Here is a 72,089-nt window from a genome sequence, read left to right as displayed (position 1 = left end):
AACAGAGAGATAGACAGAGACAGAGAGACAGAGAGAAAGTAATTTAAACAAAAATCATTATTTTTGCCAAAGGAAAACTATGACCAAAAATTGATAATAAGAAGCATTGCTGAAGATGAAGGGAAATTGGACACATACATTGCTAGTGAGATGGAAACATAGCTCAGATTTTTTTAAATCTCTTTGCTAGTTTCTTAAAATGTAAATATAAATTTCTCACATGATTCAAAATTCTACCCGTAAATATTTACTTGAAAAATAAAATTTACAAGTTATGTTCTCACAATAATCTATTAACTGAAACGTCAATAGATTCAAGATAGAAGTAAGTCAAATGATTATAATTGGAGCATAGATAAACAAAATATAGAAGGTTAATACAAAAGGCTATGACTCCGAAGTCATAAAAATCAAGAACGAATGTATAAACCTGAGAACCAAAACCTATCCTGATTTAATGAAACAAGATGCAAAAGGCCTACATATTGTCTCATTCCAGTTCAGTAAAAGTGTTTAGAATGGAGGCTAAAGAGTTAATTCAGTTAAGAGCACTGGCTCTTCTTCCAGAGGACTTGGGTTTGATTTCCACCACTCACCGGGCATACAGGTAGTGCACAGACAAAAAGAGATGCACACAAAAATACACTTTTATTAAGTTCAAAATGGCAATTTCATGTAGAGTGCAAATTTGTAACCTATCCAGGCTGCAAGTGGGAACAGAGGTTGACCGGAAAGGAGCACGTGGTTCTTGGGGATTGATGGGGATGCCCTAAACTTGTATAGTGCTGATGGTTACACAAATGTGAGAATTTGCTGAGTTTGCTGACATCACAGACCTGATGCAATGGGGAAATCATGTGCTTATCTCATCTTAGTGTCTTGACTTTCAATTTTTGCCTCAGAGAGAAGAAACTAAGACACAGTCCAGTGGGTTCTCTGGGTCTCGGATGGGGAAGCTGAAAGCACAAAAAACAAAGGCATTTGAATTTTCAGCATGCTGTAGTAGAGTGAGACACTCCCAAAGTAATTGGGAGATCTACACAGATGTTTCCTCAAGTCATGAGAACAAGCACACAAGGGTGTTATACAAGAGAACAACTTGAAAGGACCAACAAGAACAGCCAGATGAAGGAACTCATAGTTCACTGTGAATTAAATACAGTCACAAGGATCTTGCTTCAACAGTGGCAAATCATCTTAGATTAAACATAGTTAGAATTTGACCCAAAAAAAAAAAATCACAGAATAAAAGCTAAAACTATCAAGCTTTTATCAAGTAAGTTAGGACAAAACTCAAGCTCCAGCACTAACCAGACCACGTCTGGTATCCATCAAAAATCACCAGGTGTGCTGGTTGCTCCTCGTTGTTCACTGGATTTGAAATCACGTAGGAGAGATTCCTCTGAGTGTGTCTGTAAGGGTGTTTCTGAGATATTCGGTGGAGAAGAGATAGCTCATCCTGAATGTAAGGGACACAACCCCATGTCCTAAGGTTGTCATTAGCCTGAATAACTAAATGGAGTAAATAGGAACAGCAGCATTGGTCTCTGTCTCTGCTTCTTGATTTCAGAAGCAATATGGCCACCCCCTCCCACTCTTGCTGCCAATGCCTTTCAGCCACGGTGGACTGTATTGCTTCTTAAAAGGTAAGACAAATTTAATTTTTCTTCCGTTAAGTTGCTTCTATTGACACTTTTTCTGCAACAATATTTTGTTTATCTTTGAGATTGTAATTTAATTGTTTTTCTTCCTTCTCCTTCTCCCTTCCTGTCTCCCTGCTCCCTTTCAAAGTCATAATCTCTTTTTTCATTAATTTTATATTTATATGTATTTGTATAGCCATATGTGTCCCTAAATATAACGCAGATATTCACTCAGTCCATGTAATATTACCTGTATACATGTATACACTGAACAACCAAATGGTACACACCTCCCTGGGGATGATAGCCTCTCCCATTCCCAGGTTTACCCAGTTGTTTACAGTTCTCTGTATAGGGTTGAGGTCTTGTGGGCATTTCTTCATCCATTCTGTTTTCTCATGGAATACATGTTCACCTGGAGTTTTGGCAGCCATGTTGATGAAACGTTATGGGTATAGCTTATGATGGTACTGAGAGACACAATCTCACAGCAAACTTCCCATCCTTCCCCTCTCCCACAATATTTACTGGGCCCTAGGTACAAGGGATGTTTTGTGGTTTTATCCATTGGAACTGAGCTATACTCTACACCTCTGCATTTTAACTGGCTGTGGTTTTCTGTAGTGGTCTTCATCTGTTGCAAAGGGAGGTTTCCTTGATGAGGGCTGACTACTACACTTACCGGGGAGACAAATGTGGGTAGATCATTGTCAGGGATTATGCTGGGTTAGTAAATTAGTAGTTGTAGTTTCCCCTCCAATAACCATGACTCCACTAGCACTGATTACTTGGCTAGATTTCCAGTACCAAGCATGATATCCTTCTTGTTGAGTTGGTCTTACATTCAATTATAGAGCAGCTGGTTATTGCCAAGATATGGATGCCAATACTGATCCATGGGGTTATGTGATGCTGTTTGTTAGTGTGGGTCATGGTGTCATAGCTGGTAGGTAGGACGATTGTTTGCCTTCCTCCTTTAGAAATGTGTATGTCACTCTTTCTGGTTCCATGGAACCTTTTCCTCAGGGAGGAGGCTTTCATGTCAGTTCCAACTGAGTGGGCTCAGGACCTCATTTCCAAAGTGTGTGGTGACTTCAGCAATAGGGAGATACCTTCCACTTCCTGGGGGTAAATAAGGGCAATAGCAAGAGGCTTTGTGTTTTTGGAAGTCTCTTAGGCAGCCCTGGCCAACACACAAAAAAGGATTTCTCATGTCCTGAATTGGGACTTTTGTTAGGGAGTCTTTGACTCTTGGAAGAAGCACCATCAGATCAGATGAGAAAAGTTTATTAAAATTATATTTATACATATATTATACATAATACATTATATGTTTGTTATATTTTGTATGTAAAGGATATGTGAAATAATATAGTTATACATATATTATAATATTTATATACTAAATTGTAGGCATTGTGAGGTTTTTTAGGGGAAATAGGTAATACTATGATTCCTTGTGACTTTTCAACAATCTATATTATTCTACCTACCTATCTCCTCCTAAATTTATCTCCCTCCCTTTCCCTAAGGGGCCTCCCTCTCTTCTCACTCGCCTGATCAGCAATTGTCTCCTGCTATTCCCCTTTACCCCACTCTCTTCTGCATCAGCCCCTCTGTCCTCTTCCCACATCTTCCATATGTACCTACCTCTCTGTCCTAAGAGCCCCCTTTCCAATTTCTCTGATCAGATTACTTATACCCTGATATCTCCCTCTCTATTGCTCCCAACAGCTTCCCCCAAAAGCCTGGCAATGGAACCACTTTACTCTCCTGGTTTCCATAGTTATCCACACCTGACGTTTTGGGGTTAGAAGCCTCATCTTATTGGTGGTGGTGTTCTTACATCAATCCGAGGCAGAAAAGATGGCAGTCTTTGGTTCATCTTTGCTTGATGACAAGCTTGGGGCCCAAAGCTGTCTTATAAGGAGGACTCATAAAAACCAAACCAGATCAGATCAAAGCAGATCAAATCAAATCCAGGCAATGTAGCATGGGAGGAGGACAGACAGACAGACCTGTGGACTGCGGCACCACCCAACAGACCTGCTCTTCTGCCCTCAGAACAAGCAGCCATGGGCACCCATTCGCCTCCACACCATGCAAAGGGATAGATGTCACCCAGAGGCCTGCAGCAGGAGCCACCACAGTGTGCAAGTGTGCCGTGCTCAGGTGGAAGAGAAAAAGAAGCTGAACAGCTGAAACATTATGGAGAGAGATGGAACTGGAGAGGAGGAGCCTGTTCTGAGTGGCCAGCCCTGCCACCTGGGGCCATGGTGAGGTCCCAGTCTGACCTGCCACTGAAGGCCACGTCTAAGTCCATGGCACCTGCAGTAGCAGAAGTTGTTGCCGATGTCCGTGGCTCGTATTATCACGAGAACATCGGGATGTCCCTGGTTGGGGCTGCCACTAGGGATCACCTAGATCTTCAGAGAGACGATGCTTAACTGGCCCCGCCCCTCACTGAATCCAACGCTTCTGGATTGCTAGCCCCATCTCTCATCAGTGGCAGCACTTGGGAGCATGGGACCTGCCCTGTGCCCAAACAGCACAGTGGAGCCGGCCCTGGTGGCAGGGGTGTGGGTAAGCTGGTCCCAAGGGTGGAAATGTGGGAGAGCTGCCCCTGCTCCTTTGTCTGCTGTGAGGTAGCACGGGGCACAGAGATGATACCTCCCCATCCCTCAGACACATCTGGCAGTCTCCTGAGAGCTAGTCCTTCCTCTCACCAGGGGCAGCACTCGGGAGAGCTGATCCTGCACCTCTCCTGGACCGTCCAGCGCAGCTGACCCTGGTAGTGGGGTACGTATGAGTCAGCCCCAAGGCTGAGAGCACGGGGGAGCTGGCCTGACCACTTGTCTGCCATGAGGTGGCATGGGTGCAGGGGTGGTGTCGCCCTTCCCCCTCAGCACCTGCAGCAGTGGGGTGCAGGTGAGCCAGCCCTAAAGGCATGAGAGCTAAAGCTGCCTCCTGTTGACTGGTTCAGGTCCAGAATCTATATGATCTGCAAACGGTTGGAATGCATGAAAGGGCCAGCCCTGCTGGTCCAAAGCTGCAGGATCTTCGTGACTCAGGGCAACAACGGGAAAACTGGGAGGAGTCCCGATAAGGACCCGATATTGATGGTGTCTCAGAAGACAGGCATCTCCAGGCCAATGACTCACTGCGATGAACATTTGCCAATGAAGATGTGTGGACAGAGGGATGCACTGTGGGACACAGTGGGACACACTACAGCTTCCGCAATGAGATCTTTTCTATGCTTTGTTTGTTTGATGTCGCTGTTGTTGTGTGTGGTTGCGTTTTATTGGGGGGTGGGACAGTCAGCTTCATATGGCTATAATGAAATATTTGGGGGAAGAATAATCTTATAAAGAAAGCTCACTGTAGTTCATCTCACTGTGGAAAATGAAGAGGAGAGCACACACTGAGACTAGCTAGCACTTAGCCTAAGTGTCTAAGACAAATGGCTTTGAAGTAGCATCTCTTCCACTTGAGACAAAAAGTGAACATGATTACAGGGATCATGTGACTCCAGCTTAATTGACCAAGCAGGAAAGCCTTTCACGGTCTTCAGTTCATTATGAGTCATTACTGACAAATAACTTACGAGACACACAGCTCACGGCCTATCAGAAAGTCAGATGACATCTATGACAAACAACCACGACGTACATCTACTTGCTCTGGCTACTTTGTTCGTGGGCAAATAAACAGGCATATGGGTATCATGTATTGTCCTCGTGCTGACATTTAATTGTGTTATGAAATTGACAAAGTGCCTGAATACAGAGTTCTCCACTTAGGCAAGTAGCTGCTTTCTCCCAAACTATAGCATAGTCACAGTGAGATTCAGCAGATAAGTTACTGAAGAACTTCCTCAAAAGCCTTATGCTTTTATTAGTCAGATACAAAAACTAAAAGAAAGCTGGAAGGAGCATCAATGAGGAAGAAAAAGGCTAAAGTGTGTAAATTAAATAAATGCTATCATTTTTCTTTGCCGTTACCTTGACAATAAACGGTTCCTATGGAAGCTCCTGATTTATGGCCCTTTCAAAGCAGTCGCCGATGAACAAAGCCACATTGATTTCCCAAGATCCAAGGTGGGGCAGGTCAAGGCTGCTAACAACTGCAGTTCACACTTCTATAGGTTGATATCTATGAATTAAGCCTGACCCAGACCAAACTTATGAATGAGGCTGATCTTGCCCTACGCATCTTATCTCCAACAAATGGAAACTTACCTTACGGTAAGTCATGCACAGGAAGGCACCCTGAACTTCTGACCCATGCCTGTGCAAGCACTCTGGGAATGAGACCTAAAGACTCCCTTTGAAGATTATGCACCAATAAAATGCATTAATCTTTGATACAGCGGAACCTTCAACTGCTGAGAACAGAACTATTACAGCGAGACAAACAAAAGAACTACACAGAAGAAGTCCAATGTGTTTCTGCTTGGTTTTCCTTAGATGAGTATAGTATTAAAGTTGGTTTTGTAATATTTTCTCCTTGGAGGGACATTAAAAGGCAACTATGCCAGAAAGATAATGTAGAGTATATAGAGAGAAGAAGGCAAAACTATGTCATGTATGTATATATGTATGTATGTATGTATGTATATACATACACAAACACACAAACATACACACACACATATGACAAAAGACAATATGATTCAAAAGCATTTGGCAATAGAGACTCTGGGATTGGGCATCTAGCTGAATTTACTCTGAGACATGGTCACCAGGAGAATGAAGAGGGCAGATGGAGAATTCCACTTCTATGATGTTTGCTGTGAGGTGTCTGTGGATGATCTGCTTAGACAGAAGACTGAGGGAAGCACCAGATACTCTTCATGGGTGAGGCAGCGCCTCCCATAGACTCATCCCTCTAACTGGAGTATTATACTAATTGAATATGTCTGATGAAAATAGTTGAGACCAGAGAAGGTCACCAAGTGCAAACTACTCGAGGGTTAGCGTAGTCTCTGGTCGTTTCGCATTAGGGAACACTGCCACTGGTCCACACCATTGTGGACAGTCCTTCTAAGATGCTCCATTGCTCTCTTTACCCCATTAGGTTAGACTTCAGTGAGATGTGAACTTTTTTCTAAACTTTGAGTTTTGCTCTTTTTTTTTTTTTTTTTTTTTTTTTTTTTTTTTTTTTTTTTTTTTTTTTTTTTTCTGACTGTAGAGCTCTCGGAGCCTTAGTGAGTGAACAAATTTCCTTATCTTAGTAACCTACATTGGCAGAACTGTATTTCTTGGGTCATCATCCAGTGAAAGAAATACTGTTGTCCATTTTTCTCATGCCAATATCACATAAATAACATTAACAGCCTCCTCTCCTGGGCAGAGTGAATGTCTGACTCTTCTGGATTTTTGTTGGCCAAAGAGCCTAGGGCATTGCTAGTGGGAAAAGTTCCCCCATGCTGTATCTCAGGTTTGCCTGTGTGCTGATTCCTTCCATGGCTCCTTTTAGATATAAGTAATTTGTAAAACAGAGACAGCAGCAATCCTTCTGAATTGCTAGTTTCCTAAGCACATTTATTATGGAACAGACATTGGACAAGGCCAGTCACAGTGAGGAAGGCATCTCTTCTCTTGATTGTGTCTCTAGTTGGACTCGGGTGTAGAGCAGTACTCTTCACACCTACAGAATGGTAAAGAACAGGGTGTGGAGCATTGCTTGGTCTTCCACTAGAAGAAATACAACTGCATTAAAAATAGTCACACCACTCCTGATGAGTAGTCAAGAAGAGACTGTTAGTTTTAGTTTTCTATGACGTCAGTGCATAACTCTTGGAATCAGGATTGCCTCATTAAATTACCCGGGCTGAGACCTTAGGAGAGACCCTGAGCAATTCGACATCAGTTTTCTCATCTGTAGATTGAAAATGATCGTAGGGTTAAACTCCTGTCGTGGAAGTGAGGATGGAACGCCATGACACATCAAGGCACTGCATGGTGTAAGGTCTTGGCTTATACGAGGAACTCAGGAAACCTTAGGTCTTGGCATACACGAAGAATTCAGGAAACCTTACTGCTCTTACTGAAAATGATTTTGTCTTGTATTTTCTTGCTTTCCCCACGATGGCTGAGGACTTGAGGGTTTGGTTTGCTGTTTCTTTTCTTTTATACTAATGAAGATTAGAAATTGATGCAGTCAGGGGGGAAAGGCCTAGGTTACACATAGACACGAGCCTGCTTCGATCCAGTGAATGTCATTAAGGGAAGAGAAACGCACCGTGGGATAGCCTGACAACAAGAGAGTGGCATCTCCCTGGACCACATGCAGGCAGGGTATGGAATCTTTGAAAGAAATAAAAGGAAAAAAAAAGTATCTTCCTGACTTGACAATTCAGAGAGTTCAGAGAGGAAAGCCAACTTTGTAGAATAAAGCAATATGTGTGCCTTGAGACCTCCCAAGAAAAAAGGGAGAGAGGCATCCTGTTACTGTGCAAACACACACACACACACACACACACACACACACACACACACACGTGTGTTCGAAGAGCTTTGGCCCTCATCTGAACTGTGCTATGCAGAGAGGATTAGGGTTGATTTCCCCGAATGTGGCATAAACTTCTCCCTTCCTTCTTGGATTTGCCTTGTGCTGCTTCAGAAGCTAAGAACAAATGTAGCACCTCAGAGCAGCAGTCCTGAACAAGAACGCTCCATTTTAACCTGGATACATTCCCCCTTCGAAGAACGTCGAGTTGGGAGTCAAACATACAAATTCTTGAGAATTATAGCAACCGTGGAGGGAACAAAATAAAATGGGACTCACCAATTCATTATGTTGTAGATTATAAATAATAGTTACGGCAGAAACTAAAATAGGAAAAAGCATGGGAGGCACCAATAAGGAATAGGAGAGAACGCAGCTGCCAGAAGAGAGAAGAAAAATGAGAAGTGATATTTATGCAGAGGGTTCACCTCTCTCCCTTCAGACGCTAGAACGCTTATTTAATAAGTCTCTCTCTATCAACTTGTCAAGCAAAACAGCTGCACCTTTTGAGTTAAAGTGGCATGTCTCCACAAGGCTTCCTAAACAGAGCTTCAAGCTTACTGCACAGGAAAAGGGAAACCCCAAATAACCAGGATCTCCTCCCTCCTAAGAATTGCCTGCGCCATCTAGTGGCAGCATGTGATATAGCATCTAACTGGTTACGGGATTCGCTAGACCTTGCTGTAGTTTACAGTGCAGGAGACAATTTTCACCGGGTTCTCACTGCTAGTCAAAGAAATGAAAGGAACTAAGGACTGCTGGGATTCGCACGTCCCAGCACATCTACGTGTGTACCAATAATAAAGAAAAGGATTATGAACCAGATAGCAAACCCGGGAACAAGAAAAGGGTTGGAGCCAGGAGAAAGGAGAAAGTGACGTAATTCTATTTTAATTAAAATGTGTTTTAAAAAAAGACTTCAGTGTTCCACCTCATCACAGAACGTCTTCTGGAAAGACCTTGGTTGATTTTGGAGCCTGCCATCTCCTCTCTGTACAAAGGAACCGTGTTGAGAGTGTTTTTTTTTTAAAAGAAAATAGATCAATGCTGGATTTTTGGAAAACACCTACCCCATCAGAATTTCTAGCACTCGGGCTCAAAGCATTGGTTGGGTTTTGATGGTTTGGTTTGGTTTGTTTTCGTCAGGCCGACCTAACTGAGGACTGCCTGAGAGACCAAGGATTGCTGATGCAGACAATCCCAGCCAATTGGGAACTGCTGTTTAGAAGAGATGCTTTCTTGGGACCAATGGGGCGTGAGCAGAGGGTATCAAGGGGGCTTATAGCCGCATTCAGCCGAGCTTGCTGTGTGTTTCTCACCTGCTCCTGTAGTCTGTGCCTTTGATTCTTTGCCACCTCACCTCCAACCCCCAAGGGCAAGTAAGATCTGACAGCAGGCAGATGGGGCACAGGCAACACGAGGCAATGTGAAGCTTAATGTTTATGCTTCATAAAGGTAACAAAAGTATAGTCATGAGGTAGCAACAAAAATAATTGTATGGTCGGGGGTCAGCACAACATGAGGAGCTGTGTATGTTAAAGGGTCACAGCATTAGGAAGGTTGAGAACCGCTGCTTTAGAGCAATCTGGGCTTTGAGAAAACAAAGCTAATGCAAGTCTTAAAAGTATAGTAAGCTTGGTAGAGGCAAAGGGACCCAAGACGGACTTCCACTATGAATATAGTACTTCTTCCTTAAAGCTCAACCCTAAAATTGCTCAAAGAAAAGTAACAAATGCAAGCTGTAGTCTTGAAACGATGCTTTTTATAGTGAAACATTGAATCTTCCAGATTTTTTTTGCTTATTTTTATTGTGTCTCACAAAAGACATTTATTAAACTTTCAGTCAGTGCTGTGCTCTCAAATGTTACCATCATTAGAATTCCTTTCTATGCCTTCTCTTCAACTTGCCTTACTTTTTCAAAGATTTGAAACAAAAATAGACATAAAACAAAAAAAGGCTTAGATAGGATCTTAATTCGGGGTGAGAAATAAAACAGCTAAGTAGAAAGGTGAAATTAGAAAGAATCACCAGAGAGGAACGCAACCCTTATTATAGCTTACGTAAAGGTTGCTGCACTGAATAGAGCTAATGGGCAGAGAAGGAGAGATGATTAGGTCTCTGCTCACTTTTGATCAGTTGCTCAGAGTAAGAACGACTTTCTTCAACAGAAAGTAAGTAAAATAAATAAGCTACATGTTGTATCAAATGGTCATCGGCTCTGGGGTAAGAAAATGAAGCAAATTGGTGGGGGTGGGAGGAAATAGAGAGTAAGTATTAAGTAGTGGCTAGAAAAGATGTCCCTGGGAAGATATAACCTGAGCCATGTCTTCTTGGAATCAGGCATCCCAAAGACACAGAACAGCAAAGCCCAAGGACAGCTTGTACCTGGAAGATTGGAGGACAGCAAAAAATTAAACTAAATTAAAAGGCTAGTTTGAAAGCAGTTGCAACTAAGGTGTAGTGCAAAAGTAACTTTTATTCACCTGATGTGTCACCTCAGAGTCTTACTACTGAAAAAGCTCACCCTTTCTAGTTCTTTCTGACCTCTGGCTGACTGGTTCATCTCAACTGTTCTGTCCCAAACTCCTCTCCAAGCTGACTGATTCAGTCTGGCTTCTCTAATTTCTCACTGAATTGTTCTGCTTGGCCTCAAATGAACTCTTGTTCTAATCTTCTGGCTCCTCCTCCTTCCCTGCCTCATTTCTGTCTTCACTTATGTCTAGCGTGTTTTCTCTACAACCTATCTCTATAAATCTGTCCCTGTGAAAACAGCCTCCGAACTCCCGGAATGAAGCTACCCCGAGCTCCACCACACTGCTTCTCCATTCACTGACTCAACTGAACCGACCGACGACTCATCTTGCATCCACTTAGACATCACTTTCGAACATAGCTGATCCTTCTACAAACTCACTTGAACTCCATTGTTTGGGATTAAAGGTGAGTACTAAAAGTGTGTCTGTATTATAGTAAGAAGGGTTAAAGATGTGTCATTCCAGCCAGATCACACAGACCTTAGAGGCCTTTAGATGCGATCTCTTGCCTGAGCATATTTCTGGAATAAAATTTCTCTACAGTTAAGTCTTACTTAGATTATGTCATTTCTCTGTTCAGGATGCTCCAGCACTACCTGTCTCCTTCTGAGAAATCAGTGAAGCCATTGCAATTATCTATAGCATCCTACAAAATGTGCTTCCAAGAACTCTTACTTTGTATAGTGCCAATAGTTCATGAACACTGACAGTCGGATGTGTCTTGTACAGAGGAGCCTTGAGTTAAATTCCTGGTCAGTGTGAGAGGAGGGTTTCATTTAAGGGCCTCTTAGGAGCAGAAACAAGATATGGTGAGGTGGCTCCTCATACAGTAAGATCTCAGAGATGCTAGAAAAGATAGGGGAAGAAGGACATACAAAAACACACAAAACAGGAAGGTAGTGAATTTGTACTCAGTGGCAGAGCAAAATAGAAAGTCATGCTGTAAACACTTTTTATATATTGTGGGTTTGTTTGTTTGTTAGTCTTAGCTTGAATTGGTATGCAGAAAGTAAAGAAGACTCTGCTGAATAGATCAACTATACAAGACAAACATGTTCCTATGGTCCTCAGAAGTTTCCAGTATAAGAACTTTGAACCCCAAAGAACGGTTATTAATAGTAAAGTCACACAGAGTGCTTTCAATACAAGCCAGAGACAGACCCCTGCCCACTCACAGGATGTTCTAAATCAATTAATGGAATTTTAAGTCCCCCTATTATTCTACTAGGTCATCAGTTCTAAAAGCCTCTCCTTGAACTATTCAGCATCAGCTCCACCTGCCATGGACACTCCAATAACTGAACTGTGTCTACAGACTCAACTACTCCCAGCCTTCCCTTCTTATGCACCTCCAGAGTAAACCTCATAGATGTAAGGTATAAGCAAATGAAGCTTGTAGCAAACACTAGAGAACATGGGGATGTATTTTGCATATCAAATTTAAGAGTTCTTCTCCATACAAGTACCTAAGTATGTTCGCATCTCTATGTGATCATTGCATTCAAGATGTCAATAAGCTTTATCAACACAAAAGTTAAAAAAATAAACACATTTTCAAAATAAGATGGCACCAAAAATTCACCTTTTAAAGAAATGAGCCGAGGTTGGAAGCTTCTTCGGGAGCAGGGTTGGATCCAGAGATTCTTGCTATGGTGACTCCTAAAGACAGCTGCCAAATTTCCCCAAAGCCTCTGAGTTTGGGAGCTGAGGAGAACCAGGAACAACAGCATGTGGGAATGCGGTGGTCTTCCAGGCTGGAGAAGTAGGAGACAAAACAGAGCTTGTACTGTGCTGGCTTGCTCAGGGTAAGCTTGATCAGAGCGAGCTCCCTTAGACCAAGTTTTCTGGAGTCAAGCTTGCTCAAGGAGAGCCTGCTCAGTTCAGTCTCAGGACGCCAAAGGAGTAGGAGAGGAGGAAGAAAAGAAGGAAGAAGAAACGGAAGGAAGATGTGTTGTTGATGTTGCTCCTGGCCCCAAGCATTACAAGGTCCAGCAAGAAGGTGGACAAAGCAGCAATGACCAACAGCAGCCTCAGCAAGAGGTAGCCTTTCCTGAGGGCAGCAGGAGCCAAAAGGCTGGGAACAGTGTGGCTCTGCAGCAGTACAGCGGCAGCAGGTTCACCCACTCTCAACTGTGTATGTGATCTGGAGCGCCTTTCCCAAGAAACTCACTACCCCAGCTTGCAAACAAGGAAGAACCTTGAAAGATGGTGAAAGGATAAAAATATAGCCTAACCCCTCCAATGACCCCCAAGCTACCTCACTCTAAAGGAACCTTAACCCCAGCACCTAAGAACCCCTAAATAACTCAAATTCCGGACCCTGCTCTCTGCCAGTAAGTAGATATAAAATCATACTCCTTGCTGTTCCAGAGCCTGCTTTCTGTATGAAACTGGGTGAAAGGGCATAGGACAGGCCCTTGGATACACGAGCCCGGCCTAGTAAGTTAACAGAAGATACACTGACTTAACTGCTTATCTGGCTTCTGCAAACGGCTTGCACCATAGAAACCCCCTGCCCTAGTGACTTCTCCTGACTGCCATTGTCAACTCCACCTAGGAGACCACGCAAATACAGACCTCTGAGACTATAAGGTGCTGATTGGTCCATGGAGTGTGGGCTTAGATAGTTTAACAGGATTGGTCCCCGGAGCGTGGGCTTAGATGGTTTACAATGATTGGCCTAGAAAGCTCAGGCTTAGATAATTTAAAATGATTGGTTTGTGATTCACGGGCTTTGCCATGATTGGTTTGGGATTTGTGGGCCTTGTGAACCCTATAAAAGCTGTCCCGATCCTGCACTCGGGGGTCCGCAGTCCTCTACCCATGCATGGTGTACAACTGTGGGCCCCAGCGCGCTTGGAATAAAAATCCTCTTGCAATTTGCATCAAGATGGCTTCTCATGAGTGATATGGGGTGTCGCCTTTCCTAGGATGGAGCATGGGGGGTCCTAGCTTTGAGGATCTAACAATGGATGGGTGTGGAGGAATGTGAGGTGCAGAACTGGTTTCGGATGAGGAGATCTCTTTTCCAGAGAAACCAAATGCTGGTGCACCAAGCTCTGCCACCGCTTCTCCTGAGCAAGTCTCCCTGAAGATTTTGGAGCAGCACTTGAGTGCTAACCTTGTCCTGGAGCCACAAGAGGATGGCTTCTTCTGAGCCACCCATGATGTCCAGGACAACCGTTTCTTCTCTACAATTATTTCAGCAATAAAGAAGTGGATTTGAAATAAAAATAAATTAAAAAGAAATGAGCTTATAATCATAGTTTGAGTATTTTCTCTGTGTATTCTAAACGTCACATGGTAACAGGGGACATGGATTCATTTTTGTTTTTTACAGACTAGAAATAAGCCGTTGTTCTCTATTTCCTGTTGGTGTGAGCCTGGGAGATTAACTTCTGTTTCCAAGACACTTATAATCTAGCTAACTATTGCTAGTTCCATATCCTGTAGGACTGCAATAGCCCAAGATTAAGGAGTAATGGTCGAAGAGAGAGTTGCAACCCAGATACTTCAGATAATGACGGAATTGGCTCCCTCCCCTAGAGCAATGAAGCAGGCTGTCCCATCATCAACCCTAGTAGGAATTTGTCACCCTGACAGAGAGATTCACTCCTTGTTTGACCTTATAAGGTTTTTGCCCTGGACTCTACAGCCCCTGAATATGCAAATGAAGCATCTTCAGCACCCCTGTCCTGGCCAATTGTACACGTCCACACAAACCTTGCCCCACAGACCCTGCCCACCTCCTCATAAGTACACCTTAAACCCTCTCCCCACCCCCGCAACCCCACCTCCTTTAAATTGAATCAGTTCTCCCAGGCTGTTCCCAGGTCTACATGTTCTTTGCCAGTCCTGGCCAATTGTACACGGCCACACAAACCTTGCTCCACAGATCCTGGCCACCTCCCATAAAGACCCCTGTATCTCCACCCCCAATAAAACTGAACCAGTTGTCGGACACTGTTCCCAGTGTGCGTGTTCTTTGTCCGTGGACGCACTGTCAACCAAGATCCTACCTGCACCCACCCAACCCCAGCTAAGCCTCTCTCCTTCCAGTCCAGCTTGGTGCACAATGGGTCTGGCTCTCCCGAGGGACAAGCGGACACGGCCGGCAGTATTTGGCACCAGGACACCATGATGAGAACACCTGCGAACCAGCTTACAAGTTCAGACAGCTTTATTAACCCATCTGTTCGCTCATTCGAATGAAATCATTCCTCTATAAACTATCCCCTTAAATGACAGCAACACAAATGAGGTGTTCAACCGGAAAGGGTATTCGCGCACCCTGGGGAAATGTGGCTGCCCGTGTAAGTAGAACCAAGAGCAAAAGGCAAAGAACTGAGAGAGCGATGACTGAAACTCCTCGATGCTAGCAGACATCTCAGGAATCTTACTGTTAGGTTTCACATCTGGGACAAATGGTGGAGGTGCCTTTTTAACATATATGCGCGGACCTGGCCAGCAGGTTCTCCCTGCATCCCTCAGTCCCTACCTGTTGCAGGGTGTAGCCAGCATACCCAGTACCCTCCCCTGAACTCTACAAGGGGCTGGGCTGCCTTTTCCTAGACAATCCAACCATTTTGGTTACTGCTCTCTTTGTACCTTTGAGCCTCCTGGCTGCTCCCCCTGGTTCTCCTCTCTATGTCTCTCTCTCTGTGTCTCTCTCTGTGTCTCTCTCTCTGTCTCTCTCTCTGTCTCTCTGTCTCTCTCTGTCTCTCTCTCTCTCTCTCTCTCTCTCTCTCTCTCTCTCTCTCTCTCTCTCTCTCTCTCTCTCTCTCTCTCTTTCTTCTTTTCCCCTTCTCCTCATGTGGCTCTGTGTCAGGTCCTCTGAATTTTCCCAGGTGCCCCTGCTTCTGGCTATGTCTCCCTTTTCTCTAGAATAAAGTTTCTTCTCCACCATACCTAGGCTCAGGCATGTTTCTTTCCAGTTTATTTCTTTGTTTGTTTATCCATTGCCAAATCTCAGGCAAGTTGTGTTCTTTCCTTTCCTTTCCTTTCCTTTTCTTTTTTCATTCACTTACAATTTCTTATGAAGCAAGAAGTGTCCACTAGATGCCTTAATCATAGATGTAAGCGATAAAGTCAAAGTTGCCCTATGACAGCTTCCCATTGTTGGGGACACTGAGAACACCACAGATAGCCAACTGAATCCATAGATATCCAAGCATGTTTTCAATCACCCACACAACTCAGAATAGCCAATGCTGAAATCATGCCCACAGGAACTCAACACAAGCAGTAATTAACACCTTCTGAAGAAACAAAACAAAAACACATTTTCTTACAGTCAATTAAACACACTCAAGTCAATTATTCTAACAATTCCTGCCACTATACAATCCAAACCTTCATCTCAAAAGAATTTGTTGAAGGGGCCAGTAATTGCCTCCAGATATTAGGAATCTAGGGGGTATGGAGTTTGAAGGAACTCCTCTAACACCAGAGGTTTGTGCAGAATAGATAAATTTAGACTCTGGTCTTGGCTTTGTTTCGTGTTGCTAGGGAAAAATACTGACCAAAGTAACCTAAGGGGAAGGGGGCTAAGTCTGGAGCCCAGCTCTGTAGCACAGTCCATTTCCTTATGAAGTCAGGGCAACAGGGACGTGAAGCCGCATGTAGCATTACATCCACAACTGGAAAGCAAATCCTAACCAGTGCATGATGCTGTTGGCTCAATTTGTACAATGCAAGATCAAAGCCAGGAAATGGTGCTGCCCACAGTGGGTATATAGGCCTTCCCTCTTTATTAATATAATCAATATAATTATATCAATATAATAAAAAAATCCCTGCAGACAAGTCCAGAGGTCTGTCTCCCAGGCGATTGTAGATTCTGTTGGGCTGACCATCACCACCACTCCCAAGTGAGGGGTCTGTGGGCAGTATTATTATCATACATACAAGAAGGGGGGGAGTAAGGAAAAAGGTTTCTCATGACTTACATTAATACATGAAGAAATTCAAGATCTGTATATGGGGGGTGACACAAAGTTTAGATGAAAGTTTAATAGAAAAAAAGGGAATAGTCCTACTTCCCATTTTACAAGAAGTCGAACATTTTAAAGTTGTAGCCAGGGCTTGTTGGGTTTGGGGTGGAAGTCGAGAAAACAGACTTTAGAGACAGAAGCTTAAGAATGAAAGCTATTTCTGAATGCTCAGGGAGATGGCCAGTTCAGGATCTGAACTGAGTTCCTGAAGAGAGATTGTACATTTTTATAGGGTGGGAACACAAAGCGAGGGGGAGCACGGTGGGCTGTTGCATTGACCAACCTTATTTTGACACAAAGGATTGAGCAAGGAAGTAGACACTGATGACTAGGTTTTCACCTGGTTTCGGGGTCCTTGGTTCAGCTTTTGCAGCCAGATCCCCTCCTAGATTCTAGCCCAGAATTTTAGAATGATAGGGGAACAAAAAAGTTGGCAAACAGCATGTGGTCAATTAAATCAAGGCAAACAGCACATGTATGACTGTGTGCCGTGTTGTAGATAACAGGATAACAGCATCTTTCTTCTTTACACCCTGTACTGGTTAACAGACCAACATGAAACATCGGAAGAAGCTGGATAGGTGTTTGGTACCTGGGCCTGGGAACATGAACTCAGTTTTGATCCTGCCAGCAAAGTGGAACTCATTCCTAAGATGGCTGAACTCAGGAAACTACCTCCTAACAGGCTCACCACTGAGGGAGTCTTCAGTGTCTCTCTTTAGTTTGCCATATCATCAATGACTAAATCAGTAATTTCACGTTCTCCTCTACTTGTCACCTTCCACAACTATTCTAGAATCTTCTCTTGGCAGATGCAATGCTATTATAAATTCATCTAGGGCATAATTCTCGGGTTATTTATTTTAAGTATATGAATGTATTAGATGTAAAATTATTTTATACAGCCAATGTTGGAATTGATAATCTATAGGAGTCACACTGATCTACATAAATTAATCTACCATGGTTGAGCATGAAAGGAAAGAAAACCATATAGACAATACTAATTTATGATACAAGTCTATAAACATTTAGATTTGTAAGATTATGTGAATATTCCTCTATATTCCTCTATATTCCTCCATAGACTTAGAGAATATTCTTAGGAGCTATAAATCTCTGGCTGTAGATTTCCTGAGTTGTATCACTCAGCAACCACAGGTAATCTTGCTCATCATTAAATGTAATAGCAAGTACAATGTCTTCCCTCTTTTCTCCTAATCCATTCTGTCCTCCCTTGTTTCTTCTTTTTCTCCTCCCTGCTTTCCTTTTTCTCTTCCATTCCTGAGAGAGCATCATGAAAAGTGCTTATGATCTCAGTCGACCTACTGGTTGGTAATAATACCCGTCTCTCTATAGTACAGTGTTGATTTTAAATATCTGTGTCTTTTAATGTTCTCTACCTAGCATTTGTAAGCCTGCTCCTGCAACTACTAAACTGAACATCTCAAAGAACCATCAGGTGCATGTATCATGGAAGAAAAGTGTCCCCTGCTAGGCCAATTGTCCTGTCTCTGAATCATTTCACTGAAGTAAAGTCGATGTCTACTGAGGAAAGTATCTACTCTTAAGCTGTATTTGGAAGGACCAAGTACCACCATGAATCAAGTCACACTTCACCCGGAAAAACTTTTGCCGTGTTTTCTGAAATGCTCAGTAGGCAGAAAGACAAAGCAAAGTCCACAGAAGTTGTTGATCTTCCTTGCCATTTTTCGCATCTCTAATTTCCAAGGCTTGTGTTAAAATAAGGATTAGAAGGACGTGTGAAAAGGTGTGAATCTGTAGTCCACTAAGACTTCAGAACTTGATAGGAAGATTTCAGTAATCCCAACTGGTAAAACTTCTCCACGTTTTTTCTTATAGCCTGTGAGGGTTTGTACGTGCTTGGCCCAGGGAGTGGCACTATTAGGGGATGTGGCCTTGTTGAAGTAAGTGTGTCACTGTGGGTGTGGGCTTAAGACCCTCACCCTAGCTGCCTGGGAGTGAGTCTTCCACTAGGAGCCTTCAGATGAAGATGTAGAACTCTCAGCTCCTCCCATACTATGCCTGCCTGGATGCTGCCATGCTCCCACCTTGATGATATGGACTGAACCTCTGAATCTGTAAGCCAATCCCAATTAAAGGTTGTCTTTCATAAGACTTACCTTGGTGTCTGTTCACAGCAGTAAATCCCTAACTATATATAAAAGTCTTCACTGTTTTACTAATTTCTCTAGATTTGAGATTCAAGTAGAAATAAAACATTACACAAATAAGAGTCACGAGAAAAGGAAAATAAACATAGTTATAAACATAGTTTGTGGGTTTTTTTTAAGCCACCATTCCCAGAGAAAAAGATTGTTTTCCCAAAAGATTTTCCCCATCATTGTTCAAAAAATGGGTAGGATTTGTACAGGGGGATATAAATACACTGGTCTATTTCTGCTCACAGTGTGTCCCTAGTCTCCAAAGACAGTGGTTCCTGTATGCACAAAACAATCGCTATCATAAAAGGTAGAGAGAAAGCAGAAAGAAGACACAGGAAGCATGTTAAGAAGGAGACCACTGACAAAATGCAATCTGCCAAACCCTGGAAAAGAAGTGAAACCATGAACAGGCTAAGCCTACACTCAGAGGCAGAACTTGTACAGTGTGAGTCTGCCGACAATTGGGATACCGAGTAAGTTATCCTTGCTCACATATGACATGTGAAATGTTTTAGCTTTGGATACAGTGCTAGATGTGTAATAATAATTTGCACTGACAACTGGGTTTTCTCCCCTCCCCAATAGAGGCATGTTCTTACCTCCAACACAAAAGTAAAATCCACAACCTGAAACGTATGAGTTATTCCTGTTCTCCTTTCTTTTAACCTTGGACGATAGCCAGGCTGCGTAGCTAAAAAAGAATACTGCAAGCAAGCCAAAGAAAAAGGTTGTGGGGCAAACCAGATATTTAATAAAGAGAGGAAAAGGTCATTTCGATGCAGATTCAATTAGTTTCGCATCCAAAGGTTTCCCATAGGTCCCTAACACAGACCTGTACGTAGGACTGAGTGAGATGAAGATGCCCTTTTTCTGAAGAACTGGGACAGGTCCCCATGGTCCATGACACAGGCAGGAAAACTGATTTAGTGGCCTAATTCCATTCTCACAATTTGAAACTCAAGTATTGCATTGGTGCCTTCTGGGTATTTTTCTGACATTTCACCGAGGCTAAATTGTTCTCTATTTCTCTTTCTACAAATTGACATGTATGGCTGGGAGCACAAACACGTGTAAAGGTAAATTTACTATCCAAACGCTTGAATGAGTAAGGCCAAACTATTGGGGGAAACAATTTGTAAAGAGAGAAAAATCAGATTTAGTTATAAACTAAAAGAAGAGGAGGCGTCACGGTGTAACAAACAACCCTAAAAGAGTAGCAAAGAGAAATTAGCAATCAACCAATGTCAACAGACAACTTGGAGGGACAGGGCTGTGATTTTCATTCATCATCACCTGTCCTTGTTCCTTAATAAACATAAATGCTTTTCTATACAAGCTCTAGCAAATGCCTGTTCAGAGAACCCTAGTGTGTACTTTATCCCCAAACAGCCCAGGCCACTCCTATCTATAAATTACTGAGCTGCCATGAAATCCAGATGGCGCAGAGGATTGTGTCACCTATGTATCAGGGCCCGTCAATCATGTGTACTATCTAGATATGAGACAGCAAAGCAGTTCTTCCCACTTGCCCTGGTTAGCTTCAGCTACTAGCTTATCTGTGGGAGCCTGAACTGAGAGAGTGGCCAGATGAGATTAGACTATGGCCATGTCTAGAAGAGCATCTCTCGATTGGTGATTGATGTGGGAAAACCTAGTCCACTGTAGGCAAGCACGTCAGCTGCAAGAGCCTGGGGGCAAACAGTGAGGGAAGAAGTGAGAAGGGCCCTGTTGCTAGCTGGGCTTTGAGATGTGTAAGTATCACGTATGTGTGAAAAGGAGGTGAAGGATCCTGGAGAACAGCATGGGCTTTGATATGATGTTATGATGGAAAGTCTACATATAGTGCAATATGTAGACAATTGTTTCTTCTAGAGACAAGGGAAATGGCTCCTTTTGTTAGACGGGAACACTTTTCATGAGTTCCTGAGGCATTCTGGCTTTTACCTAACCACCAGAAATCCTTCTAGAATCAAACCTGAGCTGAGACTAAGACTCAATTTTGGAGCAGGTTTTTGGGATTGCCCTTTTGAGTGGGAAAAGAAGAATGAGGAACCCTTTGGACTTGACAAGTGTTTTATCACAGGAACAGCAAAGGAAACGAGAACAAGGCTGAACATCTCAATGCCTGAGGGCACATGGCGGGCACATGTGCCTGTAGGCTGGCAAGGAGCAGGTATCAAGGAGCCCCATAGCTAAAGTCCTAAAAGAGGAAAACCGTAGTGTAGTGTGTGGTTCGGCAGACCTGAGAAATTTGCATAGCGGCCTCTTAGGAAGACTGGAAGCCAGTTTGAGTCATTTCTGTGTCTTTTGCTCATACCGTGTATATATGTCATGTAATGGGAAAGCATTTAAAGTAAGCAAGAAGAACTGTAGCTCCGGTGTGGTTTTGTCACTGGGGCCTCACTCTGGAACCCCTCAGCTCACTAGTCTTTAAGGTCTCTTTAGAAAAACAATCCACACTACACAGAGAGAACATAGTGTGGAAGACAGGGCTCTTATTAGAGAGCAAATGGGACACTCCAAAGTGGTGGTAGACAATGAAACTTTGTGTCAAGCTACATTTAAGGCAGGCTTACAATGTCTAAGGACTCCAGACATGAACTATGTCTATCATCAGAATGCTTTCATTTGGCTAATTGTTCCAGAAAAGTCCATGTGTTAAAGTCTTGATGCTCAAAGCAGTGCCTTGGGGGAGGCCTTCAGGTCATTAGAAATATGCCCTAGAAGAGTATCAAGGTGTCCCCAGGCTCTTACTCTTTGTGCCTGTGGCTCCTTATTCATACCATAGACAATTGGCTCTGCTACATGTTCCTACCATTAAAGAAATTAAGCAATTTGAAGAGACAATGGTTAAGCTGGGATCTAAGCCCATCCTATTTCTGGAGCATCAGATCTAAGCTGTCAACCATAACTCTTTACAAAAAGATGAAAAGTGAATCTGAAATGCAGAGAGGATAGGTTGGAAAACTTCTAGCGGGTAGGAAAGAATAGAAGTCATATGCATGAGTGAATTCATCAGGGACAGAATGGAATGCGGAGTGGGCTAGAGTGAGAACAGGAGAGAGAACAATTCTGTTCCATCAGAAAGAAGCCAAGAGAAAGAGACAATTCATGAAATCAAAATCTCAGTTCCAGGAACAGGAAATGTGAGTTATTTGTCAAGAAGGTCCCAGAGTCCTCAAATCAGCAATGCTATTGCCATTCCTCTTGGTTGCCTGCCAAAAGTAGATTGCAAAACCACATTGCTGAGTACACCACACACTTTGGTTGTAGAACAGAGAAATTAATAGCAAGCACAGACCAGGAAACTCTCATTGCTGGTTAGACTTCATTAGTGTGGGAAGATGCTACACAGACTGCTGGGGGGGGGGGAATACATAAATGCTCTTACCCAATGTTGACCCAATTATGCCACACCACTGACCTGCAAGAAGTGCCCACTGATGTGATAGTGGCATGACTGTAGTGTGAGTAACCAACGACCTTCATTGGATTTGAGAAGCAGTAGGTCCTAGGGAGAACCTACCATTCATTGATAGGTCCTAGGGACAACCTTTCGTTGTTTTCTTAAATGGCCATGTGGTCAAACCCCTGTACATTTTTGTTTATGCTAAGAGATTTGTGCTGCTACTGACTTATACCAGGGAAGCTTCTTTTTGCAGCGGGCAATAATAAAGTGGACTCATAGCTGGCCAGTGTGTCGACAATGTGTGACTGTGAGTGCTTTCACATGGATAGGGCACCTCTATCAGCATCACATGTCTACAGGTTCAGGGACATCAGGAAGAGGTCATAAGAACACTATTAAGTACTGTCTTTTGGACATGACACACCTGTTGCACCTATAATCTCAAAGCAGCTATGCTTGTCTATAGAAGACCAAGCCAACTAAAATTCCAGCATAGAGGAGAGGAAGTCCTGAGCCCCAACCCCTGTCAGAGGAGCTGTTGGGAGTTGACGGCTGCTTAGGAAAGGAGTCATTTTCTTTGCGAGTGTGGCAACTGGTAAGTTGTCCGTGCCCTCTGAATGGTCACAACTCCATGCACAATTGAGCTGTACTAATTAATCTCAAGTAGTTATCTAAAAATACCCCCCAAATACACACAAAATAACCCATACAGTTGTGAGGGAGATATTTTGGGAAAGCCCACAGGGAATAGAGGATAGATATGATCAAGACACAGATTGAATATATGCATAAAATGTCAAAAAATAGATAACACTGCTGTTCGATATATATAGTACATTAAATGTTATTATATAGACTATATTATGTAGAATGTATTATGTATCTTATATTTTATATATTATTATTATATTATATGACGTATATAATATAATGTATATATACACATATATGTATGTATAATACATAATATAATATACATATACAAGTATACATGTATAGTATAAAATATATTTATAATATATTATATAATGTTTAATATATTATATTATATATTTATATAAATACACATGTATATAAAAGTATATATATATATGTATGTATGTTTGTATGTATATGAACAGGAAGAAGATGAAAATCAGTGAGAAAGATGAAAAAGAACCAGGAATCTAAAGAGAGAGAGAGAGAGAGAGAGAGAGAGAGAGAGAAAGAGCTGTCTCCAAGAAACAGAAGCATGTAGCTTCTCCTCAGCCTCATTCTTGCCTTTCTGCTCTCAACAAATCTTTATGAAAGGCGTTCATGCCATATGCTCTAGTCACATGATAAGTGGGATGTCCTCTGGCTTCCCAAGAGTTTAGAACCTAAGATTGTCAGAAACAAATACAAAAGCAGCTAGCAATTTCTGCTACAAAACTAGGTCCAATTTCAGAGTTGAGGTTTATGGAAAATGGCTAGAAGGAGGTGAAACTAGATGAAGGTTTTGGAAGTCGTTCCTTTCAGAAGTCTGTGAGTTCCCACTTGCTGGTATCCCAATGTAATTATTCTGCTGCAGGGCTAAGGACTAGAAATTATGAAACTCCTGGATAATTCCAATGTGCAAGCAAAACTGACCACAACTGCACCAGTGGGTAGTTGATTTCGTGAATCCGAAATATTAACACATGAGACTGTTTTAATGATGGACAGAAGTGATTTACACAGAGTGCTTGTCATGTAGACAAAGTCCTGCAAACACAAGCTGTTGTTATTAGGAAGGGGCCATGGGCTAGTCTCCCCTTCTTGGCCTTTTCATGTGCTTGCCAAGAACAATGAATGTTCTGGAAGGTTTCTGAGTGCTTGTGAAAAGAGTGACAGCCTCCTGTTACCCTCCCCCAGCAGCCTCTGGCTTGGCAGCAGAGAAATGTATTATGGGGCTTCAATGCCACAATGGAACTGTGTGAAGTAGACTTGTTCTGCCTGGTGGCCAGAGAAAGACACAGGAATCCCCAAAGACTTGTCCTGGCTCGTTCTGCTCCACCCTACTAGAAACATGTTTGAACATATGGTTGAGAGACATGCTACATTGAAGAGAGAGATCCCTGGGGAAATGCAGGTGGAGTTAAAACTTACTTGATTTCCAAGAAGAAGAATAAGGAGGAGGAGTAAAAGGAGGAGGAGGAGGAGGAAAAAGAAAAGAAAAAAGTTAGGAATAGCCCTTTCATGTAGTATCTAGGTAAAATATCCAAAAACTACCTAGAAGCACAGGCTGGCTTGGGTCAAAGTAAGAATGTAAGATCTTCCCTCCCTCCCTTGTGTTTCTCTCTCTCTCTCTCTCTCTCTCTCTCTCTCTCTCTCTCTCTCTCTCTCTCTCTCCCTCCCTCCCTCCCTCTCCTTTCTTCTCTATCCTCTCCTTCATCTTCCTCCTCTCTCTCCTTCTCTTTAGTTCTTTTCCATAGCTTTAGTCTAGGGCAGTGCTTTTCAACCTTCCTCATGTTGTGATAACGCCCAGCCATAAAATTTTTTCGTTAAGACTTCATCGCTGTATTTTTGCTACTGTTATGAATCATAACATAAATATCTGTGTTTTCCAGTGATTCTAGGTGACCCCTGTGAAAGGGTCATTCGATCCCAGGCTGAGAACCACTAATCTAGAGAATATTTGAGGGCCTGTGAAGTGCCAGATGTAAACAGGACATCAGTAATTCCCAGCATTCCAGCCTGTCATTTACAGCCACAGATTTTAAATATTCAAACTATATTCTTTTGTTGTCTTCTCTTTCTCTAGAACCAAAACATGCCAAACTCTAGACTACAAGAGAATCACGTGACAATCCAACCAATTCTACACTTTTTGCCTACAAGAGATTCGTATGAGGATTTTTATTATGCACAGTCAACCCTAAGACAGAGTGTCTGGCAGGAAGTCGGGGAGTTTGCATTAACAAGAGCTCTGGTGGTGACAGCTCAATGGCATCAGTCCTCACGAAGAGCAAGTTTTGCATGATTCTTCGGAGTTCCAGTCCTTGATTACTCAGCCAGTCCACAGCACAGCTTTGACACGAGGCTTTGTGGCTCAGACCAGGCTTGTGGCTCAGACCAGGCTTGTGGCTCAGACCAGGCTTTGTGCTGATGGAGGAAGGTCCTTGCTGAAGCCCAGGACTGATGTGTCTTTGGGCTTCTCACTGTAAACCTTCATGGTTCACAGTTACTCTCCTTGACCTTTGACCTCTTGCTTCTCACAGCAAATATAAAAAGAAAAAAATGAGGTGTAAATGACACAGCTATCAGGAAAGCTGAGAAACTTTTTAATGTTTCCCTTTAAATGACTTGTCTGCCTACTGTAAGGCAAATCTGTATGAGACATAACCATTGTCAATACTGGTACCTCTTTGGCAGGTGGTAGGACAGGCCAGTGGGCATCCCAAACTAGGAAAAGCCAAGGATGAATATGTATCGTGTCACTATAAGCACTAGTGGTGTGTGGCTGGGTGAGGACAGAAGCAAATGAATTTCACCTCATTAGGGGTTTCAGATGGCCCAGGATGTGGCTCAGTGAGGGAAGGTATTTACTGCCAAGCCTGACGATTCAAGTCCAGTCCCTAGGACCCACATAGTAGAAAGAGGGAAAGAAACTCTCTCAAATTATTCTGTAACTTCCACACACAAGACACACACAAACTCACTCAGTCATTCACACACACACTCACATATACTCACACACACACACACACACACACACACACACACACTCACACACACTCACTTACACACACACATACTTACACACACACACACACACAGTCCCACTCATTTACACACATACTCATACACACACACATACTCACACACACCCTATAGCTAATTATAATAAAAATTTTAAATATATTTTTCAATCTGTGAGAAGAAACCCAGGTATAGGTGTAAGGCCATGAGGTTTTCTATTGCTGGCTTGTTTACATATATATGTAAACATATAGACAACAAGGGTCTGTGTAGTCTTAACAGTAGAACGCAGGCATACATTCCCAAAAAAAAAAAAAAAAAAAAAAAAAAAAAAAAAAAAAAAAACTCTCTCTTCTTGTTCCTATAGACATGAGCTTGCAGTTGATCAAGACCTATTTGAAGGGTTAAAAACAAATCTAGAAAGCTGTCTACATGTTTGAGCATCTTTGACCAAACTTTCTGTGCTTACAATCATTTTCATCTCCCAGAGAACACCAGCACACCCACGTTTCATACAGCAGGAGCATTCACCCAGCAGTTACAGGTACAAAGGAACCTGTCAGCACACTAATAACAGTCCTGGCAAGGCAAGGAGGAGATGTAGTCTGTACCACAGGAAACACTGTATCACAGAGGGAAGACCCTCAGTGGAGGAAATGCCTCCATGAGATCCAGCTGTAAGGCATTTTCTCAACTAGTGATGAAGGGAGGAGGGCCCAGCCCATTGTGGGTGGTGCCATCCCTGGGCTGGTAGACCTGGGTTCTATAAGAAAGCAAGCTGAGCAAGCCAGGGGAAACAAGCCAGTAACTAACATCCCTCCATGGCCTCTGTATCAGGTCCTGCTTCCTGACCTGTTGAGTTCCAGTCCTGACTTTCTTTGGTGATGAACAGCAATGTGGAAGTGTAAGCTGAATAAACCCTTTCCTCCCCAACTTGCTTCTTGGTCATGGTGTTTTGTGCAGGAATAGATACCCTAAGACACACTGTTTCCGGGAAATTAAAAGTGAACTGCAGTGTGTTTGGTGAATGTCCTTCTCTGCTGCCAATGACACTCCCTATCAGTGGGCTCAATACCATGGGTGAAACAAGAAATTGTTTCAGTTGTACATAGCCACAACTGGATGCTAAACCAACAAGGACGGTGACAGTAAAATCAGACTTAGACAACTGCTGCTGTTGAGTTGAAAAGAAAATAGGTTACACTAGGTAGAAGGGGAAGAAATAAATCAAAGCCATAGGCTATGTGGGCATGTGTGTTAGAGAAGATGTTTCTGGAAAAAAGTCAATAATATGGAATCTCGTGGTCTATCTCCTCTAGCTCAATGACAGAATTCACAAAGTTCAAGGGGATGCTCTATAAGCAGCAATGGTGCATTCAACAAGGTCAGAGGCAAAGTGGGCACCACAGCGACTTAACTGTGTTCCCCTTAAGCTAGCACATGGCTGTTAGCAGTTACTAGTACTTCCACAGATCATAGGAGACTACTACCCACCAAACCAGGTCTCTCCTTCAGACATCAAAGTTTCACGCAGAGTAGGTCAAAAGATGACCTAATTTCATAGCTCCCTGTGCAGCTGGTCACAGCCACGTGACTTAATTCTCACCAGTGGAGACATGAAGGAAGTGATGGTTTCTAAGACCAGCCTGTGAATGCCTGAGTTTGCCTGACCCCGCCACCCCTCAGGCCAGAACAGAGATGCTGCTCTGAATGACATGTGACAAAAATTGATAAACTGGTCCAGTGGTTCTAGAGCAATGTAACAGTACTGGAGAATTAATATTGAGGGAGATAGTTTTGAAAATGTCCTATGGTTCAGCAGTTGACCTCTGGTATATAGAATGGGTATACCTAAGATATTTAGATAGATGGATAGATATATGGATGGATGGATGGGTGGACCAACAGACAGACAGACCATGTACTTTGGCCTGGAGAGATGTCTGTGTGTAAGAGCACACTTACTGCACAAGCACGGGGGTGTGAATTCAGATCCACAGCACCCACACAAAAGCCAGATATAATAGGAACTGTAATCCCATGTTTGGAGAGGACGGACGGACACAGGAGAATGGCAGGACTTAGCTGACTCCAGCCACAGAGAAAACCAGCAATGACCAGACTCAGTGTGTCACTGTCCCAGAGGATACCACGGACGCCTCTGGCTCGCTTACTCTTGTGTCACCGTCCCTCTGGGAGCTCAGCATCCCATTATACTGTCCACATGGCACATCCTTCTCAGGTCTTTCAGCCACCAGCATGCTGCTTCCAAACTTCCAGACTTCCGACATCCCATGTTCCCATCTTCCCGTCCATGGTCGTCCGGTCAAGCATTGTCTGGTTACAGCACTATGCTCTACTGAGTTATTCCTTCTGTACGTCATTAGTGTATTTACATGTCACAGAAACTTCAATTGCTCATGTAAAGCCTGTGAGGGGATATCATGACATTGGGCTTGCAATACTAATTAATATAATTACAATAATATAGTTAATATAAAATGCCTCACTCCTTTCCTTTCCTCTCTAATGAGATGCTCCTCCAAACCTCCATATTTCCAGCCTAATAGTCACTAAAAACCTTTACTAACTCTGCATGAATATGCTGAGATAATTGAACTAATGAATTTTCTGGGAGATCAAATGTTATCTTTAAGAAAATGGAACGCTTTTTGTAAGTCTAAAGCAACTTCTCGGGAGAGAACTGGGGTCAACTTGATTCAGGAGGAGCAGGTGTGCCCCTTAATCAAGAGAGAGGGAAAATAAAATGACATTTTATGGTTTGATTTATTTTATTTTATTCATACTCTCTCTTCCTCTCTTCTCCTTCCCTCCCTCCCTCCCTCCCTCCTGGGTGCTGGGAATCAAACTCTGAGCCTCCAAGAGACCAGCAAGAACTCTCAGCCCCCAGGCATATCTCCTGCCGAAGACAGACATAAACTAACCCCACATTCTTTGAACAGAGCAGTCGCAATGTGTCCCAGGTAAGATTTCATCTCCAACAAAAAAACACAAGAAGCCTGTTAAGCACTGAGATGGCTCTCCAGTCTTTGTCTTTTTTTTTTTTTTTTTTTTAGGGTTCAAAATGTAGTACCAAAGTCCAATTCAGGCTACTGAGCAGACAAATTTTCCTAAGGGTTTTTGACTTGAGTTTTTGCGTTAAGTTCTCACATATTTTCGCTTGGGACTTATCCACAGCTTCCATAGCGCCTTGAAGAAAAGAATGTCCCCAGTGTTTAGCATATCCTGTTTTTCTGTGAGGATGGGGTGTGGTGGCCTTGGTCTGGTGGGACTGGTTTCCCCTGGCTGTCCTGGAACTCGCTCTACTGTAAACCAGGTTGACATGGAATCTGCCTCCCTCTGCCCTGTCTTCCTAATGATGAAATTAAAGGGGTGCGACACCACCTGCTGGCCACGTGGGTTTGTTGTTGTTGTTGGTTGGCTGGGTTGGTTGTTTGTTTCCTTCATTGTCTTTTCTGTGTCTCTTTTTCCCTCCTTTTAGAAAGGTAATTAGAAGATGAAAAGGCAAAGACACCTCCCCAGTTTCTTCTCATCGGCTGTAGTTAAGACTCCGGTGTATAGACTTGAAAAAGGTCCTTTCCCTTTGCAGGTAAAGGCGGCTTCGAACTCCTGGGATGTGGCACTGAAGTTTCTTTAAGCAAGGTTTATAAATGAGCTTAGGAAACCCGGAGCCTCACCACCTCTCTCTACCCAGGAAAAGCATCAGAAAGTACTTTGTGTCTTTAAGAACCATAAGGCAGGAGGCGGGCCTCCGCCTCACCGTGCCCGCTGATTGGCCAGACCCCACAGGAAGTGGGCGGTAGATGCGCCGCGTCTGTTATGGTCCGCGCTGCGCAGTTTGCGGAGCCGCTGGCGAGGCGTGCGGGCTGCATCATCTTCGTGTACACCCACTTGTGGCCGTGGGACGTGGGTGAAAAACGGGCTCCCTTCCTCCCGCGGGGCTCCGAGCAGCGGCCGCTGTCCCGCGCGCCTGCCGAGCTGCTGCCTGCCGGGGGCCGCTTGGAGGGAAAGGGCTGCCAAAGCGCCTGCAGTCGCATCCCAGCCCCGAGCCCGGGCCCCTCTTGAGATCTCTCTTTCCCCTGTTCTGCAGGTTCGCTTGCGGCGTCATGGCTCAGAGGGCCTTTCCGAATCCTTATGCCGATTATAACAAGTCGCTGGCCGAAAGCTATTTTGATTCTACTGGGAGGGTGAGTTGAGGCTTGGCTGCATCGCTACCTACCCTCTTTCCCCCAGCCCCGGGGCTCCGAAGGACGTCACTTCTGCCTCGAGGATGGGGACGCCCATCTGTTCCCAGCCAAAGATGTGTGATTAAATCAGACTTACATAAGTATCTAAGTCGGGATCTCCTGAGTCCTAACGTATTGCCTAGAGAATAAAAATCTATTATCAACACCACTAACCATGGAAGAAATAACCTCGGGTACTGAGAATATCGGTTATAAAAATTGTCTTCGAAGTTCATTCCCTAAGTGGCATTAAGGGAGATGAGGAACCCAGCTGTTTTCATAGGTGCCCCGTTATTCCTTAGGGAGTGTGCACACGTCTGGACAGAGTAATGAGAGCAAATGGGTCTGTGGAGAGGACGACTTTAAAGGCATGGTGCTGACAGAAATGTATCCCTCAGGCCCAAAATAATTTGTAATTTTACCGTTTTTCGAAGTCTTGAGAGCGGTGAGCCAGAGATTAGATAAACCATTCATACTTACACTGGTTTGCACTCCACCAGGCCCTTCGAGAAGAGAGTCTGGGGTGTGGTACCAGTGACCTGTTTTTGTGCACTCTTTTGTAACCCAGGCTAAACTCAACAATAGCCCAGGCTGGCCTTGAAATCACTATCCTCCTGCATCAGCCTCCCCTGCACTAGGAGTAAAAGTGTAACATTTTAAACGTTTTATCCAAGTATTTCTTTGAAATGCCATGACTGTGCAAAAAAAAACAAAAAAGGAGGGGGAGTGTTTTTAGGTAGCTGTGAGGAGTTCGCAAATAATGTGTGGCTCAAGTGGTGTCAGCTCATCCCTGAGAACACCCTGGTTGGTCATCATACAGTAGGACAGATGGACCCAGGAGGTGCATTGTGGGAAGGTATCAAAATGTATATCCTGACAAAGCTTTGTGTAATTGCCTGGAGCCCCCGGGGGCCTTCTTGTCGTCCTCTGGGCCCGTGTTCTGCCTGCCTCAGCAGACCTGAAGCCAAGGTTTGAGTCAGTCCTGTCTGATCAGAGGGAGAGAAGTAGGTGTGCCACTTTGTGCTGACTTGGCAGAGGACGCGCCTAGAGAACATAAGTAATGCTTTTACACACAGTATCATTAATATTGTTATTACCTTTTGTTGCTTCAAACAATTAATGCCTATGTCTCACGTGGGTGATGTGCAGGTCCATACGTGTTACAGCCATGTAGAGGTCTTTCTTGCCTTACACCTTGTTAAGGCACAATCTCTGTTATTTCTGCTACTGTGCAGTTGTACTCCAGGCTAGCAGGCCCAGAGCCTCTGGGTGACTTGTGTCCGGCTGACATTTGCTGTAGGAGTGCTGGCATTAAGATGTGTGTAGTACATGCAGTGTTTTACACGCTCTGCGTAGTCATGTTTCACAGCTTTGAACTGCTGATGCTGCCTCAGCCTCCTGAGCACTAGTTATAGGTGTGAGCCACCACATCCAGCTCTCAAAATCACCCGTTCATTCTTTCCTCTCCTTCCTTAAGGCAGTGTCTCACTGTGTAGCTACAGCTGGCTAGGACCTCACTATGAAGTCCTGGGTGTCCTCTGATTTACCAGGTTCTCTCTGCCTTTACCTCCTTAGTCCTGGGATTAAAGATGCATGCCACCATACCCGGCCTAACTTTAATTCATTTCTAAGGGACAAAAAAAGTACACAAATGCAAACTCTTAATCCCAGAGCCATAGTTTGGGAATCCTACAAAAAAAGTGGCATCTGTTTTAAATCCTCCTGTTGAACCTGAAAGGCCAAATCCTGGAGACCTGGCTGCCTCCATGTTAAAACAGATACAGAAGGAGCTTGTGTGTCTCCGGGCACCTTCCTGGACTCCTCACACTTTCCATTTCAGTGATGCGGTCTGCCACAAGCAGCCAGTCTTCTCAGGCAGGTCACCTTTGTAAATGTGTGCCTAGCAGAAAGTGACTCCTGCCCCAAGGCTGAGACGCTGTCACTGTGACCTCCTGAGGTCAGGCCATCCAGGTCTGTGCACTGCAGGTGGCCTCTGTGCAGGGGATGGCTTAAGGCCACGCCAAGCTACTCCCCGATTTCTGCGAGCCTTACAAACCGTTTCATATCCATCATACCTTACTAAACGCATCTCAATCCTCACTGCAGTCCTGACCTTTAGTCGGAGACTGTTAAATAGCAGGCGAGTGTCTGTCAAGCTGCGGATTCTTTGTGGTACTCTGCTTCAGTGGCCACACGCCTCACCAGGGACGCTCCTCAGAGGTGAACCTTTGAAAGTGATTAGCGTTAGGACTTTATGACACTGCCTTCCTCCAGGCTTAAGAGCCACTTTGCATGTGCGTGCTGGAGACATGCACAGGTGTCAGCTTAAAGGATAATGTCCGTTGCTCCCTGTGTGCTGTCTTTTTTTTTTTTTTTTTTTAAACAAGACTTTCTGGCATAGAACTTGACAAGTAGGCACAAGACTAGCTGTCCACTGAACCCCAAGAATTGGCCTATTTTCTCTGCAGCTCTAAGATGCTATAACCACATGCCAGCCTGCCCTGCTGTAAGCACATGCCAGCATGCTCAGCTCTACGCACATGCCAGTGTAACCCACTTTTTACTATGCTGGTTCTACAGGTCCAACTCAAGCTTTCATGCTTGTAAAGCAGACACGTGACTATCAGAGCCTATCCTTCACCTAAGGTGTTCTTATAAAGGAGATTATAGGGCTCACGATGAGATGGCTCATCAGGTGAATGCACTTACAGGCAAGCTGAGGACCCAAGGGGAAGGAGAGAACTGACTCCTGATAGTTGACCTCTAACCTCTACCCAGGTGCCAGCCATGCATGCATGAGCAGGCAGACACGCACACACACACAGCGGGACTCGGAATAGTAAATCAGACAAACTCTGCTGATGGCCAGTGTAGGTTTGCTATCACAGTCATTTCATGATGAAACACCTGTCTGCAAATGGGGAGGTCCTCAGCCCTGGTTTGAGATCTCACTGGTTTTTTTTTTTTTTTTTTGGAATGGCAGTCTGGAGTCATAGCGTGTTCCTGACGAGTTGATACATTGACAGTAGTCTTTAATACACACAGTCACAGACAGTGCTTCGAAACGACTTCCCACTTGCCTTTATAAAGAGTATGCCTTGGTGGGGAAGCAGAAGACATGGCTGCATTTGAAAGCACATGTTGCACTTCACAGGACCTAAGTTCTAGTCCCAGCACCCACACGGCAGCTCACAGCTGTCTATGACTCCAGTTTCAGGAGGTCATATACCCCCTTTTGGCCTCCCAGTGCATCAAACACACACATAGTACGCCGACGTACAAGTCATCAAAACACCCATACATAAGTTAATAAAAATAAAATTGAAAAGAGATTTTTTTTTTTTGTCTTCAAAACAAGATTTATTTTTTTTAACATGAAAATACATGGAAAATACATTGGTCTCTTATCTGTTACAAATAAGACTCAAATTATTAATCATAACAAGAAGTGTTTCTTGAGATATTTCCATCTACACAAAAGACTAACAGCTTATTATTTTTTTTAAAGATTTTAAACATTTTTTGCTTAAAATTATACATTTTTGTCAGTACTGTTTTTTCAGACATTAAAATAAATTTTACATAAAACCATGTGAATATGTTTTTTAGTCAGTACTTGATTTTTTTCAAGGGCTTGACAATATGCATTGAAAACGTACTAGTTGCAATAAGCGTAAAGTACATGCAAAACAAAACGCAACATGGAAATAGTCAAAGTCTTCTTGTTTTGTGAATATATGTATAGTTTTTGTTTTCTTTATTTCTTGGACTTCATACAGTCTGTGAGTTGTTTCTGGGGGAGTGCAAGCCTCTGGGGTTAGCATCCCTGAAAAGAGATTTTTAAAATAATAAGATTATGACCTGTGACCCTCAGCTTGCCCATCCATTTTGTAGGCCATCACGTGGGTGTCACTAGCCTCAGAGCCTCAGCCATAGAGTTATGGCACATAGTAGGTGGCCTTTAAGAAACCGTGGGATAGGCGTTACTCTCCAGGAAGGCAGCTGCAGTTTAACGAAGTGGAGTTAAGCTGGGCAGGAGTGGCTCACACCTTTATTCCCAGCACCTGTGAAGCAGAGGCCTACTGATCTCTGAGTTCGAGGACAGCCAGGTACACAAAGAAACCTTGTCTTACACAATAAAAAGAAAGAAAATGACTTTCTTTTCTATTGAGACTAGGTCTGACTGTGTAGCCTAGACTAGCCTCAATGTAGCTGACCTCCTGCAGCAGCCCCAAATGCATGCACCACTTTAACCTGGCTCTCGATAACTTTTTAAAATAAACGTGTTGTCTTAAATAGTATGAGTTCCCTATGTGGTTTCTAAAAAACCTGTAAAGCTGCTTTAAGTTTTATATGATAATATTTCCATGAATAGAAAATGTCATCATAAAGCTACTATTGATCGACTTTTTACTCTTCTTAAAAATATTCTTGCTTAATTTCCGCAGCTGACTCCTGAGTTTTCACATCGCCTAACCAATAAGATTCGGGAGCTTCTTCAGCAAATGGAGAGAGGCCTAAAGTCTGCAGACCCTCGGGACGGCACTGGGTACACCGGCTGGGCAGGTATAGTATGCAGACCGGGCTAGCATGCGCACTGCTGAGAACCAGTGCACGCCTTCCCAGGCTGTAAGGTGTGGGCACAGCCTGCGTGGCCACCTAAGTGGTTGTGTGCTGGGCATGTGCTGCTCCCCGGCCCACAGGCAAGCATACTGGGTATTCATGTCCGGCTTTGGGGAGTTTAATGTGAGGGGAAAATTGTTTTCGCATGGTGTAGTTAGATTAGAAGATGTTCCTAGAATAGAGGCAAAGAAGCGTCATCTTCTCGGAATAAAACAAGTCCGTAAATGTCACTTTAAACACCCATCCAACACTCGGATCTGTAAGGATCGCAATTAGTGCCAGGTCTGTGAATGAGGGGACGAACTAGCCACTGCTCTGGAGGGAGGTGGGGGTGGGTGGGAGTGGGGGAGGCTGAGGGACCGCAGTTAGCCTCCTGCTGCAAAAACCAGAGAGGGCCATCAGAATACTGAGGAACTCGTTCCAGGGGCACAGTGTTTCCCTCACACGTGGAATAATTGGAGGCTCCATTTTAAGCTTCCGGACTTTGCAGGTTCTGGGGCCCACAGCTGAGTTGCTTAGTAAATCATAAGCAGAAGCCAGGAATGTGCATTTTACCGGCAAATGTGGAGGCTGATCTGTGAGCTGCCAGGGAAGGAGAGCTGCCACGTGCGAGAGATTGTCTGACAGCAGGCTCTTTACAGCCCTCTGCGTGTGAGAACTCACATTTCCTTGCCAGGTTAGAGAAGACGTGATGTCTGTGAACGCAGAGAGAACATGAAACCTTTTTTTTTTCCCTTGACACGTGGCCTCACTATGAAGCCCTGGCAGGCCTCGAACTCACTATATAGATCAGGCTGTCTCCAAACTCAGTGATCCAGCTGCCTCTACCCTCAAGTGCTGGGATTAATGACATGTACACCACACCTGGCCTAAGACAAGCTAACGCTGGTCCACACTTCTTAGAGTTGAGTTTTAAGTCTGGTATGTATGTTAGAGGCTGAACACAAGAACCATTAAGAGGAGACTGGAAGGAAAGCATTTTGTATCAAAGTTTCCCTTATTACCTACTGTGGTTCAGCCGTAGAATAAATGACACTCATCTCATTAATAAAGAACCTGCCGTCTTTATTTAAATTAACAGGACTTGAAGAAAAGAGAGCAGGAGTGTTAATGCACATCTTCCCTGCCAGGTTATCCACTACAGAAGGCCCAGGCTCCGATCTCGTCCTAAGACATGAAGGTTTCAGTATTTTGTTACCTCAGACCAGAGGAAGTGGCACAGGCTGACCTGAGACACATGGCTAGACTTAGTCCCAGGGTAGATTCCAAAAAGGGCCTTAAATCCCTAAGTCAGCCATTCAGATAGGCGCACGGGGTTATGGAGAGCATTGCTTGAGGCCGAAGGAGAAATGCTTTTAGATTCGAGTGACTGACTTGGCAGTGTCAGGAAAGCTGTCAAACAGCCTGACTTGCTAGTTAGTTGAGAAGCTAAAGGTCATACTTCCTTGAGAGCATGTTTTCCTCTGAGGAGCATGCACCAGGTTAGCTTCCTGGCTGCAGACCATTTCTGGCACCATCTCCTCAGCTGCAGCCCCTTACGCTGGAGCAGCCCCATGCTAATTGTCCGAATCTAACACACCGAGCAGCTAAGCGTGTCTTCAGCCGCTGGTGCATTTCTGAAGCTTAAAACCTTGCAGAAATGTTTGCTAAGAGCTTTTGAGACAGGGTTCCCAATGTCCTCTCTGCTGTTAGAATGCCACTCTTCTGCCTAAAATAAACTGTCTCTTCCAGCGTTCTAATACATAAAAGGCTGTCCTGGGCCAGTATTCACTCAAAGGAATGTAAAGCTCTGATTGACTAAGAGAACACTGATTCAGCCACAGGCAGTGAAAATGTGTGAGCCTTCAGCGACCTTACAGCTTACAGGCTACTGTCTAGTGACTACTGCTGTTTGACTACCAGCACTGCATCCAGGAAGATCACAGCAGAGTTCTTGCTACCATGTGCCAAAGCAGTGGCTACCTGACCGGAGCTGCCTTTGTGTGCAGTTGATGTACACCCAGGTAGCTTTCTAAAAATAATGCTTTTTTTTAAAAAAAAAAAAAAAAACAGCATACTATATTTTGGATTTTCTCAGTATGAAATTTGGAACTTGTGACCTTACTTTTACAAAGACTACCTTCTTCTTGCTCTTTTTGCGAACTTATCTGCTAATTTAGGAAATGCTATTTTATTGTCGAAGTCCTATCAAGCTCTCTGAACACTGACATCTGCTGAGCATTTGTCAGTGACCGGCAAAAGCTATTACAACTTGTCGTTAGCTTACAGTGCGGTCGGTGTGAGCCAAGGCTGGGATTACAGTTCATTAGAATGTTTTAGTTGAGATCTTATTCTCTAGTAGAAATGTGGCTGATAGCCAGTGCTGATTCTCGGAGAATGAGGATTGGGAATGGAATCCGATCATCAGTTTAAATAGTACAGAAAAGGCCTGGAGGGACAGCTGAAGGCCGACACGGAAGCCTTGGCTGTCAACGTAGGCAACAGGACCCAGGTTCCCTTTGCTGCTTTCTCAGTCTTTAGCCACTAGTTCTGGCCCTCGGTCAGGATGGCTGCTCAGGACCAGCTATTATTTCAACCAGAGAAAGATGTGTTTCCTTCCCTTAGACTTCGTGGATGCCCCACACTGCTCAAGTTCCGCACAGTGTGCACCGCTGTCGCAGTCATATGATCACTGCTGTTAAGAAGTTCATGTAGTCTGTTAGCTGGAATTTCATTACGAAAAAGGACACAGACTTTGAGATAAAACCAACGAGTATTTTAGAGCTCCTATCTACAAGCAAGACCACCTTAAATGGCTGTAGTACAGCACTTGGTCCTAGTTTTTTCCCATCTATAAATTCTCTCTAATGTCTGTCCACTTGGGTCAGGATTTTTATAAGAATAAAGACCTTTACTAGGGTCTTAAAATACTTTTAAATCAAGCAATATTTTGCCCTTTCTTCATTTCCAAAGGAACTCAAACATTTTTTTTTTTTAATTTTTGAAATCAGAGTCTTCATCTCACACATAGTGGGTTCTCCATAAAGCCTGTTATGGAGAACTGTTTTCGAACACTACATCCTGTGCTGCCTGCTGCTCAGTGCTCCTCCCCTCCAGGAGAGACCGCGGCTTCTCTAACGATGACCTCGCTCTCCACCTCCCCTGTGTTGTCCTTCAAACCCTGTTGGCTTCTGTGGCCTCTAAATGTCTTTATTTGCTTGTATTGTACACACATTTGTCACACATCACGAAACCCCACAGTCACACTATGTGCCCTTCATGATTCTGAAGGTTTACAGCTCCACAATGAGGCTGCCGGCTCCATGATGCCTGGCATGTGCTGTCACCTGCTCTGTCACCCTGAAGGTGACAGGGTTCAGTGAGCAGACAGCATGTGTGTAGTACTGCATGTGTACCTATATCCAAATGCATGGGTGCTGTAGCTTTTCCCGTTCTCTGTCGTTCAGCTAGACCTGAGACTAATGGGGCCAAGGTCCTTTGACTTCCTGCCTGGGCACCTCTGTGTGATACGTGCTTTGCAAGCTTATCATCTGATTTATTATATTTTTTTCGCCCTGATAGTTCGGGCTGGTAGTTAATTCTGGCTCAGATAAGGGTAAACTTTGAAATAACCACATATGTACAAAATATGTTATTAGTAAGAGGTAGAGGTAATGTGTACATGGTTAAACAAAACTTGAAGTAAATAAGGGGCTGGCAAGATGGTTCAGGGTAGAGAGCACCCACATAAGACCCAGGAGAGCATAGCAGCCCACCCGTAATCCCTAGCGCTCAGGAGGTGAAGAGGGTATCCACAGACACACTGGCTACACTAGCCAAATCTGCGAGCTTCAGGTTTAGCAAGAGACCCTGTCTCAGCACATAAGGTATAAATTGACCAAGGAAAACACCCAACATTAACCTCTGACCTCCACATACATAGGTCTACATGCATGTAAACACACACGCTACGCACACAGATACACTGTTCTGCAACAGGAACTCTCTTGGTTTTTGTCAGTGGAACTCGGGGATATTGTACAGAACTGGGTGTGTGCTAACTGTGTGCTTCACCTGTGAGAGGCCATCATTAAGCCCATCCCCCTGGCATTTACACCTTGATGGAGAAGCAGGATTCTGTGACCCTGAGGAGAAAAGAGGAGAGGTGACAACACTGTCCTGTCAGCCGTCACTCGGGCATTCTAGTGACAGGAGCAAGAGTGTGTGCGTGGACACCAGGGACCAGAGAGGAAGGCACACATCACGTTCAGTGCTTTCCTCTAATTCATGCTCTGTGCCTCAGAACAGCGCCGTGGTGTGGAGTCTAGCCATGTTTCTGTGTCCTGTCACAACTGAGAAAGAGAAGCAGAGCAAGGCTGAGTTCTTAGGTTTCACAGCATCGGGCGACGATGACAAGCTTCTGTCCAGCAAGCCTGGCTCATGAGACATGCCCTTTAAGTTTTAGGGAGTCTGTGTGCAAGTTTTGTGCTAACTACTACATTGGTGTTCGTTGTGTACGTTTTATAAATGAAAATGTTTTTAAGATCTCAGGATATGGATACCTTTACTCTACAACATTTAAGAATTGCATATGACCAATCAATTCAGCATTTTTTGTAATTATAAAAAGAATTTGAGGGCTGAAGAGATGGCTCAGTGGTTAAGAGCACTGACTGTTCTTCCAGAGGTCCTGAGTTCAAATCCCAGCAATCACATGGTAGCTCACAACCATCTGTAATGAGATCTGATGTTCTCTTCTGGTGTGTCTGAAGACAGTGACAGTGTACTCATATACATAAATAACTTTTTAAAAAATAATTTGAAAACTAGAGAAACTAGCCTTAATACTGAGACAGCAGAGGGAGGGCTGACTGCTGTCTAGCCTGGAAGGAGCTTGTTTAGGATTCGACAAAGTTTTGGAAGTTTTTTTCAGCATTTGTAGCCAGAAAACTGAACTCTGACATAAGAATTTGTTTTCCCATTTTCTGATCCTATGGTTACATCGTATGTAGGTTCAAAATAAAACAGGGAGATTCTTCTCATAATGGCTTGTTTCGGAAAAGGGTTGTTAATCTTCTCGAGTGAGTTCTCATCCGCCATCAAAGATCAGTAGGCAGCCTCTGTTCCTTCACCAGGATCTTTCACAGCGTATTACACTGTAGGGCAATGCACAGCGGTGGACGTGGGGCATGTCCAGCCATCAGCATTGGGTTGTCTGTCTGCGGTTTCCATCCCCTCCCAGCAGACCAACAAGAGTTTGTCCTGACAGTTTAGGGCCAAGATGCAGAAATAACAGGAGTGGAACCCCACAGCAGGAGTGGCCAGCCGCTGGCTCTGTGATGTGCAGTGGTGTACAGGACACTCTAGGAGACTGGTGCTACCTGTCACTGGGCTGGGCTCCCTTTAGCTCCAGGGAAGACTGTAGAAGACGGTGTCCAGAGGTGAGATCACAAAAGACAAGTCACTGCTATAAAGTGTTAATGGGCAAGGAATAGTCTGTGCTAAAGCAAGTGTTTCTTAGGAAGCACTGCTTCTCTGACAGGAAGCCGCAGAGAGTCATAAACCGGAGGGAGGGCTGCTCTCTGGTGTCTTTAGCGTGGGGAAACTGCTGGCCTCCATGTGATGTCATGTTTCCCCACTCTACTGTGCTGACTCCCCAAAGGATGATCACCTTACACTTCAAAAGAAAAGGCCATGAGCACAGAGGGCTCAAGGGGATTCAGCTCTGAAAGACATGACCTAAGCTCCTGGTAGCCAACTCAGGAAGTTAATGAGGCTAAGATTGGCATGCACATCCTTTTCTCAAGTATTAGATAACGTTTTAAATAAGAAGAGCTACAGTGTGATCCCTAGAGTAATATTAACTTGGGCTCTAAATGCATGTCATTAGTGTTTCAAGATGCTATTTCTCTGATCTGCCAAATGTGTAGCTGTTAGCTGCCACATTAGTATGTGGGTCTTGGTTCCTGCTGACACTAGATATGCTTGAAAGGAATCATTCTGGCTAGTTGTCTTCTCGATGCAATTCGATCTCTCTTTGTAAGAGGCTCCTGTACTGGCACCAGCATTTCAGTGTCTAATTTGAGCCCCAAGCAGATGTTCCCTTCACCTTCGTGCTTGGATGTGGACAGTGGGTTCTCTAGAGCCCTTCTTACCATCCACGGGAGCAGTAACTGCCGGGAGCTGTCTGCTCTCCTGAGCAGCACATCAAAGCTATAACGTTGATGCTGTTGTACTATAGGTTATGTTACTAAGGTCAAGTTTGAAACAAGAGTGGGGTTAGCTGTCCTGAGTGTTCTTAGGTAAAGCAGAGAGAACAGAAGGCAGTGTTTGTAAGCAACAAGAATGAACGGTAGAAGGAGAACTGAGGGCCTTGTGTGGTCAGTGCGTCACAGTAGGCAGCTGTGAGCTCACAGCTAAGCAGATACCACATGGGTGCTGGACTCAAACCTATGTTGGATGGGTTGAGTTGTGCACGGTAAAGTCATCACCAGGAGGAAACTGCTGCCCTAATGGCATATCATTCCATGACGAAACGTGTGTGCATGTCCAGTCATTGACACGTAAGATTGAGGAGCAGTTCCATGATTATAGTAGAAAGCACCAGTTTGATACAGAAGGACAGGAGTCATGTGTACACATGAGTTCAGGGACTTTCACCTACATGCCCCAAGTCTGGAAGGAAGAAAGTATAGTAGTTGATGGTGAGCTTTTAAAGTCTCAGTAAAGCAACAGTCTTTATTTAGGTTGCAATTCTCCCTCCTCCTCTGACCACCTCTGGTAGCTCCCTAATATGCATTCTTAATGTGATCCTGCCCTAGCACTCCTATCTTTGAGAACCCCTGGCCTGCTGGGAACTGGCATTCCCTGGCAAAGGTGCCACTGCTGAGCAGTTATTGAATAGATGGCCTACTCTGGCATTACAGAGACACATTTGGAAGGCCCACATGTCTGGAGAGTTCATCATCGCCGTATACATTGGAGACACAGTGAGGTCCTGATTGGTCAAGAAGAATAGAACTAATGATCCCTCAGAAATGCAAAAGGCTTAGTATTAATTACTTCCCGCAGCTGGCTGTACTTAGGCACTGCTGCAGATCAGTAGCTGAGTAAGGGAATTGCAGATTTAGAAGTGTCCCTGAACAGTTGCCCTCCCCAGGGCTCTAGAGAGAAACAGCAGAGCAAGCCAGGGTTTGGGTGCCTCTCAGAGAAGCTTTTTTGGCCTCACAGTGTTTTCTTGTCTTTTTTTTTTTTTTCTTAAAGTAAATTATTACAAACATTCAAACTCAGGTTTATACCGTGAGTGTGAGGCAGCCCCAGACTTTCTTAGCTCCGTATGCAGAGGAACGCTGCTGTCACTGTGGCAGCCACGGGCCCAGTGTAGCTGTCGAACATTTTGAATGTGGGGTGTAACTGAAAGTTTGTTTCCTGTTTAACGAACGTAAGTGTCTGTAGTGGAGGGCAGAGACTGGCGCCAGACGCTGCATCCCAGGCAGGGTCATTCTCACTCCGTTGTTGCACCCTCCTAACTGTCCCGGGGCACCCACTGTTCTCACCCCGACAGGGCAGCTGTAGTAACTTTTTTTTAAATACCATTATGCTGTTCTCCACTCCAGATGATAGATTTCAAATGAAACCACCACCACCAACTGACTAACACCTGAGCTACAGCTTGTTCCTACCACTTTGGAAGGAGCTTTATTCTCTAGGACTGGTCTTCACAGCACGAGGCAGTGTACTTAAGTAGCAAGCTTTTGTAAGACGACCTCTCCCGTGTTAGTAGACAGCCGAGGGTCTGGTGTGACCAGCTGTATAGTAGCTCTCAGGGTACTCCAGACCACCTCTCCTAGAGTCACCAGCATCCTAATGGAGGTCCCAGTTCATGGTCTACAGTCATGGCATGCCATCCCTGCATCCCAGACTGGAAAGAGGTACAAGGAGGATACATACGCCATCCTGGGAGGCTAGCCAGAGGCCATCTCCTGCTGTAGATCTATTCTAACTTGAAATCTAGGGTATTGTTTAAGAGGAAATGGCTGTGCATTTAGAGAAGAACTTTTATGTCTCTGATACAAAAGGTAAATCTTCATATCCCAGAACCAACTGTCTGAAATGGAAAGAATTGACAAATAATTTGTAGGCTTTCTCTTAGAAATATGGAGGCAAGGAGTCAAACAAGTAGATGACATCATTGAGGATGGCGGCCTCTGGAAGGCAGGAGTGCGCAGAGGAGAGAGGCCCAGTGTGTGTGCAGCTTTGCCGTGCTCTGTGATTCCCAGTGTACAGCCGAGTGTACAACCCAAGATACAGCCTGATTGCCTATCAGCAGGACTGCAGGCTGTATCTTGGGTTCCACCTTGCCGTCTGTCTCTCTCGAGTCTTTGATATCTGTGCATTATCAGGGTTGGGGTGCTTTGTGCCAGAAGAAACCACACACTCAAGAAACAGACTATCTAATCAAAGTATGACACCAGGACTCAGAACAGGGGGAAGAGGGAAATGGACTCCAGGAAGCTTAAGACATAGCTCTGTGTTCATCAGAAAGAACAAACCAAACGATCCTGCAGTTTTCATGAGGAGTGTAAAGGATCTTATAACTGTGAGGCACAGTAGGTTTTATTTGTTAACAATTAAGACAAAAGGAGCTGGAGATCATGAGAGACGGGTCCAAAAGGGAAACCGTCACTGGGCTTGTATTTAATCACATTCTGTTTTGCCGGATCCGGATCGTGTCATTATCTGGCTTTGACTTAATTAGAGGGGTTGCAGCGGCAGTGGGGCTCGGAGGAAGTGGAAGGGCAGCAGTCTAAGTGGATTCCCGATAGGTGTGTGATGTGGATGGCGATGAAGCCCATTAGGGAGGTAATTCTGGGAGAAGCTCTTGATGCTGATCACTTGTGAAAGGAGGGTTTTCTTCCCCGCCACGTACATGGTTCTGTACACTTGTCTACAAACCGTGCGCGTTCTTACATCTGCTCATCAACTTCTGGAATTACTAACACCACGCTGCTTTGAAAGAGCAGACAAGGTTATTAACTTCGGCAGGAAATGAAAACTTGGCCTTAATATACATGTGAAATTGAATTGTCTGTAACACAAAGCTTTGGAGATTACCCATGCAAAATGAGGAAAGTATCTGAATTTAAAATTGTCCTCAGTACAGTGAGAAGTAATTCTGAAGACTGCATTTTTTACTGTGTTGAAATCCATGAAGAGATTGGCTCTATTAATTTAGATTTAAACATAGGCTCTGTGTCTCCTAAAAATGGTAAATGAGATGGAAAATGTACTTTACAGGAAAAAGTGTTTCTGGAAATGCTTTAGGCAGACAGATTTCTTCCCCACCTCCGAATGCTTCTCACTGAGCTGGCCTCGGAGAGAGAGCTCTGTCCCTGTGAAAGGCATTTGTATTAAGGATTTGCACACACTGCCTCAGTTACTCCGTAGGCTTGGGGGGGGGGGTACAAGTTGCAAGGTGAGTGGGAACCATGGCAAAGTCACTGTCAGCTCTTACATTAGTCTCCAAGGTAGCACCGGGGCAAGGGGTGTCCTTGACAGGGAACCAGAGTCTAGGTCTCAGTGACACAAACTATCCTCTTGCACACAAAACATCTACTTTTTGTTGAAAGACAAGTTAGCTTTTTCATCTCTTTCTCTGAAATGCTTTATGTCACATAGAAAATGTTTCTTGTTCATTATTAATGAACAGAACAGCCATCAACCAAAAAACATTAGTTACAGCCAGTGTCTATGCGTTTCTGCCTTGGATAAGTCTTCAAGAAAAGTCTTTAGTGCTTAACAGAATGTTAATAGTGAGGAATACAAGGAAAAATAAAGATTCCCTCTGCCTCATTCTTAGACCGAGGCTAGAAGGAAAGTCACCAGAACTTGCAGATGACGTCACAGCGCTCATCACCGTCAGCCCAGATGAGCAGATAAACCCCGAATGACAGGATGAGTCGCCTGTCCTCTCACCTCCGTGTCCTTCCTGCTTACATTCCAGGCATTGCCATGCTTTACCTGCATCTCCACGATGTGTTTGGGGACCCAGCCTATCTGCAGATGGCGCACAGCTACGTGAAGCAAAGCCTCAACTGTTTGAGCAGGCGGTCCATCACCTTCCTGTGTGGTGACGCAGGGCCCCTGGCTGTGGCCGCTGTGCTGTACCACAAGATGAACAGCGAGAAGCAGGCGGAGGATTGCATCACAAGGTAACCATGTTTGCTTATGAGGATTGTTGCCTAGACATCGTTAGGATTCTGCATATGTCAACAAAAGAATGTTCAACTGAGTTTGCTTTCTCTCAGCAGGTATATTGTCCCCCTGCTTTTAGTCGGTTCTCATGTTCTTCTTATAGTTAAGGGAAAGCCTTGTAATCCTTATCCTAGTGTGCAATAGAAGACACTGAGTGTGGTCCTGATCAAATGCCAATTCCCTGGGCTCAAAACCTTGATCATGGCATGACTAATTCATGGTGGTTCCCAGAATCAGCAATTGGAAAGGAAGAGTCTCTCCTTCTAAACCAGGGACCAAAAACTAATCTGAGACTGCCATTCTAGCTGGGTTGGGGGCACACCTGTAATCCCACTTTGCAAGCTATTGAGCACTCTTTGGTTCTTGTAAGAAGTTGGACATGCATGCAGCCCCACAGAGTCCTCACTGAGAACCTGTGTCAGCAAGTAGAGTTGCATTTCTAACATGATCATCCCAGAGTCCCCTGTGATTTTATATTCTCATTCTTCCTTCCTATAATTGCTGCTAGAAATGCATAGTAATCAATTTAGTCAGTTGAGGAATTCTTTCATTAATATATATTGTCCTTCCATAACATGGGTTTCCATCCACAGACTCAGCCAGTGATGGCGCAAAAGTGTTAAACAAAAACTTTGTGTTATTCTCTAAATGGCATGTTTACAAGCACTTTAGGTATAACCTGCTTTAAAGCATAAGTGAAGATATTCATGGGTTGCATATTAATCACCCACTTTATATGATGGCTGGGATGTTGGTGTATTTTAGTATCTTTGGGGGTGCTAGAACCAGTCTCATGGGTGACTAACAGTAATAATTCTGGTCTTTGTGTAGTTCATCAGTAGGCTCTGTACTGTTCAAGTTGTGCTTATGAAGGAAGTATTCATTCATTCCTGTGTTGCTTGGTGGATGTTTAACTTGCATATGTATACACACATACAGAAGTTCTCCATTCTCCCCACACTTTGTCCCATGCACTGGTACTTCCTCATAACAGTTTCTCCCTACTAGAAATTATATCCGCAGAAGGGAAGTGAAAGAATCTTTTGCTCTACCAATAACATTTTATGAATCAATATAATCAATCATTTTCTGCACTGACGTTTGTAATACATAACTGCTTGTATCTATTAGAAGCTACAAATTGTATAGTGCAACTTCAAATGAAAAGCCACATTATCTAGTGTGTACAGAAAAAGAAAGCTCTGGCCAATAGTTGTTTAATATAAAACTACAGAAGCTTTCTGCATACTGGCTAGTCCTCATGGTGCTGGAATGTGCTGCTGGGGGGGTGACATTATAGTCATACACAGCTATGAACCCTGTATTTTGTGCTGATGACCCCAGGATGTGCCCACTGGGGTAAGACTGTTTTCTTACTGATTTGAGACCCACTCACCAGGAGGGGTTTTATGTCTGCTACTGTAAGCCTGGTCAAAAGCCCGTGGCTGAAGAGGTCATATGCCCTGCTGGGAAAGTCGCTGCTGTCTTTGCTAACAGAACATGATGCAGCTGTCAGATTACCACCTAATTATTTATGTCGGTGCCCACAGGTCATTGCTGTTGTCAGAAAAGCTTCTTTCTGAATTGGACTGCAGCTACTGTAGAGGCTCATCGCTGATCTGAGCATTGAAAATAAGTTCCCGTTAAGCGTCCAGCTCTAAGATGGCATCGTGTCACCCCTCCAGTCTCAGACTATCAAGAGAGCTGGAAAGAATGGGAGAGCTTAGGGGAAAGTGGACTCCTACCTTGTAGGTGTGGCACCCTGCCCTGTGGGTGTGGCATATCCATTGCTTTCTTGAGCTCTCAGCAGCTCTGATTACCTATGCATTAGCATCCTTTCATGGAGAGGGAGGGAGTCACAGGCCACAGCAGCACCACACCATCTCCTCAGTGGCAGCGAGGGCAGGGCACAGCAACTGATAGGATTCCTGTGCATTTGTGACAACCAAGCCTGTGTTCTTGTAACTAAACTCATGGGCGCACAAAAAGTAAAATTAAAATGAATTTAAAAAAACTGTCACCAGGCTTGACCAGAGTGATAGATGATACAAAGCAATAATTTCTCTAAATGTCTGTGCAGAGTAAGTTTCTTGCATTGCAGTTTACTGGTATATGACTGGCCAGTGCAGAACTGTTGGTGTTCTCTGAAGTCTAAAACACAGGGCCCACCTTTCTCATTAAAGCCAGTTGGCCTTTGAGACCTCTAAGACAGTATTGCTCAGTATCACTCTGAATCACTAGCAGATACACTATAGTGGTTCCAGTATGTCACACACAAGGTCACTTTCCCTGAAATACAGTGGCCAAGTAGTGACCTGCTTTGTTAAGAATGTTAATGACATTTGGTGGAAACAAGGTGCTGAAACCGGCTGGAGTTTGTGCTCAATACTGCGTACACAAATTTTAAAGCACACTGCTCCCTGCCTGCACATAGTCTTCAGGAGCACGTGCGAGTGATCCTGCAACCCTCGGCTGCAGCAGTTTCTCTCACTAGTCATGCAGTCAGCCTTCTCTCACCCTGAGGGCCTGGGAAATGGTAACAGACGCCACAGTTGCTTCATTAAAATGAAAATACTCCGATACATAAGCTAAGACTTATTTATTTTTTACTTGATACCTTGGTTACAAATACCTTTTATGATTTACATATTTTTAAAATTTTTATGACACTTCAAGAACATTTTACTTCTGGCCAACAAGCTTGTCACGTGCGGTTAAAATGCAGAGTGTGAGATCAGGCATGGTGGCTCCCAACCATGATCCTAGCACTGAGAAGGTTGAGGAAGGAGAATTTCTATAAATTCAAGGCCACTCTGGGCCACATAGTAAGCCCCAGGCCAGGCTGATCTCTATAAAGTAAGATTGTCTGAAAACAAAAGCGAGGGAGAGTTTTCTGTTTCTGTGTCGGTGTGTGGTTATTCTTACAGCCACACATGTGTGCAGATGTGGATGTAAAGAGACCCTGTGGACACAGCTCTGACTGCCTCGCTTCTTTGTGTCATGAGTTCTGTTGGGAGCTCAGTGTTTGCTTTACCTTCTGCAACCCTCCTCTTCCTGGCAAACATTCCTGTAGTTCGGTCTCTGGAAGCCCAGAGTGACTTTATACTGTCCTCGAGTCATTGTCCTTGCTTACTCTGCTTTCTTCTGGTGGCTCACCCTCAAGGGGCCACACACTCTTCCCTTTGGCAGTGTCTCTGTTATATCCACTGGCCGCACCATCCCATTTACCTTTCCAGCATTTTCTTGGTGGAATAGACTCTCAAAATCAGAATTTTGAGTTTGAAAGAGCAAGCATGCCTTTAATTTTAAAAAATAATAATGTTTACATAAAGAAACCAGAATCCAAAGAAATCGATTTCCTTTAGGTTTTAGTTCCTAACCTTGCCTCTGGGCATCTTTAGCTTCCAGAAGTAGATAGCCCCTCCAAGACATTTTCAGAATGGAGAGGACTTGCACTTTTCAGGTGGAGGATGGAGGTCTCTACTTCCCACAGGGGGTGTAGGGATTGGGGGATGAATGAGAACCAGTGAGTACGAGTGGCCTGCTTGAGTGACAGAGCCTCTCACTGGTTCTCTCTGCTGTCTGGTAAGTTCCTCGTAGGTCTGGTCTACATAGACTTCTTGGTGTCCAAGTGCTAACAGAAGACATCACCCGTTTGCCACAGTAGGCGACCAGCCTGGCAGGTGGAGTGGTACTTGGAAGGCAGTAGTTAGGATGAGGCAGGCTCTGGGTTTTTTGGACAGAGCATGAGATGTATGTTGTAGTGAGATGGGTTAGAAAAGGACTTTTTTCCCTGTTATAAGTCCTTTGACATAATCCAAGACAGAAAGTTCTATTAACGCCCTCGGGAAGTGCCACTATGTGCCTAGCAGCACACTCTGGTCATTGTCTATTCCTCCTTCAGTGACATTCACTGATGCGCTGGTCTCTTCTAACAACTCGTTTTTATTAATATCAGCCCACCCAAACAGAAAGTGGAGCTGCGGAGATATGCTCCTGGTTCGAGAGTTTCCAAAAAGACATAAAAGAACCTTTATGATTTTCAAATGTCCTTGTTCATTTTATCACCAGAGCACGCAGCATGTGAGGCGCACGGCTGAGCTTTGCCTTTAGAAAGCAGAAACACTAGTAAGTGTTGATGAATTCTGATCCAGGAAAGAAATGCCATGTTCCTCACTAGTCTAAACTCTGTAGTTAGGGGTGCAGGCTCTGCACAGTGTGTGTAAGCATGTAAATTGTATTTCATATTTTGCTGTAGCCAGATCTACTACAAATGACTTTGGTTGGCTTTAATTGTATATCGCCACCTAGTGGTAGTGCAGGTGAGAACTAGTTGAACTGTTAAGAGCTTCATTGAACTGAATGCAGTAATGGTTCATAATTATATTTCCTGGGGCAGAAATGACATTAGAGTCTTCCTTTTTAAATAGTTCCCTCAGTCCCTTTGCAAAAGTAAATCAAGTTCATTTTTGTTTCTAAAATCTGTAGGATTGATGCATTTGTAGTAATACTTGATTAAAAGTTCTGATCTGACCTTGAGGGTGTGTTCTGGCCACTGCAATAGCTGAGTTTGTATATGATGACAGATTTGTTTTCTTAGCCCCACTGTTACCTGGATATGGATTGTGTCATAAGGGGAAAAGCAAGTATGATTTTCTTAGCAAATGTTTTCAAGTTCTTTTGAGAACAGGGTTGGCCAAGCTCCTCTTCCTGGGTTCACGTTGTTTGTCCTTCCAGATCCTCTCAAAAGCATCTCTGAGCTCTAAGGGCTCTTCTGTGGGAAGTCCTCTGTTTTAATAAAGAGATTTCTGTAGCCCAGAATGACCAGAAACTGATCTGGCCTGCACCTTCCAGGGGCTAAGGATATAGTGTGTTCCAGCTTGCTCAGCATCTGTGAAGCTTCTCTTTCCCCAAAGAGCCTTGAACTGCCCGGTTACTCTGCGTGGGTCGTAGTGGAACAAGAAGGCACAGGAACCGGCACAGCACCCTTTGGATTTAGAGTGCATGTGCCAGTCCTTTGTGCTCCTCAAAGACCTGCGGTATATACTGAAAAACAACTGGATCAAAATTGTTGGATCATGAGGCATGTAAGATATCTTAGACAGATCCCTCTAGAAATAGCTTGCCCTCCAAGAAACACAAAACATTATATATAATTAATATATACTTTAAATAAAAAATATATAAATGAATATATGTGTATGTGCATACAGCCTCGACAATGCCAGTATTTACAGCATTAGTCTGATTCAGTAGCCCAAAAGTGCTACATCATTTTTTCTTTTTAGTTACCACCAGGATTGACCTTGACTATAAATATATTAGCCTGGAGGTGGTGGCACACACCTTTAATCCTAGCACTTGGGAGGCAGAGGCGGGCAGATCTCTGAGGCCATCCTGGTGTACAGAGCAAGTTCCAGAACAACCAGGGCTACACAGGGAAACCGTTTCTCGAAAAACCAAAATAAAAAAAAGTAATTGCCACCATTTGTGACTTTGAGTACAAGAAGAACTGGAGGCTGAGGATGTGAGTGGGAATGGGCATTTGAGCATCCTGCCCACGACACTGAGGCCTTTCTAGCCCTGCTACAGTAGATAGACTGAGGTGAAGGGGGCGTGAGAGTACTTCCTTTCTCACAAATGCCCCTCTGCCTACCTGTAGCTAACCCTTTGCTGTGTGCACTGCTGGAGCAGTTACCATAACTTTTGTGTGCCTGAGTTGGTTTTGATCTGGGTAAATACTCTTGGCCTCCAGGGATGATGGCTGTCTGCAACCTTAGCTATGTGTGTGAAATAAAAGGCTACCAAACGGGCAAATGTTTACTAGAAGCAAGAACACATATGATAGTTTCAGAGCTTGTTCTTGTAGCTCAGAGGAAGCCACAGTGTCCCCTGGCCTAGCAGTAAAGGACAAGAAAGGCAGTGCACACCTGCCACCCTGTCAGCTCACTCCGCCAAGAAAGCCATCCCTCAAAGTCCTGGCTGCTTCTGTTAACCAGTTCTTGGTGTAGGTTTTGGTAGAAAGTGTTGAGTCGCTGTGACTTGATCCCTGGTTACAGTTTCCGTACAACCATTCATCCCCTATGAGTGGTCAAGCCGCAAATGCTGGGCCTATGCTGGCGACCCGAAAGTGAGTTTCCACATCAGGGTTCATTCTTAAAGATGGAGCTGAGAAGGTTGTAAAATACCAGGTAACATTTGATTTTTCCAGAAAGTCCCTGGGTTTTTATACTTAGATCATTTGTCAAGTTTTGGCTGAAATTTAAAGTGTTTTAATAACTTAAATAGGATACCACTGAAATTCATAAATGATTTAGAGAAAACCGAGGTGCATTTTCGAAACTTCATGTGATTAAAAGTTCTAAAGCAGCAAGAATATTCCCCCTCAGCAAAACAAAAAACACAAACTGATTCTCAGAGGTGCAGCTACCTAGTGTGTGTGTTCTCTTCCAAGTGCACTCCCCTGGGGTCGTCCCCACTGCCTGAGGTTCTGTTACCCAGATGTACACGTTTCGTCACTGCGCCTTTGTCTGGCTGGGTGACAGAAGTTAGGTAAACTGCAGGGTTTACCCCTCCCACGGGACCACAGTGCCTCTAGTCACTGAGGAAGGTCTCTAGTCTCTCCCGTAAAGATTGGCTCCTGTGGGGTCCCATTGCAATGGCTTCTGCTCAGGGCTTTTGATGCCTACTCCCTGGCTTGTGAGTAGAGAGAAAGAGACTCAGTCTGGTTTTTTATTAAGGACCTTCCTTTCATGTTCATCCTAAGACAGAACTTTTGAGATCACTGTCAGCCCGCAGGTACCCACCCACCTCTGTGTTTCAGGTTGTACTGAGGCCAGGCCAGGGGAATATTGGAAGAGGAAAAACCCCTTCAATTTAGTGTTCCAGATTCTGCCCCATTATTAACTACCATTTCCTTTCCAAAGTACTCAATGGCTACCTTGTGTAGCCTGTCCAGGTGATGGCGCTGTTTAATGGGAGAGGGAAGAGTGGAATCGGCTTGGTGCTCCCCAACCGGAAACAGAACCCATAAAACTTTGAGAAAGCTGCACTGGATACAGCAATGAGAACCTAATGAACTATAATGTTCAATTTGACAGGATATTGTTTTGCAACTTAAAGGAATGTGTGTGTTTAATAGGTCTGGAAAGGTGTTACAGAACAGTGCTGAGTTAAATGTATATTTATACATACATGTATTTGTTATTATATATACACAGATCTAGAAATACACATACAGAAAAAAAACTTGGTAGCCAAGATTGTTTCTGTAAATAAAAGCCAGAAGGCTTTGTGCCGTCTGCGTGTGTCGAGCAGGGGGGCAGTGGAGGTGAGTGGGGTGCAGCAAGCGCTTTATTAAAGCCAGTAGCTCTGAGCAGTGATCAGTCCGGACTAAACGCTGCGATGACAGCGCTTGCTGCTCCTCCCATCCCCGCTGCTTAAGCACAGGTCTCAGAGCCAGCCTGTGTGAGAGGCTAGGGAGAATTGGCCTGGAGTGTGCATTCTCCTTGTGTCTGACCAATTCCGGTGTGAACTCAATATGGGGCTAATTTTAACTGTGGTTTCATGTATGCTTATGTGTTGGTGTGTGTATGTTTTTTTAACGGACCACTTGATATGCAAGTGTCAGACCCCTGTCAGGTGATCACAGACACATGTTTCTATTCCTAGGCTCATTCACCTAAATAAGATCGATCCCCACGCACCAAACGAAATGCTCTATGGCCGTATAGGCTACATCTTTGCTCTGCTTTTTGTCAATAAGAACTTTGGAGAGGAGAAGATTCCTCACAGCCATATTCAGCAGGTAATACAGTTCTGTGGGGTTTAGAAGTGTTTTAGGCAGCTGCTTACACACTCTTGTCTCTACACTTAGTATGTCCCATGTAGGAAGACCATGTGTTTGACCTCTATAGGTGAGGCACAGTCAGAGAGCCAACAGTTTCACACTCAGTCTGTGGGAAGCCCTGTCGGGAGCCAAGGTCGTCAGAAGGCCATCCTGCTAGGTTTGGTCATTCAGAGTCCCTTTCTAGGGGAATGAGGTAAAGACCAGAGCTCATCTCTCAGATACAAATATCTCCTTCATTGCCAAGAGGAGTTTGTGCTTTTCTTTGAAAAATGTGTGGATTCTTAAAAGTGCTAATAAAGTCAGTGGGGAACCTCCCCGGCCAGCAGAATGTATTCTCCTAGGCAGAATACTGTCTCGCTTCTCAGAAGGGAACTGTGTCTGTCCTTCCTAATGGAAGGTAGTGTCTGAGTCCCTTCCAGTAATTCAGTACTTCTTGCCTTCACTGAGAGCACTCCTTGTCTGACCATCTTGTTATTTTCCTTGGCCTTCTCCCTGTAGATTTGTGAAACCATCTTAACCTCTGGGGAAAACCTATCTAGAAAGAGAAACTTCGCAACCAGGTCTCCACTGATGTATGAGTGGTACCAGGAATATTACGTGGGAGCTGCTCACGGCCTGGCGGGCATTTACTACTACCTGATGCAGGTGAGGGATGCTGAAGGTGAGACTATAGGCAGACCCGCATGTCTCCTTCCTCGGCTGGGGAGCAGATCCTGATCCTGTCTTCTCACCTCAGCAGAGGTGCAGCAGCCAGGGTGCCCCTTCAAGTGCGACAGCATGAAGACACGGTCCTGGGGGTGCTGCTTGTCCAGGCGAACGAGCACTCACAACGTACGCTGGAGCAGGAGCATGACTTCTAATTCTCTGTGACGTGCTCTTTGCTCTTCTCTCAGAAAATGCCTCGAGTTACAAGTATCGTTCCCTGTTACATAGAAAACCCACCGAAACTCATTTTTTCAGGAGTAAAAACAAAGATCAATAAAAGAAAAAAAAAATAGTGAGCACACACTGCCGAAGGCTCGCTGGGGGAGCAAAGCCAAGATTGTCCAGGGGGTTTGTGCTTCACGCTCTTAGGCTCGGACAGTCGTGGGAGGCATCACCCACAGTTAGGGAGACGATAGAACTCACTGCGATAAACTTGATTTGGGGAGGAAGGAGGATCAGAGGGTACCTAGTTCTAAGGTAACAACTGGTGCTGGCAAATGAGAATTTATAGCAGAAGTGGATTCTTTGTGGCAGCAGAGCAGGTGCCTCTTTTTACAGATCACAGCGTCACATGAAGGACGGCACTGTCCAGCATGCATGGATGTCTTGTGTCACCGTCTAGTCGCAAGAATACAAAACCATGTCACACCTCTCCTCTACCCATGATTGCTTTAGAATATTGTCCCAGTTTGGGAGCAGTGATGAGAGGCCAGCCTGCATTCATTCATTCATTCATTCATTCACTCACTTACTCTGTTTTCTAGTAGAAGTTGTATAATAAGCATTTTTGGCAGCCAAAGTTTAAATTTCTTCTTCTGGAATGTTCCCTTGGTGACACTTATTTCTAGAACTACATGTGATTCTTAAACAGTTTTCATGAAAAGAAGGCTTGTGTCTTTTGACAATCAAGGTATTAAAATCATCCACGTCAGTGAAAGGGTAGCCTTTTTAACGTGTCATCTAATCTGATAGCCAAGAGATAGCACCCTGCCTCTTTCTGCTAGCTCTAATAAGAAATCTGAAAAACACAGCATCGATTTTTCAGTTTCCAGGTTGTTATCTGTTGGAAGTGATGGTTTTAGTAATGAAAATCTATTCTGACTGTGCCTAGCTATTAACATAACATTGAACAGCATTACTTCTAGGCCATGTTGGATAACTCCTGGGGAGTGACTCACTCCACTTGAATACTTTGTATTGGAAATTCCTCATGTAAAGTGCTGTTCTTACATGCCTCCACATACACAGAATGCTAAGAACACACTACGGTCTCATCATTCCCAGCACCATCCCCTGACTGTGCACCACTCACCCTGCATGCCCCGTCCCCTGTGTCCTAAAGGATGAACAGGCCCTGAATTAAGAACAATACCAAGAAGAAAATGACTAGATGATATTCCAAATAACCTCCATCTGCCCTGCATCACCATGACTTATAAATCTCTGTCTCCTAGTCTCAGTAAAGCCAGTATGCGAGCCATTTCCAGTTTGGTGTTGAGGCACACTGGACTTGTGCATCAGGTCTCGGGTCCCCAGTCCCTCTCGTTCCTTCCCTGTTCCAGACAGCACCCGCACTGCTGTCTTAGAGCGGTGAGCTTGGTCAGTGCATCTCTGCACTCAGCAAGCATCAGTCTCACCTGTTTGCAGGCACCGACTGAGGAACATGCTTGTGAACTCGCTGTAGCAGGAGTCTGTGGAAATAACACACACAGAAGGCCTAGAGTTCAGTGAAGGCCCCGTTGAAGTTTGTTCTATTTCATGAAAACCATAAAACAAGACTATCGAGCAGGTGGAGAAATTGGAAGAGATGTGAAGCCTTTAATGACTTACATTTCCTATCAGGCATGGTTTGTTTTTCTGGTTTGGTTTTAGACTCAATTTGAGTTCTAGGAATGTTGTTTTCTGCAGCAGAACTAATAATCTGGTCTCTCCTTTTTTTTTAGCCCAGCCTTCAGGTGAGCCAAGGAAAGTTACATAGTTTGGTGAAGCCCAGTGTGGACTTTGTCTGCCGGCTGAAGTTCCCTTCCGGCAATTACCCTCCGTGTTTGGATGACAACAGAGACCTGCTTGTCCACTGGTGCCACGGTGCCCCTGGGGTCATCTATATGCTCATCCAAGCATACAAGGTACCTCATGTTCTCTTGGTTAACAACAACAACAAAATAGCAAACGCTTTTATAACCTAGCACTGCTCTCGGCCATGAGAGGATTGTGAACAGTTGTTAGGTCTAAGGTCATTGTGCTGAATGGAAGCATCTGTTCTCACTGTGCCCATCCTACCTTAGTGCACGCCATCCCATAACACCGGAAGCTCCTTCACTCAGATTAACCAAGACGATAACACAAGTGGCGGAGCCAAGATAAATAGCCCAGGAGCATGACTGAAAGCAGAATCCTTGCACATGAGATGGCACAGCTGCCATGCAGAAAGACTCGTTCTCAAACACGTCAAGCACTTGACATGCAGCCTAGCAGTTCCACTGTAGATCTATGCCCACCCCGAAGTGACTACCTATAACAGCTCTGCTCTAAGCCACATGTGAAAAACATCTAAGCATCCCTTATCCATCAACAGATGAATATATAGATAGAATATGTTGTGTACATGCCGTGGAATAGTATCCAGTTATAAAGGGGAATGAAATTCTAATATAGACCATGATACTCATAAACTTTGAAAACATGCTAAATAAATAAGTAGACACCCAGAAATGCAATACAGAAGGGGAATTGCACTTATATGGAGTGATGGCTAATAGGAAGTGTCTAGAGTAGGGGAATTGCAGACAGAAAATAGAAAGTGTGAGGCTCAGGAGTAGAAAACAGGGAATGTTCCTTAGTGTGTAGTGAGGAAAATGGAAGTGATTAGGTGACTCTACCGCCACTGAATTGTGTTGGTAAAAATGCAATCCCAGTGCTGGAGCTGGACTCAGGAAGTTCCCCAGCACTTCCTGGTCAGCCAGTGTTGTCCAGTGCCGTGCTCCAGGGTGAGTGAGACACAGTGTCCTAAACATCCGGGGAAAACACCAGATCTGGACCTTGGCCTCCATAGGTGCCCACACACATATTCACACATAAGAACACACATAGACACACAAAATATAACAGCTCATAGATTCTTCCCAGTCTGCAAAGACACTCTAATGGTGAAGGATGTTACTCAAATTGTATGGCAAGTGTGTTCTTTGGAAGGGGATTGGTGATACAAACAAGTGGCCAGTTCAGTATTGTTTCTGCATATCTCTCTCTCTCTCTCTCTCTCTCTCTCTCTCTCTCTCTCTCTCTCTCTCTCTCTCTCTCTTCTCTCTCTCTCTCTCTCTCTCACACACACACACACAAAGCTTAGACCAAACATAAGCGATCAGGCAGGCCCAGTTGTTTTTTAAAAAGCAAAGCTAGTTACGTTAGTTTGCCTTCTGTAGCTTGGAGTAGGGAAGGAAAGGTTAGTGCAGCGTGAAGGGACGCCAAGGCAGGAACCTGACATAGGAACTGAAAGAGTCCGTGGGCGAATGCGATTTACTAGTTGCCTTCCCCTGCCTTGCTCAGCCTTCTTTCTTATACAACCCAGAACTACCTGGCAAAACTACCTGGCACCGCCCACAGTGGACTAGGCCTTCCTCCCACAGCAATCGAGGAAAGAGCCCACAGACATGCCCACAGCGCAGTCTGATAAGGACAGTTTCTCAGTGGAGGTCCCCTCTCCCCAAGTGTGCCTAGTCTTGTGACGAGTTGACAAAACCTAACTATGATCCAAGTTTGCTAATGGAAGTACTGCACATCCTGTTGTATTCCTTCCTTCTTGCCATGCCTCCTTCTTTTCTGAGTTCTGCAGAACTCATGTCTGTCCCTTGACTCTGCAGGTGTTCAAAGAGGAGCACTACCTGTGTGACGCCCAGCAGTGTGCTGACGTGATCTGGCAGTACGGGCTACTGAAGAAGGGCTACGGGCTGTGCCATGGAGCTGCAGGGAATGCCTATGCTTTCCTGGCACTTTATAACCTCACACAGGATGTGAAATACCTGTACAGGGCCTGTAAGGTAGGAGCCAGGCTGTGCTCGGGAAGAGTTCCTCGGGAGGTTGAAAGGGTCCATGAGCTTAGAGGTCACAAACATGTTATTTAAGAAAAACCTTCAGAACCAGTCAGTTTCATTAACGTCCCTTTAAAGGGTAGATTCTGCTTGGACTCGTGTAGGAACCAAGGAGGGTGGGGTCATTTTGTTCCTGGCACCCTTGGCGTCCGTGTTCTTACTGTTCCCTGAACTCCTCCCACGCCACGCACCTGCCTCCTAACCACCTGTTTCTCAATCTTTTCTCCTCCTCTCTCACTTGATGGTTTGGGGATTATTAAGAGCAACTCAGGCGTTTTCGTGAGTCCCCAGGGTCTCAGAAGAAATAACTACAGTAATTGAACTCGGTCTCATTTTCAGTTTGCCGAGTGGTGTTTAGACTACGGAGAACATGGATGCAGGACACCAGACACCCCCTTCTCCCTCTTTGAAGGTATTTTTCACACGTAACTTAGCTGCTGGTATCATCAATTACCACTCTGCTTGGTGATGATGTACTGGAATTCCAGATGTAAGCACAAACGTGATTTTTATAGTCCGTTCCTAAACATGCACTTCCTTATTTCCTGACGTGTCAGGTCAGTGAGCACGGCTCAGGATGGAGCTCAGTTGGTAGAGTGCTTGCTTAGTATACCTGAAGCCCTGCAGTCCATCTTTCACGCTACATAAACTGGGCTTGTTGGCACACACCCACAATCTCCACTCAAGCTCTGGAGACAGTAGAGGCAGGAGGATCAGTAATTCAAGGTCATCCTAGGCCATGTACTTGTTTAAGGCCAGCCTGGACTGCATGAAACCCTGTGCCAAAAGAAAAAGTCAGTGAGTACATTACCAGACTATTATATCAGGAGCTGGGAGGCTGACCACCGACTGCTGAGTCACAGGTACAGAGCCTCTGGCAGGTAAATGGCCTCGAGGTGGTTGTGAAGAAACTCACGTGTGGCCAAGTGACAGGAAGTGAGTGGCTTGCATGCGTAGCTTGAACCTGTTTGCCTCCACTCTGCCTCCTATCTTCCTAGATAATAAGAAAGCCAAGAAGCCCACTAGGGGCCTCCGATGTTGAATGCGGGGTATGAACTACAGGATGCTTCCCATGACGTAGAATAAAGCTGATGATGAAAAAGAAACCAGCCGCCTTATGAAATGAAGACATTTGCTGTAGTAACTTGTGCTTCTTTCTCTTCCTTTAGGGATGGCTGGGACGATATATTTCTTGGCTGACCTGTTAGTCCCTGCAAAGGCCAAGTTCCCTGCATTTGAACTCTGAGAAGAAAGCATGTCCCCTGCCACTCACAGCATGATTCTGTGTATCCCTCTGGGCTGCGTGCCTGCGACCATTGCTTTTGAAGGAAGCAGAATGAAACTGTGTACTTTGAAGTAGTTGGGTTTTCATTTCCATAATTTGTCTTTAGCAGTTCAGCGCCTTCCTTTTTGATGTACTTTTATTTAAAAGTGTACATGAAGCCATCTTAGTTTCTTTCTAGAGGGAAGGATGGATGGCAGGAAGGGTATGTTGTGGTCAGTTACATGGTTTGCAGATGTGCAGGAAATGTCAGTGTAACCATGCCTTAGTACTCTCTGAAATGTTGTCTGAGATCTCAGTAAGCCATGCATGGTAGCATGCTATACCATTTGCTGCAGAGTGAGGCACGAGGGTCACAGCTTCAAGACCAACCTGGGCAACTTAGTGAGACCCTGTTTCAAAATGAAGAGGAGAGAAAGACCCGGTGTATAGCGAGTGGTAGAACACATTTCACCCATGCAGAAGGTGCGCACAGCGCACACTCAGATTCAGTGCAGGTAGATCGCCTTCGGTCTCTTCTCCCGAAGATTACTCCTCCAGAGAATAGGTCTGTGACTGGCTTTTCCCAAGTGCTTACTCAAAGGGGACAAAAAAATACAGCCCATACTTCTGGAAGAAGCAAGAATTACAGGCTAGACTTTGGGCTTAAAGGTCATTTTTTAAATTTCTAGTTTCCGTCTGAACTAGAAATAGCACTTAATGCACACAGTGCACACAGGCACTAGCTACCCAGCAACACTGTCAACATGTGATACGGTCGTTCTGATCTGAAAGTCAATTCAGAGGCAGTTTCTTGGTTTGTGTTGTATTTCAGAAACATTCATTTTTAAAAGCGTTTGTCCTTCAGTATTCACGTGAGATCTGGAAGTCGACTTGTGTGAATTTGCTGAGACAGGAGCCCAGCCTGACCTTTGGCTGATCTTCAGACGTTTGGCTCAGACTTGACTTTCTGCTGACTGTGGCCGAGGGAGTGCCACATGTCACCACTTCCTGTCAGTTGATTTGAACATCAATCACTAAATAGTACAGAATCTAATTCTGCTTACAAAGAGCGTGGAAAGGGAGCTGCTCCAACCGCAGGTTCTAAGAAAACAGCGTTTGACAAGCACTCTCGCTCTTAGCTGGCCTGGGGTGTTACTGCCTTCCTGCGTGTAACACATGAGTGTTTGCCCACGAGTCAGGTTTATTTGTACATGAAGACTCCTTAGTGCTTCAAACTCTGAACAAATGCCTATTGGCTCCTTAGCTCCTCCCTCCTCTCTTCTGTATGAAGTCCTATCCAGACTCTTTGTAACTGACTTGGTAACATTTTCCAGCTTTAAAACAGCAGGGTCCAAGAATACTTAATGTGCTATTCTGTGGCTCTTTTGGTCGTGCTATTTTTATTGGAGATCAAATCCCCGTGGAGTGTATGCTGGTTGCTCTGAGGAATAATCCCCTGTTATTTCCTATCTGGTACCACATAGCTCACATTATGTGAAATTTTCTGGCCCTTTAAAGGGTGCCTACACTAGGATCCAAAGTGCAGCCGAGCACTCAATTCCTAGGGTTGAATTGGTCCTTCTGTGACCTGTGCATCAGAGACTTCATCCTCAGAAGTTGTGTGTAGCCTGTGCCGTGGTGCAGTGGTGCCAGCGTTTATAAGACTCACAGACAGCAAAGTGCAGCAGTTCGCGTTAAATGGCTTGTTATGTTCTGCCCGCACTTTACTATAGATACTTATTAAATAAAAAGACGAAGTGTTCTGGTCAGCCAAGAAACTTGATCTCAAGTGCTTCCCCACGCATCCTGATTAATGCGGCCTTCTGTGTGTTGTCACCCATGAGCACATGTCATTCAGCTCCCTTAACTCATTACGCTGGGTGTTTATACCGCTGTTTACTTATATTTAAGAGCTAGGAGAGTTTTCTGAGGACTTTAGAATACGAGGCTCACACCAACACCTCTCCTTGGGTAGAGGCTGCAAGAACCGTTTCTTCTCCGGTGTCGTGTGGTATGGCTACGGTCTGTTGCTTTTGTTCTTCTACACTTTTCCCTCAGGGGTTTTTCTTCCTGGTTTCAAAGCCTTCCAGTGGCTGCTGGAAAACTCGGTGATATTGTTCATCTCTATCCAGAGACCGGGTGGTAAGATGCTCCGAGCCTGCCGGGCCGTCTGCTTATCCCCCTGTGCTTTCCCGCCTAAACCTTACCCACGTGAGATGCCAGCATTGCTGTGGTTGTCACCATAGATCCCACCAGCCTTTCATCCCATCCCACTGTGGTCTCTCCTCCTATGTCATCCACTCCCTTATCCCCGCCCCGCCCACACAAGGCAGAAGCCCCCCTGGAGGTAGAGTTAGGTAGAAGAGGAACTACAAGTATTTTTACCTTCCCCGTTTCTCTAACAGAATTGCAGCACTCCACTCCTGTGCCCTCAGGTCAGTTTGCATCTAGATTATGGAATAAATAATGTAAGCAGGAACTTTTATTTCCGTTCTCCTTAGGCTCGGAGAACTCAGGTGTAGTCCCTGCTTACTTGACCTTAATCCCACTTCCTTTTTGGTGTCCCTGAAATGCGACAGAGCAGGTCTCAGAGGGCTCCATCCTGCTGAGCTGTAGGAAAACTTTACATCCGGTGAACAGGAGTGGAGGGGGGGCATTGAGGAATCACCCCAAGGCTCATTGCCACTAAACTGGGAAGGGCTGGGAAGGATTGGACTCACTGGTCCTCAATAAAAATGTTATTAGGCCTGGTTATCAGATACTGTTTTTGCTTCAGTCTGAACTTGAAAAAAATTTCTCTGTAATGGTAAATCGTGGCTTTTTCTGTATAAACTCACTCCCTGGGATTCATTCCTAATATTGCTTCATTGTTAGTCCCTGTCCTTTGTAATAAAGATTTACAGAAGGAAAATGCTCTGGTATATGATAATGGTAGAATTTGGAAGAATCTTCAAGGTTTCAACCCATGCAGCGCATCACCCTCTCATGTTTATCTGAGTCTCTTCTGTGGTCAGAACCAACAGCCTAGTTCTAGGGATTCTCCCCTACAGTTCTAAAAGGAGCTTAGAACGGAGGCGTAGATGGGGGAGGAAGTCTGCCCAATCACCTAGGAGACCGGATCACTCTCTGGTGACATAGTTTGCCAGCACATCAGAAGTTTCCCACGAAGCACATCTTCATCTCTGAAGCTATATATGCTTAAGTGGCCTTCCTCCTTCTCCTCTGTTGACTGACTGACTCATAACACCAAGGCGAGGTATGATTGCTTTTCTCTTCTCTAAATGAAATGATGGTAAGCATGGTGTCAGGTCTGTAGATCAGGCGGTGAGACATGGGGGGACAGAACTCTCCAGTAACCAGACTCTGGAGTGACCCTGTTCTGTGTTTACTTCTCTCAAACAGAATGGAACTATGTAATTGTCATTGTAATAATAATAAAAAACCTTTAAGTAATTTGGCTCTTTCCACTTGCCCATAACTTCTTTGTTAGTAGTTTTTTTTTTTTAAAGCTATGTCTCTTCCATATTCTCTGACCATTAGAAAAATGGCAATTTATATTATTTTTCTTTCCTACCATAAGATCCAATATGGATTCAGTGTCCCAAAGACCTCCTGTTCTTATCCTTACAAGCATTGTGTAAACTTACCCTATAAATCTATCCCCAGAAGATTTGCCGTTTCATTCTCTTTTGAACCCACACGCTCTCTTTTCCAACACCTTGGTCAGAAGCTGCTTCCAAAGCAGAACACCGGCTTTCTTAACGTCAGAGAACACGCTGGCTTCACGGATCCGATCTGTGAACTGATAAGCGATTTTCCAGGAGCCTGGGTAATGCATCCTTGGGGACATATTTTACAATTTCCTTAGTAACGAGGGAAAGCACACACACAGTGAGCCAAACCGTGGCTAATGAGGATAGAGAAATGGATCTTAGCAGGGCCACTCCTAGTCAGCCAGCTTCATTTCACATCCCTACATCATGTTAACTTTCTATCAACATGCAAATTACAGCCACAGTGACATTAGTCTGCAGCTAATGTTCTGTCACTCTACAAGTAAGTGTTGGGGGAAGCCTTTGTGTGGCATTTAGTGGGTATAGAGGGCCAGGGGAAACTTGTGATTAATCACTTTGTAAAATCCTGTCAAAATTGCCTAATCTCCGGCGGACCTGGCTCCGTAAGTGCTAATGGCGGCTGTGGCTAATACTGGCTGACTTACCAGGAATTGACATTTCACAGGCATTCTCCTGGCTTCTCTCTTGCACTGCTGGCACTATTGGTCATGCGCTGTAGACGTGCCCGTGCAAGTGGTCGCTATGAGAAGTGCTTAGTCTTTATCTCATGTATGTGTGTACACCAGGTAGGTCTGCGGGCACAGACCAGGCCCCGGTAACTCGGGTAATTAGCCAAGCAATTAAAAAATGCCTTCCGATATGTGCACTGGCGCCAGCTGTTCTCTCCCTTGTTACTTGAAGCCCAATGCAAATCTGCCTCTCGTGCTCAGTATTTTCTTTATACTTATGCCAAAATTGGATGCCCTTATGGGGCGAAGACACAACTCTGCCAGCCTAGATGCATCTGCCGTTAGTACATTCCCACAGCACTGGTGATGGGTAGGGTGGAGGGGAATCCGGGGGCAGAAAGCCACTTACTCTTCCAAATTCTCTCAGTTGGTCAACTAGGAAATCCCAAGTATTAGCATCATTCATAAGCTAGGTTTGGTGCAAGAACACTGCCCCCATCCCCCAGCCCCTCCCCACCCATCCATCCCCCAAACCCACCCCACCCCCAACCCCCTGCTGCAGGAAAGTCCGTTTTCTTTTGAGTGTGGCCTCTGGTTAGTCAGGCTCCAGTGGAGGTCACACCCATGCATACATATGCAACACAAATTGGACTCAGTGGGCTATTTTTTTTTTTAATACAGTAGATAGATGGAGAAAAGATGGGAGATGGGTCAGTAGAAACAGGCTGTGTGGGTGTTACTCAGGATTCGGGAGGACTTCCTGAGAAGCTGCTGATCTGGTGACTCGGTACAAGCAGGAAGCTGGCGTACTAGATGCTTAGCAGCCACTCAGGGAGAAGGGCAAGCAGGACAGATGGCTATTGTAGATCCCAAGTGCATGCCATACATCAGGGCGTATTGGTGCACATCTGGACTTGGTGGTGCAATCTGTGATCCCAGTACCCAGAAGGTGGAGTATCAAGAGGTCAGGGTCATCCCCAAGTATGTAGCAAATCCAAGGCCAACCCAGCATTGTGTGAGATATTGTTTCAAAAACAGCAAAAAGCAGAAATAAGCCCACTTAGAATGTAGAAGGCAGACACCAAGATATTACAAACTCTTGAAACAGAACTTGGCAAGCATGTCTAATTGCGAAATTAAAGCCACGGAGAAGTTAAAATTTCCTAAATGACAGTTTCATAGCTCTCCTCCCCACAAGACCCACTCACTTCTAGCTGGGCTTAATGCTGAGCATGTTCCCTTGCAGGAAGCCCACTGGGGTAAGAGTAGATGCTTTCTTTCTTCTTGCTCTATAATATAAGAAACATCTCTACGCTTTTTTTGTAATTCCACACATATGCTATAATCACAGAGTAGCAGGCATTTCTGTCTCTTCAGACATTCTTACATATTGATAATTTCTTACTCTTCCAAGTCATTTTGAAATACCTGTTGGTAACTGTGCAGGTAACTAACCAGACGTGGGCCCTGCACTTTGTTTTGCCCTTCTTGGACCCCATTCCATTCTCCCTCTTGCATGTATCCCCAGTATCTAGTGACTCCTCCTTCAAATGTGTCAGTCCTGAGTGTGTCCCTGTGCATCTGCAGAGCGATCCTAAAGGGATGAGATGGGGGCTGCCCGATTTTGGAGATTAAGAAAATGATATAACATGTAGAGGAAAATGAGGGTGCCAGCAGAGAGGCAGGAAATACAAAGAAAGCAAAGGAGAATCTGGGAAGTGAACACAAAATGATGAAAATCACCAACAGAGTTCAATAAAAGTAGAAGAATCACTGACTTGGACTAAAATTCTTTTGAAGCCATCCACATAAGGATGTATATGATGTCACTTGCAGGAGAGTCACAAGGATGCATATGTCACTTGCAGGAGAGTCATGCATGCACTATGAGAGCTTCCAAAAACTACGGGGAACAGAAAACATAGTTAAAGAAAAATGGCTTAAACTGTTCCAAATCTGAGAAAGAAAACTAATGTTCAGGCTAAACCTAAACCAGTCTGTACTAAGACACATCATGAACAAATTGTCAAAATTTTCAAAAATTTTGAAAGCAACAAAAGTGTGTTTTCACTTAAGAAAATCTTCACATTGAAACAAGAGAACATTCAACAGAATATGAAAGGATTTAAGCACAGAAAACAGAAAAATAAACATGGAAACAAGTGATTTGGTAAAGGTGGCCTAGAAATTGCTCTAACTCCAGCATAAAAAAATAAAATGCAAAGCATTGATACTAATAGAAAGGGGAGTGGTTTATGATAATAAAGGTGTAGGCAAAGTGGAAATCCAGGGCATTTGTGTGAGTTGGCATTGGGTTGTTACCAGCCTAACCTGTTGTTAAGGAGCTTTAGATAATCATGGTAAGGACTGAGAAGCGTACACTCCTACTGAAGACACACAAGAAAATGAGCAAGAAATCGCCACCACGTCAGTAAACGCAGCAATGAATGAGACACTGAGAGAAAAGCAGCCAATAGACCTCAGTTAACAGAAGGGCAAGACCAAGTCTATGCAGTGATGTTTAGCATGGATTAGCATTGCAACAAAGGACATTACTGGATGGAATTGTTTTAAAGGACCTAATGATGTATTCTTGTCTGTGAGAGCTTCATTTTACTTTTAAAGGCACACATGGACATCACTCCCAAACCACGAGAAGGAAGGGACGTTGTATGTAAATGGTAAATTTAAGGAGTTTCCATGTTTACCATATCACACAACATTGACTATGTCAAAATATGTCAACAAAAAGATGTAATTTAATGACAAAAGGACCACATACCCCCCCAGGAACATGTAGCTATGATGAATACATATGCATCCAATTTCAGCATGACCAAACCTATGAAGAAAAGAGGAGCAGGATGCAGGGAGAAACAGATGCTGTAGAATGATAGGTGTGAGTGTCCCACTTCCAATGATGGAGAGAGCATCAGGACAGAGGATGAAAGTAGGACAACAATCAAACTCATTCGATGCAGTACCGAAGGAACCTCGCAATGATGAAAAAGAAGAGATATCTAACACAGTTCTGTACTGTGAACTAGAAAAAGAACCACCTAATCCCACGACGGATACACACGGCAGGCTCCAGAATAGACCACGAGCTGGGTAACAAACACCCTGAGAACGTGAGATCTTATGAGCCACAATGAAATGAAAGCACAAATCAGTGCCAGAAAGGGAAGCTAGAAGTCTCAAAATGCCTAGAAATCAACACACTTTTGAATTTGTAGGTCAGAGAAGAAATTAAAAGGAAACGAATTTTTCCTCTTCCCTGCTTCCTTGGTTTGCATTTGCCCCCTACTCTTTCTCGTGGTTTGGTTGTCTTCACTCTATTGTAAGACTTTTAAGAAATCATAAAGTCAATCACATGATCTCAAATATAGTCAACTGCATGCAGAGGTCACTTCAGTTTTATTTAAAATTCTATAACTTTAAATTTTAAATGTTAAAGAATATTTAATATCTGCAATGTCAATTCTTGCGCTATCCGCAAAACCAATTTAACACAGATAGCAAATTGGTTATGATTTCCTTTATCATGGAGTTTCTAAGAAGTAGAGGGATCTTAGCTAAAATATAGAACTACTGATTTTTTGGTGGGTTCTGTGGTGGCTGTACTTGTATGTGCATGTACACACATATGTAGAAGCCAGAGGAAGGCATAGTGTATTTTCCTCTATTGCTTTCTACTTCATTCTCTGCATGAGGTAGGGCATTTCACTAAACCTAAAACTTACCCTGCTTGGCTAAGATGGCTGACTAACAAGCTCCCAAGATCTGCCTGTCTCCATCCCCCAATCCTGAGGTCAGAGACATGAACAGCTATGCTTGGTTTTTTATGTAGATGCTGGGGATTTAAACTCAGGTCTTCATGCTTGCATAGAAAGCACTCTTGCCGACTGATAAATCTTTTTAGACCCTATTTAATTTCTTAAGTGAGGTTCCACAAAGATGACCCAGCCAGCCAGGAATTGGGATTGAGTGTTTTCATCAGAACAAAGATGTGATAAAGAAATAAATAAAGAAATAAAAATAAGACTATGACAGGAATCTCTATTTTTAAAAACAACAATGAAAAGTTAATATAAAAGCTAAATATGTTACAGCTATTATTATTGTATTTTAGATTCCATTTCTATCCAGTAAGTTCATGGGAAGGGGGATCCTAAATGCAAGGCACTGCATCTTTGCAATTTCTTCCACAAAGATGTCCTTGGAACTGAAGAGTAAAAGGTTGTCAAAGGACACTGATTCCTTGCCCTAGGGATTTCCTCTGCCGTTCCCAGGAAATCCCACTTTCTTGAGATTTGAGTTCCCAAAATACCACAGAAGGTCCGGATGACCTCTGTGGAATGTTCCAACGCCCTAGGTGTGCCTGGGGGTGTACTGATAAAAAAAATGTATGATTCTTCCCCTTATGAATTTCCTCATTCCCCCTGTCCTCCCCCTCCTTTGTGATTTTTGCCTTTATAAGCCTGTTACAAGTTCAGGCCGGGGTCGAACTCCTCTACCCCTGCGTGGTGTATGAGTCTCGACCCCAGCATGCTGGTCTGAGATCTCACTCTTTCACTTTCAATAAACTTCCTCATGCGATTGCAGCAAGTCTGGTCTCGGTGCCTCGCTGGGTGCGCGCCTCTCCTGAGATTTGAGTGAGGGTCTCCCTTCGGAGGTCTTTCATTTGGGGGCTCGTCCGGGATTTGCGCGACCACCCAGGGGCCCTAGACCTACTTGGAGGTAAGGATTTTCTTTCCTTTCTTTCTTTGTTGTCCTGTTGTGACTCTGTGTTTGTGGATTGTCCAGATTGTGATTCTGTGTTTGTGGATTGTCCAGATTGTGATTCTGTGTTTGTGATTTGTTCAGAGGTCTGGTGCGATCGCAGTTCGGTATTCGCAAACGCTCTAACCGAGTCTGCTCTTCCAAGGGAGGAGTGGAGTGGACGGGGATAGACGTGTCCAGGGTCCACCGTTTGCTCGCCCTGGGAGACGTCCCAGGAGGACAGGGGGAGGACCAGGGACGCCTGGTGGACCCCCACGGGAAAAGTCGGGAGATCAGTTTTTCTCCTTGACGATCTGTGTCAGAGGGCCAATTGTGGGCCATCTGGCTCTTTTCGGGATTTCAGGTCGACTCGAGGTCGGCGACTGATTTGTCTCTCTGTTTTGTAGTATCTGTGAGTGTTTTGTGTGTGTGTGTCAGAACTAGAAATGGGCCAGACTGTGACAACCCCACTAACACTGACTTTGAACCATTGGACGGACGTTAAGACAAGGGCCCATAATCTTTCTGTTGAAGTCAGGAAAGGACCGTGGCAAACTTTCTGCTCCTCCGAATGGCCGAGTTTTGGCCTAGGATGGCCTTCGGAGGGAACTTTTAATCTATCTCTTATCTCCGCTGTTAAGCGAATTGTTTTTCAGGCTTCAGGGGGACACCCCAATCAGGTTCCATACATCATCGTGTGGGAGGACCTGGTCCAAAACCCGACATCCTGGGTGAGACCCTGGACAGCGGGGGCAGAAACGGCAACGGTGGCCGTGGCCTCGAACAAGCTGGCACCTGCTCCATCGGCCCCCACGCAGATCTATCCTGAAATTGATGATGGTTTTCTTCTCCTCGACAACCCTCCACCCCCATACCCTCAACCGGCTTCTCATGCAAGTCCCCCACAGGCGCCGACTCCCACTGACTCCCAGACAGCCTCTGAAACAGGACCAGCGGCCGGGACCCGAAGCCCCCAGGTTCGAAGCCCAGGGGGAGATGGCGCGGGGCTTGGCTCTGCTATTGCCCTACCATTACAGGCTTATGGACCCGCCCCAGCTCCGGGAGAACTAGTCCCGCTACAGTATTGGCCGTTTTCATCAGCCGATATGTATAACTGGAAAACTAACCACCCCTCTTTTTCAGAGGACCCCCCGGGCCTGACAGGACTCCTTGAGTCCCTGATGTTTTCTCATCAGCCCACTTGGGACAACTACCAGCAGCTTTTGCAGGTCCTCTTTACTACGGAAGAGAGGGAGAGGATCCTCCTGGAAGCTAGAAAAAATGTTCCAGGACCAGATGGGACCCCCACCAATCTCCCTAATCTTATAGATGCAGTTTTTCCCTTGATCCGCCCTGACTAGGATTACAACTCTGCAGAAGGTAAGGAGCGTCTCAAGGTCTACCGCCGGGCTCTAGTGGCAGGTCTCAAGGGAGCCGCAAGGCGACCCACGAATTTGGCTAAGGTAAGAGAGGTTCTTCAGGGACCTGTTGAACCGCCGTCTGTGTTTCTTGACAGGGGTTATACCTTGACCCAACCTCTGAGGGTCAGCAGGCAGAGGTGGCTATGGCCTTTATACAGCAGTCAGCATCAGATATTAAGAGAAAGTTACAATGGCTAGAAGGGTTCCAAAACTATACCTTGCAGGATTTGGTGAAGGAATCAGAGAAAGTGTTTCATAAGGAGGAGACTGAGGAAGAGAAGCGAGAAAGAGAGAAGCAGAAGGCAGAGGAAAGAGAGGACCGGAGGGTAGTAGACAAAAAAGGAATTTGTAGGATTTTGGCCACAGTAGTGAAGGGCCAGGGAGTTAGGAATCAAGTCTGGCACTAGGAGGGAGCCTCTTGGCAAAGGTCAATGTGCTTACTATAAAGAAGAAGGCCACTGAGACAAAAATTGCCCCAACAAGAAAAAAAGGGGACACCAGCAACAGAAGCCCCGGACATGTGGCTCCAAAGTTTTAAATATTTATGGACTACCCGAAGATCTGTGGATCTCGGAGTGGGCCGGGTATCCCACTTATTCATTGTAATGCCAGACTGTCCCTGCACCCTGTTGGGGAGAGACCTCCTGACTAAGATGGGGCACAGATTCACTTCCACTCTGATGGACCACAGGTTAGAGGTCCAGAAAGGGAGCCTGTGCAGGTTCTAACCATCCAGTTGGAGGACGAGTACCAACTCTAAACAGCCTGCCTCAGATCAGAGGGACTGGTGGCTGCAGGCATATCCACAGGCCTGGGCGGAGACTTCAGGAATGAGGAAGGCTAAGAACCAGCCCCTGCCCATATGGAGCTGAAAGTACAGGCTAGTGGTGCGTTAGTACCCCATATCAAAGGAGGCATGAGACGGGATCAAGACACTCATCATTCAGTTACTCCAACAACTTCGTATGTGTCCATCATCCTGAGGTGTGCCTCTCCTACTGGTGCGGAAACATGGAACCAACGACTGCTGGACAGTTCAAGATCTCTGAGAGGTAAACAAATTGGTGGCAGAACTCCACCTCACAGTACTTAACCCCTATAACCTGTTGAGCTCATTGCTCTATCCAGGACCTGGTGTACAGCACTGGACTTGAAGAAAATGCATCAATGGACTCATCTAGAGGTAGACAAACTTGTAAAGACTGTCTTGAGGTCAAATTCTTTTGTGCCAGATTTGACTAGATAACTGTGTGCCATGTTAGAAAGCAAATGTATGTAGAAGGCTGGGAGGAGAGAAGATAGACCTGAGGTTTACTGAGAAGTGGATTTTACAGAACTGAGCCAAGAAGATATAGATATAAGTATCTATTAGTCTTTATAGATACATTTTCTGGGTGGGTAAAAGCCTCCCCACAAAGAGAGAAATGGCAGCAGCGGTCATAGCTAAGAAGATTCCAGAAGAGATCTTCCCTAGGTTTGGCACCCCTAAGGTAATTGGATCAGACAATGGGCCATCTGTGTTGCCCAGGTAAGTTAGATATTAGCTTGTTTATTGGGGACTAATTGGAAATTACATTGTGCTTACAGACCCCAGAGCTCAGGATAGGTAGAAAAAATGAATAGAACTCTAAAAGAGACCCTTACTAAATTAGCTATTGAGACCGGCGGTAAAGACTGGGTGACCCTCCTCCCCTTTGCGCTTCTTAGAGTCCGAAACTCGCCGGGGCGTTTCGGCCTTACCCCTTATGAAATCCTACATGGGGGACTGCCCCCCTTAACGGAGTCATGCGGGATATTGGATCCTGGCACTAACTCCCCCTCCTCCTCTGCTCTATTTGCCCACTTAAAGGCCTTAGAAGTTATTAAAACACAGATCTGGAGTCAAATAAAAGAAGCCTACACTCCAGGAACCACCGCGGTGCCCTACAGGTTCCAGGTCGGAGACTCAGTCCTGGTCAGACGACATCGCGCTGGCATGCTTGAGCCCCGGTGGAAGGGACACTACCTGGTGCTGTTGACTACCCCCTTGGCAGTCAAGGTCAACAGGATTGCTGCTTGGGTACAGTGGCTGCTGGTGACAATTCTCTTAAGCTGTGCCTTCGTCGTAGCCCCAACCTTGGGTAATAACCCTCATTCCCTTCAAAAATTAACCTGGGAAGTACTTAATGAAGTGGGCGACGTCGTGTGGTCAACTACCGCAGTGCACCCCCCTTGGACTTGGTGGCCTGATCTTGCACCCGATGTCTGTAAGTTAGCAGCCGGCTCTATGGCCTGGGATCTTTCCAGTTATACCAATTTAGAAAAGCCACCCCCAGAAGAACAGTGTGTCCCTCACGGCATAGGGATCACATTGGGGTGTTCAGGACAGTTTTACCGAGCCAACCTTCAGGCAGCAGACTTCTATGTCTGCCCCGGACAGGGACACACCAGGGAAATGAAGAGAGGGGCCTCAGACTATTTTTGTAGTAAATGGGGATGTGAGACCACGGGAGAAGCCTACTGGAACCCTTCCTCCACTTGGGATCTAATTATAGTTAAAAAGGGTCGTAGGCCAGGGGAGCTAGAGAAAGGGGAAAGAGATCCATCCAAATACCTGGCTTATAGGACTGGGTGTGCCTCTGAAAGCTCCGCTAGCCCTCAGGGACCATGCAAAGACAGTTATTGTAACCCTCTAAAT

The 72,089-nt window shown here is 44.6% G+C and overlaps 1 protein-coding gene across 2 annotated transcripts; it reads left to right on the top strand.

Moving 5' to 3' along the window:
• The first annotated feature begins 29,854 nt into the window (after positions 1 to 29,854).
• On the top strand, positions 29,855 to 62,394 carry LANCL1 (LanC like glutathione S-transferase 1). Of its 2 annotated transcripts, none has more exons than XM_080932845.1 (10): positions 29,855 to 29,905; positions 30,090 to 30,186; positions 34,674 to 34,791; positions 44,831 to 45,038; positions 52,753 to 52,888; positions 53,429 to 53,575; positions 55,579 to 55,761; positions 57,496 to 57,672; positions 58,063 to 58,135; positions 58,893 to 62,394. In XM_080932845.1, the coding sequence occupies exons 2-10, from the start codon at positions 30,106 to 30,108 to the stop codon at positions 58,967 to 58,969; spliced, it is 1,200 nt and encodes a 399-aa protein (XP_080788971.1). In that variant the 5' UTR covers positions 29,855 to 29,905; positions 30,090 to 30,105; the 3' UTR covers positions 58,970 to 62,394. The 2 variants fall into 2 exon arrangements, with proteins under 2 accessions (XP_080788971.1, XP_080788970.1); XM_080932844.1 differs by having other exon boundaries at positions 29,856 to 29,880.
• Positions 62,395 to 72,089: the final 9,695 nt, after the last annotated feature.

This window comes from Micromys minutus (genome assembly GCF_963924665.1).
Source record: "Micromys minutus genome assembly, chromosome: 19".
NCBI lineage: Eukaryota > Metazoa > Chordata > Mammalia > Rodentia > Muridae > Micromys > Micromys minutus.
The sequence above is the reverse complement of the archived record's forward strand: the minus strand, read 5'-3'. Positions and strand labels throughout refer to the sequence as shown.

Excerpts from the sequence above, each read along its gene's own strand:
- LANCL1 (XM_080932845.1), top strand. The coding sequence starts at position 30,106 with ATGGCTCAGAGGGCCTTTCCGAATCCTTATGCCGATTATAACAAGTCG. Across the intron at positions 34,792-44,830 it reads TGGGTACACCGGCTGGGCAG|GCATTGCCATGCTTTACCTG; the intron begins GTATAGTATGCA and ends CTTACATTCCAG. Across the intron at positions 57,673-58,062 it reads ACCTGTACAGGGCCTGTAAG|TTTGCCGAGTGGTGTTTAGA; the intron begins GTAGGAGCCAGG and ends TCTCATTTTCAG.